General features: G+C 37.2%; 6 protein-coding genes across 6 annotated transcripts; 2 read left to right on the top strand and 4 right to left on the bottom strand.

Annotated features, from left to right (window-relative positions):
* Positions 1 to 22,144: 22,144 nt before the first annotated feature.
* LOC110864141 (protein BIG GRAIN 1-like B) lies at positions 22,145 to 23,451 on the bottom strand. The gene has a single exon (XM_022113217.2). It carries the CDS (start codon positions 23,229 to 23,231, stop codon positions 22,257 to 22,259), a length of 975 nt encoding a protein of 324 aa, XP_021968909.1. The 5' UTR covers positions 23,232 to 23,451; the 3' UTR covers positions 22,145 to 22,256.
* An 8,769-nt stretch (positions 23,452 to 32,220) lies between these two features.
* On the bottom strand, positions 32,221 to 33,753 carry LOC110944962 (pentatricopeptide repeat-containing protein At1g05670, mitochondrial). Its single transcript, XM_022186605.1, has one exon. The coding sequence runs from the start codon at positions 33,751 to 33,753 to the stop codon at positions 32,221 to 32,223; it is 1,533 nt and encodes a 510-aa protein (XP_022042297.1).
* Positions 33,754 to 36,892: 3,139 nt separating this feature from the next.
* Positions 36,893 to 38,473, top strand: LOC110944963 (probable glycosyltransferase At3g07620). The gene is made up of 2 exons (XM_022186606.1): positions 36,893 to 37,368; positions 38,404 to 38,473. Exons 1-2 carry the CDS (start codon positions 36,893 to 36,895, stop codon positions 38,471 to 38,473), a joined length of 546 nt encoding a protein of 181 aa, XP_022042298.1.
* Positions 38,474 to 39,215: 742 nt separating this feature from the next.
* LOC110865806 (trans-cinnamate 4-monooxygenase) lies at positions 39,216 to 41,878 on the bottom strand. Its single transcript, XM_022115130.2, has 4 exons — positions 41,496 to 41,878; positions 40,661 to 41,162; positions 40,407 to 40,540; positions 39,216 to 39,952 (listed from the first exon to the last, which is right to left on the bottom strand). Exons 1-4 carry the CDS (start codon positions 41,776 to 41,778, stop codon positions 39,354 to 39,356), a joined length of 1,518 nt encoding a protein of 505 aa, XP_021970822.1. The 5' UTR covers positions 41,779 to 41,878; the 3' UTR covers positions 39,216 to 39,353.
* Positions 41,879 to 44,679: 2,801 nt separating this feature from the next.
* LOC110944964 lies at positions 44,680 to 45,366 on the bottom strand. The gene is made up of 2 exons (XM_022186607.1): positions 44,873 to 45,366; positions 44,680 to 44,818 (listed from the first exon to the last, which is right to left on the bottom strand). The coding sequence occupies exons 1-2, from the start codon at positions 45,364 to 45,366 to the stop codon at positions 44,680 to 44,682; spliced, it is 633 nt and encodes a 210-aa protein (XP_022042299.1).
* Positions 45,367 to 52,397: 7,031 nt separating this feature from the next.
* Positions 52,398 to 53,401, top strand: LOC110864142. Its single transcript, XM_022113218.2, has 2 exons — positions 52,398 to 53,038; positions 53,146 to 53,401. The coding sequence occupies exons 1-2, from the start codon at positions 52,478 to 52,480 to the stop codon at positions 53,179 to 53,181; spliced, it is 597 nt and encodes a 198-aa protein (XP_021968910.1). The 5' UTR covers positions 52,398 to 52,477; the 3' UTR covers positions 53,182 to 53,401.
* Positions 53,402 to 72,089: the final 18,688 nt, after the last annotated feature.

Below are 72,089 nucleotides of genomic sequence, written 5' to 3'. Positions count from 1 at the left end.
GTTGTCAACGGATGGGAGGAAGATGTGGTGGGAGAAACCAGTGGTGCGGCAGGGGGTTCTAAGGTATCGAGAGTATTGTTCGGGTCAGTAGGTCTTGATTGGTTTGGAAGGGTTGGGTCGGGCTACTGGTCGATGGAAGGACAGTGGATTGAGGGAGTTTCGGAGCAGTGAAGTGTTTGTGGTGAGGTAACAGTTTGGGCCGAAGGAGTTTGTTGGGCTGAAAGGGAGTCTAGATGGTCATTATTAGGTTGATTGATAGTGGATGGATTAAATGTGGGCTGGGGTGATTGGTCATCACAACTGAAGCCACAAGGAGTTTGTGAGGAGTTGGTTTTAGGCGATTGGGCTGGGGGCATGCTTTTTGGTATGTGAGAGATGTTAAAAGTGGGTAAAAGGTCTTAAATAAAAGTATCCCATGGTAGGGATGATATATTTGATGTGTCATTAGTATTTTTAAAAGGTTAGCGGTTATCATCAAAGCGAGCATGACGGGTCACGTACATGCGAGATGATGACGGCGCAAAGCATTTGTAGCCCTTGTATTATAAAAACACATGGTAGGCTTCATGGCGAAAGTTATGTTTCAAGTAGTCACGAAGGTATGGGTAAACACGGCAACCAAAGGCTCGAAAATTGTCATATGTCGGTTTGGTAAAAAATAACTCTAAAAACGGAGATTTTCCACTCAAAACCATAGTAGGTAGGCGGTTAATTATATAAATGGCGGTGCAAAAAGCATCCACCCAAAATGACGGGTTTATATTACTATTAAAAAGTAGTGCCAAACCAGTTTCAACAACGTGCCGATGCTTTCTTTCAGCATGGCCATTTTGGAGAGGTGAGGGCACGACAACCTATGAAGTCTACCATTAACCTCCAATAAATTTTTACCCGATGATTGGTAAATTCGGTGCCACCATCACTTTGAAATGCCTTGATTTTTTCTGGAAAATTGGGTCTGAACAAATTGTAAGAAAATGGGAAATAGAGAAGAGAAATCAGCTTTACTTTTTAGTGGATAAACCCACGTACATCGAGAATGATCATAAAGCAATAACATAATAACGGTAATCGTCAACGGATGTAACGGGTGAAGGACCCCAAAGGTCACAATGGACCAAGTCGAGGGGAAAAGAGGCACATTTTTCATTGTTCATAAAGGGAAGGCGTTTACTTTTAGCCATTTCACAAGACGAACAAATAATCGGTTTGGGTAATGTAGATGTAAGTTTCAGGCATCCATTTTTATTAAGTTGCAAAATTGTATCAAAAGATATATGTCCCACTCGAAGTCGCCATAACTCAAAGGATACTTGTAAGGGTTTGAGACCGCAACAAGGCTTTTTGGTCCCGAACGCAAAACATAAAGGCCATCTTCACACTGACCTTGGGCGAGAACATGTTCCGTGGCCCGGTCCTTAATGCATAAGTGGGGTTGGGAAAACAAAACATCAACATGATTATCAGTTGTTAGCTTACTCACAGATAAAAGGTTGTTCATAAGACGAGGAACAACCAAGATATTTTTTAAGTGAATATTATTAGAAAGAGTAGTGGGACCCATGTGAGTAATGGGTAGAGTGTCACACCCCAACCAATGGCGGAAACATCGGGATGAGACGAAGTGTGAAGATTGCTAGAGACATCATAACGCTATTTGTGACAATATTTAGAAATTCCAAATTTCATTTCATTTCATAACTTCAAATAGTCAACATTACAAGAAATTCAAATACAACAAGTTTAACATAACAACATGATAACATAACAAAATTTGATACAACATATTAAACCCTAACGTCTATATGTGTATCTAGGCATCAACGCTACTTCTTTTCTTAGCATCGTCCTCATCAACCTGTAACATGTTTAAAATAAAGTTCAATGCAAAAGCAAAGGCGAGTATACAAGTTTGATACGTACATAGCAAAAGATAAGTTTGAACAATTCCTCATAGCAAGCATGTGATTCAAGATAAACATTTAAACATGGCATGTGTCTAACATATCAAACCAAGAAAACGCAACTTGCTCATGACATAACCAAAGTTTCAGTAGAGGCGGGTCGTTAATCCTATAGCGCTACATATGTCAAGGTTTGGCTCGTACGAAGTTAATGATAAGTTCAACACATAAGAATCACCCAAATTTAAAGTATCAAGTCATCACATATACAAGCATGTTATAGGAATGTTCATGTGTTTAGACAAAAGTTCATGTGTAAGTTTCAATAGGTAAACATGTTACACCCCAAAAGTAGTAAAAGTAAAAAGGGGAAAAGTACGAGTATACTCACAAAGTTTGCATATGTTTTCCGATTATCCAATTGTTGACGAGTAGAGATTTAGAGTCCGAATGTATAAGGGTTAAGGTTCAAGTATGTTTAGAGTCGAGATTCGGTGTTTAAAACAACATAAAAATAAGATATGAGAATAACATGGAAAATAATCATTTAGTACATATGATGCTTGTCCTTGACACTAGGAAACTCGAAGGAGTTTAGATGTTTTCATGGAACAAGGTTCCATTAGAATCGTGACAAGTTATCATAGTCTAGGATGATGTAATCTAGTACCCCGACATATGAACACTAGTTCATCATCAAAGATTCGATTATTCGAATAATATATTTAGGTTATATAATATATGTCCAATAGTTCAAGCATGAGGTAGAAGATTAAAATCTTCATTTTGGTACCTCTAAATGTCATAGAAGTCATGTAGGAGGTAGGAAGATCAAGTCTTCCATTTAGGCACCTCTATGTGTTCACCACTACACTTGATGTAAAAAAAACAACCAAGGAGGGTCATGAACATACAATAAAGAATAAGAAATATACACACTAACTAAGAGAAATCATCAAATCATGTGAGGATTGTATGTTTGGACAACCCAAGTTGTTCCATAATCACTCATGTATCAAAGACAAAGTTTGACATGACTTGTGGGTTAAAAACCCTAAACAAAACACCAAGTTTATGAGGTTTAATCCTCTGATTTTAAATGTCTCAACCTTGTTTTTAAGCTTAACCAACCATGGGATAAGTTGTAAGCATTAGGACATAGGTATGAGATGTGTTAGACACAAGTTGCATAGGTTTAAACAAGTTTTTGATGAACATAAAAACAAACAGAAAGTTTATGGACTATTTCGGGGCATTTCCAGGTCTGATTTCTCCAAGGAGAAGTCTAGGAATCGAACCCCATGATTATACAAGCAAGTAGGAAAAAGAATCGAGTGAATCGGATAAGAATTGAGTGAGTTATGCTCATTTTCGTGAAGGGGTGTCAATCTACTCGAACCCTTACTTTCAGCTACGGTTTGGTGGATGTTTTGTGAGTTTTTAGGGTTGCAAAAGTGGTAGGGAGGCTGGTTATAAGTGGTATTTATAGGGGGAAGGATTAGGGTTTCAATGGGTTGGGCTTTGGAAGTGTTTAGAAGGGGTTACACCTTGAAACTAGCCCACAAAACCCAACTATATGGGGCTGAATTTTGCTGAATTGGGCTGCCATATTTCTTTATTTTTTTTATTTTTTTAAAACATTATAATGAGTAATTTTGTTAATTAAGTTGTGTAATAATATGCAACAATGTTTCCCCTAACTTGTAACAAGGTGAAATATGAAATAAAACATGATTTAACTAGGTAAAAAGTGTAATGTACAAGTTTTATTTACGTAGCAAGTTCCGTATTTTACAACGATTGCAATGAAAGAATGGTTATAAGAACACAAGATTTCCAAAGTTAGAATTTCACGTAAGGTTTCTAAATGTAGGAAGTTTGAAAACGCAGGGCGTTACAGTCTCCCCTCCTTTAGGAAATTTCGTCCCGAAATTTATTCAAGAGGGAGGCTTGAAAGAGTTTTTGGCATAAAGGTGATCATTAAGAATTGAAACTTGGGAAGTTTGAAAGTTTTGAAAAGTACCAAATTTTGGAGAACGTCAAGGTAGATTTGCAAGGGGAAGTTCATAAGGATAGTATAAAAAAAAATCATACTTTCGTAAAACCTGTTTATTGAGAGGAACGGAAAGGTTTGTTACTTTAAATAAAGCAGTAGAGGTATACTAAGTATAGTTTCACAAGAATCAAGAATAGGGAGGCTATTTTATAGGTAACGAGGTAAGTTAGGACTCAAATGTTTAAACAAGCTAGATTGCGAACGAGTTTTGTATAAAATAATACGAGTATAGAATGAACGAATGACTCTTAAAGAGTACAAGTATGTGAATAGCATAAGTGTTGGATAGATGAACGTAGTGTGTTAAGGATGAAGTCTCGTCATGAATAATCGGATATAATGCGTTTGTGAGTTGCGTGAAGTTGTATTAGGTCCAAAAGGTCTGCAACACACTGAATTTCTCATGGCACGTTTTACGAAAGTTTGGTAACATGGTGAAAACACTTATATATAGGAAGTACCAGCGGCGTATCCACCATGTTTTAACCACATTACGTCCGTTTCGTTACTTGGGGTCATGTTACGTTCCGTGTCTTACCATACACAGTAGTACACTCTATGGTTCTCATACGCCTATCACTATAATCCCGTGTGCACCCGCGATTATACTGATTGTCGCATGATCCACATAGCTTGTACTAGTTATGTATGAATCAAGGTATACATGAATTTGAAAATAAGAATGTGTACGTAGAAGAATGTCGTATGTAAGCATGTTTTTGTTTAAGCATGTATGGGACCCACGTAAGCGAATCCCTCGGATTACGCTCGCGTATAGGTACGAATGTACGAATCATGAGTAAGGATGAAAGTATGAGCATAAGTTTAAGTATGAATACGCATGTATGTATGAGCATAAACATAAAACGTGTAAGTAGTATGTGTATAAGCAGAAGCGTAAAACGTATAAGTAGTATGTGTATGAGTACAAGCATAAAACGTATGAACATAGGTGTAGGTATGAAAAATAAATATTGCGTATATGGTGTACGTTGAGACATTGTAGAGAAAAAAAAAGTTTAAGTATGTAGATACGAACGATATAAATGATGTTATCGCGAGATATCGACTAAAATGTGTATGATGATGTGCATGTATAGTTGTTTAAACAAAACGTTGAGTTTGTCGAATCAAAATTAGATTGAGCTTGGTTTGAAAGGTAGAATATAGTTTGTATATGCAAAGGAACATAAAGTACTCATTGGTCATGCTTAACGTATTTTGTAATGATTGAAATGCTACTTTTGTTTAAAAAAAAGGAGTTCACGTATGTTGAAAATTGTCGGTCCCCATGAAGTCTTCTAGCCCACGTGTTTTGAAATTTGGATGACGAGTTAAGCGTTGTAGAGAAGGTTTTTTTTTTTTTTTTTGTTTTTTTTTTTTAAATAACGGGTTTGTTTCATTTGCATCAAAACATGAAAATTTTGGACTTTGAAAGTTCTTGTGAAAATGTCGACCCTTAGAAAAGAAAAGAAATTTAGTAAAAGAACTTAGTGATTGTTTAAAAATAATTTTAACAAAGGATTTATTGATGTTGGAAAGAGTATTTGGTAAACGGTCATATAACATCTATGAGGTCTTATAAGTAATTGAGAAAGGTTAGTTTGATTTCGATTAAGAGTGGAAGTCTCTAGTATGATGATATAATGTGAACGTGTTTCAGTTAATAAATCAGATGTGAAGTTCATGGGCAAGAGATTCATTAGACCGATTAAATTGATAGGTAGCATTTCGTAAGGTTTGGAAATTCATGTAGTAAAACGGTAAAGACATGATTAAGAATCTTGTGTATATGATTTGAGTGAAAATGGATGGTAGAATAAGAAGTACGTTTGATAAACAATGTATTTTGAAATCGGTATAAGTAGGTATTTTGAATAATGATAAATGATTTAGGTATAAAACATGATCGGGTTTGCATAATAAAATATTTTGAAAGAGAAGTTTTGGGTAACGGTCACCTAAGTAAGGGAATCACCCCTAACTTGTTGGTGAGGTCGTTTTAAGGGAAGAGGGGTGGAGTCAATCGTCAAGCTAAGGAAGTCACTCCAATCTCAATGATACCTCTCCACTAGTTGTTACAAGGAATATGAATTTAAATTATATGAAAATCATGCATATATAAATGTATCGAAAAGGTTCGATATGTTGTGCGTGTGAATAGAGAAATCAAAGGTAAACTCGAGGTTGAAAGATTGCATCGTATAAAATGAACAATAGAAACACATGTTTGACCAAAGTTTGGAGTGTTCCAAAACGGAACTTTGACTAACCAAAGTGGTCGAAAAGTCTTTTGAATTTGAGGAGCATGTTTTGGCCTAATAGGTAAAATACTCTCGCCGACAAGTCGGTTAACGGTATTTACCCTTCCGGTTACTACATGTCCCAAATCAATCGAAATTTCGAGACTTGGCGGGATTTATGAAAAAAAAAATGCCAAGGAGTGGAACTAGTCGACAAGGTGCGGGTTTCACCCCTAACTTGACGATTTCGTATCCTAAGTGTGGTTGGTACCCGTCGGGTCAAAATTTAATTTCGACGTGTTGACGAGGATCCACTAGAACTTGAAATTTGAGATTTACCATTAAGATGTGGATTTCACTCCTAGCTTAATCGCGATATCTCGTGTAAAAAAAAAAGAATAGGTAGATTGAGAGTCGTTCACCAAATTGTGGGTTTCACGCCTATTTTGGTGAATTCGTCTCATTTGTACAATATGAGTGTTGTCGGATTTAGAATAATCGAGTAAAATGCATGAGGGAAGTGTATGTCGAAGGAGACACACAAACAAGTATAAACACATAAGAAAGCATATCAAGGATGATACTTAAATAATGAAATAAAACAAGTATTAACACATAGAGAAATATGTCAAGAATAACACATAAAGAATCGAACAACGAAACAAGTGTTAACACATAATAAAACAAGCATTAATGCGTAAGAATAACATGTCGAATATTACACATGAGTAACATACATGTTTAAAAGAGCATAAATAAGTAACAAATAAAGTATCATGTAGTAGTCCAAGCAAAGCATACGAATAAGGTTCTAAAACTATAGACTAGGCTAAAGCATTCCTACTTTTCCTAATTCCCTATAGTTATGGCTCTGATACCAATCTGTCACACCCCAACCAATGGCGGAAACATCGGGATGAGACGAAGTGTGAAGATTGCTAGAGACATCATAACGCTATTTGTGACAATATTTAGAAATTCCAAATTTCATTTCATTTCATAACTTCAAATAGTCAACATTACAAGAAATTCAAATACAACAAGTTTAACATAACAACATGATAACATAACAAAATTTGATACAACATATTAAACCCTAACGTCTATATGTGTATCTAGGCATCAACGCTACTTCTTTTCTTAGCATCGTCCTCATCAACCTGTAACATGTTTAAAATAAAGTTCAATGCAAAAGCAAAGGCGAGTATACAAGTTTGATACGTACATAGCAAAAGATAAGTTTGAACAATTCCTCATAGCAAGCATGTGATTCAAGATAAACATTTAAACATGGCATGTGTCTAACATATCAAACCAAGAAAACGCAACTTGCTCATGACATAACCAAAGTTTCAGTAGAGGCGGGTCGTTAATCCTATAGCGCTACATATGTCAAGGTTTGGCTCGTACGAAGTTAATGATAAGTTCAACACATAAGAATCACCCAAATTTAAAGTATCAAGTCATCACATATACAAGCATGTTATAGGAATGTTCATGTGTTTAGACAAAAGTTCATGTGTAAGTTTCAATAGGTAAACATGTTACACCCCAAAAGTAGTAAAAGTAAAAAGGGGAAAAGTACGAGTATACTCACAAAGTTTGCATATGTTTTCCGATTATCCAATTGTTGACGAGTAGAGATTTAGAGTCCGAATGTATAAGGGTTAAGGTTCAAGTATGTTTAGAGTCGAGATTCGGTGTTTAAAACAACATAAAAATAAGATATGAGAATAACATGGAAAATAATCATTTAGTACATATGATGCTTGTCCTTGACACTAGGAAACTCGAAGGAGTTTAGATGTTTTCATGGAACAAGGTTCCATTAGAATCGTGACAAGTTATCATAGTCTAGGATGATGTAATCTAGTACCCCGACATATGAACACTAGTTCATCATCAAAGATTCGATTATTCGAATAATATATTTAGGTTATATAATATATGTCCAATAGTTCAAGCATGAGGTAGAAGATTAAAATCTTCATTTTGGTACCTCTAAATGTCATAGAAGTCATGTAGGAGGTAGGAAGATCAAGTCTTCCATTTAGGCACCTCTATGTGTTCACCACTACACTTGATGTAAAAAAAACAACCAAGGAGGGTCATGAACATACAATAAAGAATAAGAAATATACACACTAACTAAGAGAAATCATCAAATCATGTGAGGATTGTATGTTTGGACAACCCAAGTTGTTCCATAATCACTCATGTATCAAAGACAAAGTTTGACATGACTTGTGGGTTAAAAACCCTAAACAAAACACCAAGTTTATGAGGTTTAATCCTCTGATTTTAAATGTCTCAACCTTGTTTTTAAGCTTAACCAACCATGGGATAAGTTGTAAGCATTAGGACATAGGTATGAGATGTGTTAGACACAAGTTGCATAGGTTTAAACAAGTTTTTGATGAACATAAAAACAAACAGAAAGTTTATGGACTATTTCGGGGCATTTCCAGGTCTGATTTCTCCAAGGAGAAGTCTAGGAATCGAACCCCATGATTATACAAGCAAGTAGGAAAAAGAATCGAGTGAATCGGATAAGAATTGAGTGAGTTATGCTCATTTTCGTGAAGGGGTGTCAATCTACTCGAACCCTTACTTTCAGCTACGGTTTGGTGGATGTTTTGTGAGTTTTTAGGGTTGCAAAAGTGGTAGGGAGGCTGGTTATAAGTGGTATTTATAGGGGGAAGGATTAGGGTTTCAATGGGTTGGGCTTTGGAAGTGTTTAGAAGGGGTTACACCTTGAAACTAGCCCACAAAACCCAACTATATGGGGCTGAATTTTGCTGAATTGGGCTGCCATATTTCTTTATTTTTTTTATTTTTTTAAAACATTATAATGAGTAATTTTGTTAATTAAGTTGTGTAATAATATGCAACAATGTTTCCCCTAACTTGTAACAAGGTGAAATATGAAATAAAACATGATTTAACTAGGTAAAAAGTGTAATGTACAAGTTTTATTTACGTAGCAAGTTCCGTATTTTACAACGATTGCAATGAAAGAATGGTTATAAGAACACAAGATTTCCAAAGTTAGAATTTCACGTAAGGTTTCTAAATGTAGGAAGTTTGAAAACGCAGGGCGTTACATAGAGTGTTACCATTTCCAAAGGTTACATTAGCACTACCCAAGAAGGTGTTTGTGTGTCGTGGGTTGTCGAGTGAAGTGGCTAAGTGATCCGTAGAGCTGGAATCGGAAACCCAATCCGGAGTGGATGAGTTAACATGCCACTGTGCATGAAATGCACGAGCTAAGCTTTCATTAGAATTCATGTGTGGGGAAGCATATGAGGTAAGACTTAGGCGCCTATTGGCATAATGGCCAACTATGCGACAAAGTTGACAATGAGGCGCACGTCGACCCCGTCCACGATTACACTTGAGAAGGAGGACCCACGAGTCCGACCCCCTTTCGCAGAGAGTAGTTGGGCATGCGATTCGAATGAGCGATGAAGGTGACGGGCGGGGTGGAAGATAGGTCGTGGATAAATATTATGAAGAGTTTGTGACTCTCGGCTTGGTCTAGGAGGTCACGAAACACCGGTGCAGATTTGGTTGCATGAATAACGACTGAGAAAGTCTCAAAGGGTTTATCGAGACCGCACAAAAACCAATTAATTTTCTTCGTTTCATGAACCGGGTGTCCGACGACGGCGAGTTGATCACAAAGGTTCTTGAATTTTTGACCAAACTCGGAAACAGTGAGTGTGCCTTTCGAGATTCGTTTGAGTTGGTCCTTGAGATTGTGGATACGCTTAATGGAATTATTACTGTACACGTGTTCTAAGGCCATCCAGATGGACCGGGAAGTGGGTAATCCGAGTACTTCGCCTAAAGCTTCCTCGGATAGGATAGGGTGAAGAATGAGGATAGCCTTTTGATCATTGGTGTGCCACTTGAGAAGGTCGGGATTAGGACTGGGTTTGTTGTCTTAAAGCACCTCGGTGGCTAAAAGGTGGTCAGATCTGTCAACATGGGCCAGAAGATCATAACACGCAAAGATGGGGAGCATATGGTGCTTCCACACTAGGTAATTAGAAGAGTTCAACTTAATTGTGAGCATGTGGAAGATGGTATTTAGGGTAACAGTGGATTCATTTGAAGATGAGGAAGCCATGGTGAACGAAGAGGGAAGGGTGGAGAGGCTGAAAAGTGATGGGGTTGGGAGAAGAAAGATACAGGAAGTGGAAAAGGGGATGGAGGGGAATGGATAAGCTTGATACCATGATATTTTTTTAGTAAATGAATAATGGTTTGCATGCCTCAAGTATCGAGGATGCATATATAAATATATATATAGGAACAGGATCAGGAGAGAACGCCTCAAAGTTTGAGAACGGTGAGAACGATTCTCAGCCACAAGATCTTAGTGGTGTGACAACCGTCAAAAATCCAGGTATTCGTACAATTTAATTAACCATGATTAGTGCTTAATGACTGTGCTGAATTACAAATGACTGCTCTCTGATTACTGCATCATACATACATGTGCATCACATTTCATACTGTCACATCATTTTTACTTACAAACTTTAGTGACATAAACGATGCACAAAGCACAGCTAGCACAGTTAGCGGATAACTCAGAAAAATGCTGACGATGTTCAGTACATAGACAAACAATGTTTTGAGACCCAGTATGGGCCAGAGACAAGGTACTACACTAGTATGGTGTGTAGGGAAGTAAGGACCACAAAACTGCTTCACTAGGTGATAGTTTAAGCACCGGAAAGTGCCTAAAACCCACTTAAAGTGCTGAATTCAGCATTTTTCAGCAAAAATCAGCATTTTAACAAGTTGGTAACATGCAAAAATATGAATAATGGTCCTGAATGCTTTCCTAAGTGTCGGGAATTAGAAAGTGTCACAAAAGGGTACTAAAAGATCACTAAACGGAATAGTTTGACACTTTAACGAACCGATATCTAACCGAACAACCGGACACTACCCGAAACACCAAATTATACTAGAAGCATTGTTTTAATGTTTCTGAGCTAGTTATGATCCCCGAACACCCTAACACACTATATAACATCTAATACACATAAACACTAATCAATACACTTAAGATCTAACTATATAATCTAACTTACCATTGGAAACCAACTAGACCCCCCCCCCCATGGAAGTGGACGGTCACCATGTGGCCCCTACCCCATGATCTTGCTTGGACTCACTAAGATTGATTAGAGATTTGGTTGTGTACTTGAGGAACACATTATACAATGGATAAAAGCCTAAGTGTGGTTATAAGAAGGATATGAAGGATCATAATCATCTACACTTAACACACCACTCCACCTCCTTCCCTATCTTCCCCTTTCGGCCGTGAGCAACAACAACAACATCATCATCATTCATCCATTGATCATCCATTCCATATACTTACTAAGGTGTAAGAAGGTCTACAAGCAAGCTTGGTGGTCTTGGATCTTAAAGGACCTCTCCCATTTGCTATTATCCTCCACATTTATCATCATCTTCATCAAGTGTTCTTCCCTAGCCTTTGTGCTAGTAGTAAGCTTCATATCACTTGATCTTGCTTCATATATTGTTGGTTAAAAGATGATGTACATTTATAATCTTGTAGAACACTAAAGAACATAACCATGAATCTCTAACATAAGCTTATTAACATATGAATACATGTTGATTTGTGTTGATTTGCTTCTTGATGATTGATGATTTGTGTTAGTGATGTTAGACATCATAAGAAACATGCTAGATTGTGATTAAACACATGATCTAGTAAGTTAAGGTGGTGATCTTGTGAAAGACCAAGATCATCATACTTTATGTTTTCATGAACTTGAAAAATGAACATGATTTTATGAATGATGAAGTATGAAGTATGTAATATGTTACTAGACATAAACTTGGATGATTTCAAAAATAATTTTCCAAGGAAACCAAGTTAAATCACAAGATGTACATAAACATTATTTTTAAAGAAACTAACCATGTTTCTAGTAAAGAAACAAATATAAGAACACATTGTTTACAAGAAAAATTCAAGAGAAGGATTTTTGGAAAAATCATCTAGTAAGTTGTAAACACCTAAATCTTCCAAGAATGAGATTTTTAAAGAAGTAAACACACTTTAAAGGGGTAACTAAACCTACTAAAAGCCCTAGTAAGATACTACAAGTTTTTATGAAAGTTCAAGTTCATGATTATTATGTAGATAGCATAGTTTTGGCACTTGGTAAGTGAAAGTTGTTTAGGGTTGATTGTTGATTGTTTGTGATGATTTTGAAAAGAAAATGATATGCTTTGATAGCATGGACACCTCCATTTTTAGGGGAAACTATGGCAAAATTTTCTAAAAATATAAACACTTAGAAAAATATTTTCTAAACAAATATTTACAAGTGTGCTTTAACTATGGTTTTCAATATAAACTTTGCTATAGATTTTGTTACAAAAACATTGGAGGTTGGTTTTTATAAGTAAAAATGGATAAATATGTATTTAAGATATATATTTACATTAAAAACACATTGTGTGTGATTATTGTATACTTTGTGTATTAGTTATATTATTTTAGGATTTAAAGTAATATAACTTAACATATACCAAGAACTTACAATCCAAAATAATACCAAAAATCACAAGGAATAAATATATAAGTTACACACTTAATATTGTGAAACCGAACGCAAGAACGTAACTTACAAAATATTCCGGAAAATACAGTTATAAATATGTTTTTGGTAAATATTATTTTGGATACGAAAGAAATGAAAATATGATTTTTATTGTTATTACAAAGTATATCATATTTTCGACAAGAAGAAAATATATTATTTTTGAGAAGTAAAAATATATTTTTTTAGGATATTTAGAAGATATATGATTTTTGAGAAAAACATATATTTTCTTAAAATACGTTATTTTTGGAACTACAAATAGTTTTACCAAAAGAAAAATTATGAATAATTTTTCTAAGTAATATTCCTTAAAACATGTGTTTTGGAAATAAGTATTGGACATTTGTTCAATATTCCGGAATAATCAAGTATGAGTATACTTAGCAAATACAAGAACGTGAATATACATGTATGAGATACCCCCATCCTTGGGAAGGAAATACGAAAATAAATACTTGAGAAGTATTATTACACAAAAATACTGTTTAAATGATTATTCCAAAATTAAATATAATTTAAAGTTAAAATAATCATTATTTTAACAAGTAATTATAACTTGGGATAATATTAAATGAAAGGTAACTCAAAAACGTAGATACTAAGGCAAGGCACAGCCCGTTCGTCTAACAGACCCTAGTACATTGTAGGGAGTCGTGTTTGCTGAAGAGACTTGAGTTACGAGCACAGAAGACGCAAGACTGTGAGTTCATGTCCCCCTTTTATTTAAACTGATTTATTTATTTACTTCGGGGGTGAAATACATGTTACAAAAGGATTACATACAAATACAATTGGTATAGTTAGCCTAGGAAAGAACCATATATCATGCGAATGGGTAGGCGGATACTTGAGACCATTAATCCTCGTATACGGACCGAGGGGCATGAGTGATAGATCTATTTGGGTGTAGCGAGCCCACACCCATGAGGACCAGGGTGGCCCATAGGGTGACTATGTCTTCCAGCCGGAAGCCCGGTACAAATTTGCTAGGTTTGAGTCTTCCTACACCGTCACACATATCAGTGGCCTTGCAAACTATTGGTGATCTTTTCCTTGTTTGCTTTCATACCGGGATTTACAAACATACATACACTGTTTACAAAGGTTTATACATACGTATACAAACACATGAACTCGCTCAACTTTTGTTGATGTTTTCAAATTACATATATTTCAGGGAACTAAGTGGATCTGGCAGGTGTTGCATGTTTTCAGGCTGTGTCACAAATAAAAGATGTCATCCGAGGTCGTAGGGTTTAGGAGATGTATCCTATTCCTGGACGGGATACATGTTTCTAAGCTCGATTTTAGTTAAGGACTTTTGTTGAGTCTTCGTGAACTCATTTAAATATGTTGTGGTTTGTAACTTGAATTTGGTGTCAACGTTTCAGACAAGTATGGTATGTTGTTTTCCAACTTAACTAATCGATGAACATCTTATGGTTTTTATCATATAGCGTTGTTATGATTGAATGCTATGGTATTAAGAAAGTCACACCAATAATCACGCTTTTGCAAAAGTCAGGGTGTGACAAGTGGTGTTGGTGCACTGAATGTCTGTTTACTGCGTCTTTATCGAGTCTTAGGTCTAGATAGGTTAGATTGGAGCTCGGAAATCAAGGATAAGATTTTAGAGTGTGATTCCGCTCCAAATGACACTCAAGTCATTTGAAGCGAAATCAGGTTACATGTTAATTCCGCTCCTAGATGTCAAATGGTTGATTTCGCTCCAAAAGTAATCATGGTGATTCCGCTCCTGATGATCACATGGGGTTCCGCTCGTACCGTTTGGAACGGAATCAGCATCACTATAAATACCTGATGTGTGATCTCATTCAGTAACTTTGGAGCGGAATTAGAGTCGAGGTGCTGTCGGATTTTTGTTAGAATTCTTGTAAACGATTCAGAAAGCGTTAATAGAAAAGGAAATTAAAAGGATACAGCTGTTGTGACTTTGTTTACTTTAATTCCGCCTCTGTATTCAAAGATGAACTGCCTTATACTGACTATTTAGGGTCACACACGGTCCAACAAGTGGTTTGTGGCTGAGATTGATGCGGTGGCATTTTTGTAAATAATAGGGGCCTTGGAACTACCAGCAGGGGTAAAATAGGAAGATCCAAACAAATGTGCACATGCTAATCACTTGCCATTTCCCCCATTATATTTAAACGACAATAACTTTTTTATACGTGATTATTTTTCGAAAAAAATTACACCATAAAACTCAGCGTTTTTTTAATCTTTCCAACGAGTATACTATTGATATACTTTTTGAAAAAAAAAAAAAAAACTGGGTTTTATGACGTTTTTCTAAACTTGGTGTTTTATGGCGTTTTAGACTAGGTATTTTCATGGCGTTTTGCTGAATTAGGTGTTTTATGGCGTTTTAACTAGGTATTTTCATGGCGTTTTTCTGAACTGAGTGTTTTATGGCGTTTTCAACTGAGTTTTTTCATGGCATTTTTCTAAATTTGGTGTTTTATGGCGTTTTTAACTGGGTATTTTCATGGTGTTTTTTCTGAATTGGGTGTTTTTATGGCGTTTTATTTGAACACCCAGTTCATGTGAGTGGGTTTCTTTGACAATATTACCCCTTAGTGTAATTTAACATCAATGCCACATGTTACCACCAAAATCGTTCTCACTGTTCTCACACTTTTCACCGTTCTCTTTAAATCCTGACCATATATATATATATATATATATATATATATATATAAAGCAAAATATTACACATTGGTACAAGTACAATGAAAGAATTACAAATGATACAGTTTGTAAATTTTGTTATATGTTAACAGGCTCTCTCTCTAGGTGAGGATATGAAGATGTGAAGGTGTTTGGTGGGGTTAGGCTTCAAGTGAAAATGGTGAAGGTGACAGTTAAGGGGTTAGGTTTTGAATCGCCAGAGGGTGTACGATATGGAGTTTGTGAGGCGTGGTGAAATTAGAGTTTAGGTTTGAACATTGATGTGGATGGTGATGATGTAGACAATGGGTGCCAGTGGTGGTTTTGGAGTGGTGGTTGACGGGTGATGACAGAAATGGTGGTGACAGGGGGTGAACTGAAAGGGTGGTGGTATGTACGGGTTGTTGTAGCAGGTGGTTAGACTTCGAGTAGGGATGGTGGTTGCAGGTTGGTTAGGGAATGCTAGTTGTTTGAAGATGGTGATACGATGGTGCAGGTCAGAAGGGTTGTGACTTGTGAGTAGTTATTTGTGGTCAGGGTTCAGATCGGTAGAGGGTTTCAGGTTTCATACGGTGGTTACCAGTGGTGTGTTGGTAGTGTTAATTAACGGTGGATTGGTTTTATGTTTAATAACCTTTTGTTGTTGCTTGTGCTTGTTTGACCACCTTTTCAACATGATTTTTACGGATTAGTATTATGTTACATGTTTTAATCACATGCTCACATCGATAAATTAACTTCCTTAAGTTTTGGGTCACCAAAATTTAAAGAAACTCCGGCACGCTGCTCGCCGGAAGAGAGAATGGCGGTGGTGATGGTGGTAAGGGAAAAAACGTATACAATGCATCCTTGAGGGTAATTTTGTCATGTCACTACAAATCTAATAATAAACTGACGATGTTTGACACCAAGGACTCAGAGTTCATGAAAATGCAAGCATGGGGGCCCAGGATGTAAATTCTAGTTTTAGGGATTCAACTTGTGATTTCAGGTCAACCACATAGACGCAAATTGTACTTTACTCATTCATAAATAATGGTGCAACTTTTAAAAGATTTGAAAAAGATTGCTTGTATTATTATTACGCCTAAAATTATGTCTTTTATAACAAAAACAAACGAGTTTATTAAACTTTATTTGATGTCTTTATATGATACATGTTATAAAACTATATTATAATACATATAAGTCGGATAAAAATCAATTTACATATCAATAGGAGTTTACATGATTACAACTTTAAAACATATGTTATAATCTTTTAAACATGTTTATTTAAACCAATAACTTAAGTGATTTTTAAACTATCATAACTTTTTTCATACAACCGCTCGCTAATAGTTTTTTTTAAGTTACATCATAAAAATGAATAATATATATATATATATATATATATATATATATTTTTAATTTGAGTATGGGGATTGCTAAGTTTTTTTTTTAATTTAACATGTTACGTGATTACTAGTATCAATTACGAACCAATACGAGTTGTAAGAACCATAAGAACTCTTACTTCCCGCGTTAGTTGGGCGACAAATTTTTGTACAAACGTAGATGAAAATATTATAAACACATTTGTAAAAAACAAAGAAAAATTGTCGAAACAATAGTTAGGCCTAATGTAAGTTTTGTTTACGCTTGATGTAAATTCTGTTACGACGATGAAATTATTTTTTACACCTGATGTAAATTTTTGCATGCGATATTTTTTTTTAAGTTTTTTATTGAAACAAGTGATTTTTTTAAGATTTTAATTTTTTTTTTTGAAAAATCTTTTTGGAAGAACTAGTTCTCATGGTTCTTTTCACAATTTAAGGTGGTTCTCGTTTTACCCTTCCCATATATGTATATATACTAGTTGATGCCCCGCTCGCGTTGCGGGGTGATAGCCGAATAATTCTAAATCAATTTAAAAAAGACTACTATAATTTTGCTAGGAAAAAAAACAAAAACGATGATAAGACCGTAATTTTGGGCTCAGGGCAAAACAGTAATTTTTCAGGACTAATGAGCCAGTGTTAGGGAGCTCCTTAACACGAAAAAAATTAACTCGAGTAAACCAATTAAAAAAAACCTTTATAGTTTTGCTAAAAAAAACTAAAACGATGGGAGAAACGTAATTTTTAACTGAGGGTGAAATCATAATTTTAATTCGGGGATAAATCGTAAATTAAATGGACCAACGGGGGAGTGTCAGGAAGCTGTCGGCACGACTGTAATTTTACACTGGGGGTAAAATTGTAATTTCACCAGGAAAAAAAAAAAGAAAAACGATGGGCAAAATGTAAATTTAAGTTGAAGGGAAAATCGTAACTTGGCTGTGAGAAAAAAAAAACTAATGGCAAAATTATAAATTTATACGGGGCAAAATCTTAATTTTGAACTGAGGGCAAAATTGGAATTTTTAGCTGGGAGCAAAAGCGTAAATTTATTTTTAAGTGGGGGTAAAAACATAATTTTGAACTGATGGGAAAATCGTAATTTTAAGGGAAAAAACTAATGGCAAAACTATAAATTGAAACGGGGCAAAATCGTAATTTTTAACCGAGTGCAAAATTGAAATATTTAATTGGGAGCGAAAGCGTAAATTTATTTTTAAGTAGGGTCAAGAACATAATTTTAAACTAATGGCAAAATCGTAATTTTAAGCGGGATAAAATTGTAAATTTATTAGGCCAATAGAGGAGTGTCAGGCAGTTGTCTGGGACTATTCCGTTGCCGCCCATTTAGCCTAATAAAGGGCCACACCTATTCCCGTTTCTGCGCGGACACTTGGGTTTGTAGTTGTTGAAAATATATAGTGGAGAGTTCAAATGAGAAGAATTTTTTTGTAAGAAGAAGAAAGAAGAAGTTTCAACCAATAAGACTAAACGGAGTGGGGCGTCTCCCCCTCCGACGCCGCCCCAAGCCGCCCCAAACACCGCCCTCCATAGGCGTCCCCAAGGGCGTCCCCCCTTTGCCCGTCCTCTTCTCGTCGCCACTCCTCTCACACAAATCAACTTTTGGCACAAAATTCCAAGAACTCCCCCCTCCAAGCCGCCCCAAACACCACGCCCCCCTTTTTTGCTCAAAATCCTCTGATCTGACGTGGCGCCACGTGTCGCAAGACGCCCCCTCTAAGGCTAGAGGGTGTGGGATAACCCCCCTTGGGGCTTTATAAGGACACATCATCGCCATGTAGGCGCCACGTCAGCCAAAGGGGCTTTATAACCCCCCCCCCCCTTTAACATGGAGGGTGTGGTGATAACAAGTGGGGCGCTATAGAGAAAAAATAAAATAAAATAAAAATTTTTGATTGGTTTAAATAAGTGGGTCCCACCTGATAACCCCCCTTCTTCAAGTTAACATGATGGAGTCCCCTCCTATAGCGCCCCCTTTAATTTGGTGGGTGTGGAGGTATAGCGCCCCGGGGCGCTATATGTGATGACATGGCGGGGGTGGCGCCCCCACACCCTCCGGCCTAAAGGATGCCTCACTCCCTTCAGTCTAAGAATGCTTAAATTTACTTCATTTAATATTTGCATTTAATTTTAATATAAAGGTATATTGATAAACTTTACATAGATCATTAATTTGTAATTGTCCCCTTTAATAATTAACTAACTTAAATTTGTAACTCCTTTTCAAAATATATAGTTTTTCAATTAAAAAAACAACTTAATTTAAAGTGTAGAATAAATTAAACGTGTGTAGGATAAATTACGAGTTGTGTAGGATATATTTCGAGGTGTGTAGGATAAATTTCGACGTGTGTAGGATAAAACTCTATAATGTGTAAGGTATATATAGGAAATTTTTGATATGTGTAGGTTTTGTAGATTATATGAAGGATAATTAATGATTAGTTGACTAATTAATTAAAGTGAGAAAAATTAATGAGATAAGTTATAAATAAATTAGTATTTTACCAATATGTCCTTTCTTCTTTTTCTTCTTTCAATAATTTTTTTAATGAACCTCCTGAAAATATATATGCATACACACAAAGCGAGGGTGTGAGTGTCAAAGTAATAGAATCATTAAAGAAAACCGCATAATCACTTCTTTTAGTTGTTTTAATTATGAGATATAAGATGATCTCTATCCCGTGCTCTCTCTCCTTCTGTATTTGTAAAACACTACGTACATGTAATTCATGTGAATTCATTTATCTTTTTAATATTGATGATCCTGTATTATGAACCTGCAGAGAAATAGACTCACACAAATACATATTATTATTAATATATTTAATAAAATTTAAAGACAACCGTTCCTTAGCAAACACGTAGTATAATATCATACAAAACAATAATTGTCTACAAATGTTCCAACGGGTCGTTGAAGTAACGGCGCAGAGGAGTGAAACACGTCGCTTTCTTTTTTCATCAATTCTTCGCTTTGCTTCTAAGACCATGTGTAGTGGTAGTGGGTTATAATGCCCCCACCATGGGGCGTTTTGCGCCATGTGGCGTCCTAGTCAGCAAGGGGGCATTATAGCAAAAGTGATGTAGTGGGTATAATGCCCCATAATGCCCCTTTGAATTATTAAAAAAAAAAAAAAAAAAAAAAGGAAAAAGCAACCTGCCAATAGTCAAACTTGGAACCTGCAAACATTGGATAGTCAAAGTGCCCACGGCGTTTTCCTCATAACGCCAGAACCAATTTTTTGAATTTTTTTTAAAAAATAACGCCTAGTGTAATGGTGCTATGGGCGTTATAGGGCGTTTTTTTTGAAATTTTTTTAAAGAAAACGCCCCACTACACATGGTCTAAGACTTAAGGACGTGGGGGCTAGACACGTAATAAATGTGGGCTCTACTAGTCCTAGGGCTATTCATGAGCCGAGTCGAGCTAGGACAAGCTCGGGCTTAGCTTGATTATAAACCGAGCTGGTTCGGTTTGGCTCGGATTTGAAACTGAGCTGAAAATCTAAGTTCGGGCTCGGTTTGGTTTTAAACCGAGCTGGCTCGGCTTGGTTTGGCTCGATTTTAAAACTAAAAATTAATACATAGATTTCAAAATTCAGTATTCTAAAATATAATTCACTACTTCATAAGAACATATGTAAAATAAGTTCAACTTAGTATATTACAAGCCAAAATCACGTTCAACAATACAAAATAAGTTTCATATTTCAAGTAATACAATATTTGTTCATTAGTACGACAATCAACCTTTAAATATGTCATAGATATCAAACTAAAACCCTAAATACATGTAAATAATAATCATTTTTTTTGTAATATATTAAATGTATATAAAAATAAAATATATTATAAGTAAAATAATTCGAGCTAAGCCGAGCCGAGTTACCAAGCGAGCCAAAGCGAGCCAATTTGGCTCGTCACGAGCCGAGCTGAGCTACGCTCACTTTCTAACCGAGCCGAGCTGGCTCGGATCACTTTCAAACTTAGCCATATCGAGCGAGCTTTTTCCGAGCTAAATCCGAGCAAGCTCCGAGCCGCGAACTTTTTGTACAGCCCTAAGTCCAGTCCACACTTAAAAATATGGGGTGTAGAAGTGGTGTGACCGGTCCACACTTAAAAAAAAATAGGGTTTATTTATTTTTAATGTTGACAATTATATAAAAAGCACAATTTATATTAATTTAAAAAAGAAAGTTACATAAAACACAATCCTAAAAATATAAAAAAAAAACCCTACTTAACAAACCCTAAAAATAAAATAAACCCTACTTATTAAATCCTAAAAAATAAAAAAAAATCAACTTATAAATCCTACAAAAAAAATTATAAAGTACGGTAAATATTAAAGTGGGGAACCCACTTAAACTTCGTATTTTCGTTGTGCCTGTACTCGATCTTCACGATCTCCACTCAATCGTCGTATGTCAAGTCGCCAACAGGGACACGGTCGAAACAAACTTAAAACCGATCCAGCTTCGGTTTGAGCTCACGCCATTTGCGTTGACACGCGTTTAAGTTGTGACGTGTGTTTCCGACGTATTGTTGGTATTGTTGGAACGCTCGCCCCCAATACGTGGTTTGACCGCGTTGTATGGTATGTTGTGCATCCACAATCGATGTCAATAGTTTTATTTTCCTCCTCTTCGGTCCAATGCACCATTTTCGATTTTTTGGTTTGGGTTCGGTGGAAGAAGAATGGGAAAAAAAATGTAATTTTTGATTTGGGTTTGGGTGAGTATTTATAGGTAAAAAGAATGTATTTTTTTAAAAAAAAAAAAATTTAAGTTACCATATGTAACCGCTACCCCAACGGCTATATCAAACTAGCCAATCAAAGCCAGCGATGTCACACTGCCCCCCCCCCCCCCCCCCCCCCCGCCTTCCGCCAGGCTCAATCTCCACGCCAGCGGGGCAACGCCATAACCAACGCTACACCGGTGTGGTCTAGCCAACGTTTTGGACATTCCGCCGCCCCAACTCACACCCCACAACCTAATCCTGATCTTCTAATCTCGATTTTCACTTTCACCCCTTTCTTTTTTCCTCTTTTCCAATTATCATCGTTTTTTTTTTTTCTTTTCTCTCTTTTTTTAATCTCACAAACTGTCACTTTTTTTTTTCAACCCATCAACCAACCTACAAAATACAAATGTACAACTCTTATTTCATAATGTACTAGTCAAGTAATATCAAATTTTAAAATGAATCCTAAAACAACTCACAACCTAATAATGAATGTGATTCAATCTAATAAACATGTGGAACAAATTTAGCAAATAAACCCACTAGCAGTTGTACATTTTTGTATCAAAATGAGTGGTTTCAAATACAGGAAGTTCCTGTAAAGTAGACAAGTGATCAAGCTCGAATAAATCCGAGCTTGCATCACTTGTCATGTCATTATAATCATTTTCCTCATCGTCATCATCGGATTGGGTTTTAGACATCGTTGTCGAATGGACATTCATAAAATCTTGTTCATCGTAAATGATTTTTTTGCCACACGGACGACAATCTTCATCGATGATTACGCTCACAGGGTCAAAACTAACGGTTCTCCGGATCCCATTGTTAAACTTCTCCCTCGATCTTGGAGAATTCTTGCTTAAGCATGATTTTGTAAATGAAGAAGTCGAATAACATGTGGATGCCTTTGATGTTCTATCGATCTTTTGTCCGTTCAAATCTTTCGGTTTCTTGATATGCCTCTTTGAGAGAAGAGAGTTGAGAAAGGTCGTTAATCGACCTCCTGGTGAGATCGGTTGTTTTACTTTCTTTAGGTTCGCGTAAATCTTCAATGCACGGGCTTTTGACTTAATTAAAGGCCCGTGAACAGTATTATTCAAGTGACTATTGTTCAAACAATAATCACTTTCCACGTGTTGATGTTTTTCTGAAAAAACATCAGCTTTTCTTGGTTTTGACCCTAAAGGGCCAAAACAGGAAGGTTTTTGCGACCTTAACTCGCAGAAACCTTTTGATTTAGAAACATGTCTAGAGCTCGAATCAATCGAGCTCCAGACAGAACCAACGAATAACGGGTCATCATCAATTCGGTGAGACTTCTGCACTGATGATGGCCTTGTTCGGACGGTTAAGTTCTTAACCAAAAACGTTCGCTGGAGACTTGAAACTTTGTCTTCCGGGAGCTCGAACTCATCGGGTTTGTCATCCATAGAACGGTAGATTTCGTCAAGAAGACTTGAAGAAAAAGATGGATTATGTTTTTCTCTAACTGATTTATGACTCCAGCCATGCATTATGGTAGAGAGAGAATAACGAGTGGGTGTGTTTTTAGAGAGAGAAAGTGAGGGGAGATGATGAAAAGGGTGTAGAAGATTTTATATATAGAGAGAGAGAGTAGACAGAGAGCGTGCATGGTGGCAGAGTGATCGGAAAATTCATTTGAAATTTGATTACAACGTGACAAAGAAAACCACTAGGATGAATGATTTTTTTCTTGGCCAACAAATCAATTACATTTATTAAAATACAACATATACAACTATTTCACATTGTTTTTTGGTATAAAACAATTACTTCATGATGTCCTCTACTATTGTATATTTATATTGTTAGCTTTATCAAGTATTAAATTTGTATTGGAAATATGCCTGGCAATCTTGGCCCAGGGGTGAGAAATGGGTTAGAATGGGTAGAGAAATAAAGGGGTTAAATTGTAGACGGGTTAGAATGGATCAATAGGAATTAGTGGACGGGTCAGGATGGGTCAATAGAAATAAGTTTGAAGGGTGAGTGGTTCAACTCAATACAGGTAAATGCATTCACAAGTTATCTAGAAAATCAACAAGCAGTATAAAAAGCCACTGTTGTGCTGGTAGGATTTGACAATACTACTCAAGGTTGTTCATTGGTTTTGAGGATCACCCATTTTAACCCAAACTCATACTAACCCAAACTCATTCTAACCTAAACCCATTCTAACCTTTTTTTTATTGGCCCATCCTAACCTAAACCTATTCTGACCCAAACCACTTGACCCAATACAAAAAAAAAAAAAAAAAAAAAAAAAACCCAACCCACCCATTTGGCCACCTCTAATTGGCTCGGCTCCCTTTGTTCATGTTGTAATTTGTGTGTCTTTTACCTGTTTGGCTCGGAGACATGTTTGTTTTGTTGGTCTTTTGCCCTTTTGGATCGGAGACGTGTTTTAATGAAGTTTACTTAAAAAAAAAACTGAAATTTGGGCTTCAATCGGTTCGAACTTCGAACTAGCTTGTGACTCGGTGAGCCAATTCGATGAAACTAAATTAATATTTGATATTATTTTAATATTTAAGTGATAATTAAAATTAAAGTAGTCTCTAGTGGGCTGATGGAACTATTATAATGGGGCTTTTTAAAATGGAATTGAGTTGTAAGTTGTAACTTATAGATACTAGAATTTGGGCTTAACGTAAACAAGCCGAGCAAGCGATCCAATCTCGGCCCGTTTACAAAAGATCAAATTTCCAGCGAGCTTATTTCGAACAAGTCAAGAGCATTCCTAAACCCGACATTGCAGATGAGTATACAATGATGTAATTTAGGCTGGAGTGTAATGATTCAATGATGAACGACCTATGCAACCAAAAGGATCATTATGTGTCTGGAGCCTAGAGGTAGAGGTGCGCAAACCGGGGTTTTTTTATACCCGGGTTCGGGTATATACCCGGGTACGGGTACGGCCGGGTTTTGACTTTTCGGGTATTGGCCATACCCGGGTCAGGTTCGGGTCAGGGCATTGGTCAGAAAATCTATACCAGGTGTATCCGGGTTCGGGTAGGGTTCGGGTTTTCAATACCAGGGTATTAGAATACCCTATTTCCGGGTCTGGGTAGGGTTCGGGTATTGGTCGTGTATGGTTTGGGTTCGGGTATATAGATCGGGTTTTTCGATTCATTTTTTGGCATAAAACATAGAAATATAATGAAAACCTTTATTTATCCATATTGTATGCCTTGAAATCTGCCAAAAAAGCCTTAGACAGGCTCTAAACGTTCCAAAAAAGCTATTGTACACAATGGATCCGGGTATTACGGAAACCCGGGTCCGCGTATTACAAAAACCAAGTAACGGGTATTACGAAAACCCGGGTATCCTAAAAACCTGGGTACTAAAAAACCCGTGTTCAGGTTCGGGTATTGAACGAAATATGCATGCCCGGTCCCTACCCTACGGGTAGAGTCGGGTTCGTGTTTTAAAAACCCGGTTTTTCTAACACCGGGTTTGGGGTGTTTTTCAGATTCGGGTTTTTTGTGCACATAGTCGCCCTTATATTGTGCAGCCCAAAATAGTACACGTACTTCACTAAAAAGATGCAAAAAAACACGACGATGGCGTTCATCGAGTCAAACAAAATTTCAAACATCACACAAGATTAATTGATATTGATAAATCAATATAAACGATATACAAAATGAGATACAAGATGAATACCAGATGACATAGAATATAGATGATCAACTTTAGAACTTTTTATATTAAGATTAAGTAAAAAAAAAACTTGTAATAACAAATAATATTATTCAAATAGTTGTATATTTATAAAACACTCGTACTCATGGGCGAAGCCTTTTAAGGGGCGGGAGGGGGCGGCCGACCCCTCGAACTTTTCGCTCAATAGTGGAGAGTATGTATCTTTTGTATAGAAGTTTTTGGGTATATACGTTTTCGACCTCTGGTTTTATAGAAATGTTTAGGTCTGGTGACTCCCCCTCCCCCTCCCCCCCCCCCCCCCCCCACTGGTCGGAAATCTCAAGCTTCGCCACTGCTCGTAATAACCTATATTTCATATGAATGTTTCTACTTTAAGAAAAATCATTTGTCAAACAAGAAGAAAGATGATGTCCAACAAATATTGTACATTTTCTTTTTTGCGAAGCTCATGTAATTTGGGTGAGCATCTTTGTTACTTTTAATCTGTTGATCTTATTAAACTATGCTTCTAAACTAATTCATATCTTCAACAAATGTGGATTAGTCAATTTGAAACCTTTATATATGTTTAAAATCGGTGTTTTAAGTTGAAATTAAGTGTAGTGTGGATCTAAACAAACATTAGTGACTATTTTTTGAAAGAGAGAAAATTGAATTGGATAAGGACGCTCTACCATGTTGGGTCCTTGCTAAAATAATAAATCTTTAAACTGATATTTATTTTCTTATGTGTTACATCATCAAGAGTAGGGTTCGCACGGAAAATGTGTTTTTCCTAGAAAGTCTAGAAAGCGATCTGGTCCATCCGATTGGTGTGTTTAAGGGTTGAGATTAAATCAATGGCAATCTTGTAATATTTGAGTTTAATTAATTGATTGTTTTAAATGAATAGGGGCAATTTTGTCAAATGGCCGTTTTTTTAAATCAATTAGATAAGTGCAATCCCTACTTTCATGGGATTTTCCCTCTCTCTCTCTCCATTATTGATTTGATTTTCTCTCTTTCTCTCTCCAATCCAACCCTAAACATAATAAAACCTGTGATCTCTACTCCCCCTTGCTATTGGCGACGCAAAACAGGACCCCAAAAGCATTCAGATTTCGGTTCCAAGGCTTGTTGATACCCCTTTTCTTCACTAGGTATTCATATCTTGTGTTGTGATTAAAGTTCTTGAAGTGCATATACGTTTTTGGTCGTAATCTGCTTGTAACTTAGCTGTGTTTTTTCTGTTTTAATTGATGATTGTAGAGAGGCATGTAAAACACAGCGTCAAGAATCTGCTTGCTGTTAAAACACAGCGCCAAGAATCTGCTTGCTGTTAAAACACAGCGTCAAGAATCTGCTTGCTGTTAAAACACAGCGTTAAGAATCTGCTTGCTGTTAAAACACAGCGTCAAAAATCTGCTTGCTGTTAAAACACAACGTCAAGAATCTGCTTGCTGTTAAAACACAATGTCAAGAATCTGCTTGCTGTTAAAACACAATATCAAGAATCCTCCAGCAAATCTGCTGACTTAAAACACAATCAGATTTGTTAAACTCCAGTATAAAAACAAACTGTTGTAAAACACATTATGATGTAATGTAATCATCAAAAAACACAATGTGATGTAATGTGACATAGACAACATAAAACACATTCAGAGTGTTAAAATGCAAAATAACTGTTAAAACACAACCTGATATATATTGACTTCAGATTGTTAAAACCATGGTTGTAAAACAAGGTTTCCAAGGCCGAGTACTCCCCGAGTAGTCACTGCAAGGTAGGCTGCCGAGGCAACTTTCTTCGACTCCGCCTAATTACTCGGAGTCGGTCAAACGCGGTCAACCTCGGTCAGAATTGGATCTAGTAGGTCAACTCGGGCCTAGTTTGACTTAAATAATAATAAAACATAATTTCTATGCTTATCATATTAAAGAATGAATATCATTTTCACGTATTTTGTTATAAATATTAGTAAATTTATGTTATTTGACATATATTTAATCTCCCCGAGTACTCTCCGCCTAGACCGAGTACTCTCAACTCCCCAGTCTACCGACTAGGGAGCGCCTAGCGACTTTTGCAACCATGGTTAAAACACACAGACTTCAACCTCTCTGACTGGTAAAACACATCACCAAGAACATGCTGATAGTTTCAGATAAACACATTGACTTGCAGATTTGAATTTGAATTCGAAAACAATAAAATTTCCGAAAATCATGTAATTTTAGTTAATGAAGATACATTCCAAAAATAAAATTAAAATGTGAAATTACATGATAGCCCTTCTACTTAAAATCCCTCAATGACACATGTCCAAATCTTATTCCTTCCTAGACTTTCTAGGAAAAATAGACTTTCCACCCAACTCCTACTTACATCATCAAATCAAAGATCCTAAATATCATAGGGATTTCTATGCGAGGTTTTTTTTTTAAATTTTAAAAAATTTAAGCGTAAAGGCATGCAACAACTTAAAACATATAAAAACTCACACCAATGATCATGTTGGATCGATAATACTTGATCTTTGGTCCAACTGTGCTAATGATCTAATGTAGTGGAAGTGATAAACACAATTAATCTAGGATTCAATCAAGAACAACAAGAACACAGTTTCAGAAATCATAAACTCCAATGAACAAGAATCGTTAAATTTCATTACAATTTCTTATGCTATAAACACATAGTTGATTATCCAAATACTTACATTAATGCTATAAACATATAGTTGATTATCGAAACACTTACATTAAATATGTTATTACAAAGATAATCATATAATAAAGATAACTACAATCTTCATCTTGTCTTAATTATCTCTTTATCTATGTGAAATCTAATCTATCCTATCTAATAAATGAAAAACTTGGGTTGCCACATGGCATCCTTGACAATCCAACATTTTGGAGGGAATCAATTATAGAATATCTTCATTTTGTTAATAAAAAAACTAAAATAATTTCCTATTTTAACTCCTAAAAATCTTCACATTCCTAAAAGTCAAATAAAATAGAACTATAACAATATAACTCCGATTAAGCTGGAATCTCTTTGTTATATATTAAGACTTCAAATTTAAATTAACTTTTATCAAGATTTGTACTCAATCCTGACACATGGATGTGTTTGTAAAAATTGATGTTGTCACTAATTTGTGTATTTCTTGATGTGCCTTTGAATAACTGGTCAATAAGGTTTGTTTTTTTTGCAAATCATTTTAGATAAATGTGTTGATTTTGATAATCAAATTCGTTTTGGGTTAATTTCTGACCCAACTTCAAAACCCCATCTCGATTTCTTTATTCATCTTCATATTTATATCTTTATATGGTATGATGACTTTACAACCGCTTCCACATATTACTTTTGTGTGAAAAAGAAAATATTGGTATTAATGTATGTGAATCACAATTAGATGTTGAAATATTTATTATTAAATTGATTTCCAAGAATGGGGAGTGGTAGTTAAATAGCTCTACATAGTTTTCATAAAAAAAAAATGTTTGCATGTTAATCTTTTGCTTCTACATTCACAGCCTCTTTTAATATATCTTCACTTGATTTACTGCTCTCCTCACATTTCTTTTGTTTTCTATTCTTAGTTTTGATTAATATCCGGTCACAATTAATTAACTACATCCTGCGAGTGTTCAAGACCCATAAAATACAACGGATAATATTATGAAATGTTATATAAAAAACTAGAAACTTTATAATATGTGAAAGTAAGAGATGTTTGACTTCAAAACTTGACCTTGAGCTTCTCATTGTCATTAGTGTTTCTATTTTCTCATTGCCAGCAACACGAACTTGATCTATCTCTCTTTACAAAATAAAAACAACTTTTGCTTATTCAACCCGTGTAAAGTAACTTGTAATTTAGTAACTTTTAATCAACGAGTTTACTAATTTTTTTTCTCTGGCTTTTAAAGGTTAACATTAGATTTGGAACTATGATTGTACAAAATGGACATGTTGTTGGTGTCAAATTAAGCTAACAATTTAGTAGTGAGAAATTGGAAATTGATGCAGTTGGGTATTCTACACAAGATGTATTTCAAATGCTTCTTCCTCGTAATATGGAATTAATTCTAAAAGATTTTGCTGTAAGTTTCAATTATATCACATTTTTTCCATTTATGGTTTGCTTTATTCTAATATTTTTATAGGCTTTGGTGATGAACGATTGGCTTACGAGTCAAGCATCCACAAGAATTGATAAACATTATTAAAGTATAAAAAGATTTTTGTATGAAATGTTTTTTTTTCACTATTATGCAAATATCTAAAATAGGTTTTTATCACATTAAAAATTGTAAAATGAAAAGTATCTTTTATTTGTTTTGCTTTTAATCGTTCTCTATATATGTTTTTATACCGGTAGATTCATAACCCAATTTGGGTGTTGGTGTAGGATTTAGGATGGCTTTATTTTTGACGGACACCACATATGCAATGAAGGAGATGACAAATGTAAGAATTTGATTTTGAATATTAATTTTTCTTTACTATTTCCTTTGATCATTTAAGATTTTGTTTGAATTATGTTTAGGTTTGCTGATCTGACTGTACGTTCAAGTTCACAATGCAACTTGGGGATCAATGGAAAGATCATGTGATCTTTATCCAACTTTATACATGTTTTTGATTTATATTTTTTATTTGTATGTTTTAAGGGAGAAATAAATCAGTTTTCGGATGCAACGTTATGAGATATCCTCAAGAATGGTTAGGTGCTCATATGGTTGGAAGAAAATGGAAGTCCGGCCCCCGATATTGTTAGTTTAATCTTATGTGCAACTGAAACTAACTCATAATCTACTCAATCCAATGAGAAGGTGTTCTTTATAGAACCTTATGCTGGTAACCAACATATGAGTCAATAACTTATGTTGCATACAATGAAATATCTAAGGGATTTGTGAATCATTTATAAGTTTGGGAATTGTAATTTTTGTTATTCGTTACTTAAAGTAATATGTTGTTTCATTTATATATACCGTTTATTTATATACTTATGACTTATATATTTTTTATTTTTCAACCCGTGTAATACACGGGTTAGTAACCTAGTTGGTAATATATCAAGCCTTTCGATAGCCACTCCCACTTGGTAGGAACTCTCGACTTGCCTTCTATTAGTAACATCAATCCTTTATCATTTTTCGGAGAGTCTGCGCTAGGGGCGGACCCAAGTGATGGCTTGGGTGACCCCCCCCCCCCTCTCCCTAATATTTTTTTTTTGTGTTATAGATAAAAATCCTGATCACACCCCTTGAAACTAGGGGTGTTCATCGAATCGAATATCGAATTTTCGAATTATTAGAATCGAATTATTCGAATAATTTTTATTTTTCCTTGAATTCGAATTTGACTCGTATTCGATTAAAACTTACCCAATTCGATTCGAATTCGTATTCGAATAAAAAACCCAATTCGTATTCGATTAAAAATTCGAATAAATTTGATTTAATTCAGTTTCTTTTAAAACATGTAAGTAACTATTAAAATGAAACATAAGTTTTAAAGCGGCCATAAAACATTCCAAATAAAGTACCATAAGTCTAACATTCAAAACGAGAATTCGGGAATAACCACTACAAGTTAATATTTTTAGAGTTAGAAATCTACTGATACATTTGCTACTTAGGTTTTAGTTATGGGCCATGTAGTGGGTTTGGTAATGGGTAATTTTAATACTTGGAATAAATTTTAAAAATAATTTATAGTATAGCCCAATAAAAGTTATATATGTATTATATAAAAATAATAAATAAAATGTATAATTTTTATTCGAATCGAATTTGAAATTATAAATTCGTATTCGATTTACTTGACTCGAATTGAATCGAATTCGAATTCGAATTCTTATAATCGAAACGAATTCCTGATAATCGAATCGAATTTAATCAAATTTCGAATTTTTCGAATTCGAAACGAATTCTGAACACCCCTACTTGAAACTTTGTTGAACCCTTCGTTCGAACCCCCAGAAAACAATTCCTGGTCCGTCACTAGTTTAGCCTAAAATAAAAAAAAACTCAATGTAGTCTCCATGGCCTAAAATCTCAATGTAGTCTCCATTGACTTAGCTTAGCAGCCTCAACATTGGTTGAATTTGACATAGACAAAACAACCAATTACTTTAAGTTACCATTACTAACTCCACACCTTGAAAGCTGGTTATAGTTCCACTTCCTTTTTCTTTTAAAAGCAATGATCATAAAAGCTTGGTTGCTAGTTGTTCATTAGTAAGCGTTTAATCAACTACACCCTTTCCTTTGTTATCAACAGCTATAGGTTATTCAGCTACATCGTAACTAGTTATTCAGTAACAAATTCCAAGGGTGTCGATATGAAAGAAATTTGTATTAAGGGTGGAGGGAACGCTTGCCCCATTTGTCGTAACACCTCTCTCCACATCAGCTTTCTCCATTATTTGCCTTTTACTAGCCACAACTTGCCAAATCACAGGAAATGCATATGCCTAGGAGTGTTTAGTGTTCAAATCGAATTTTGTAAAATCCTAAGTTTGATTTGAACTGAATTAGAATTCCAGTTTCGAATTTAGGTTTACAATTTTTGTTTCAAATTAGCATTCGATTCGAGTGTTGATTTCGAATTTCTGATTGACTTTGAATTTATGCGTTAGATCTAACAGACTAACGCCATGGTCGTATGTGATCTATATATTCAACCTTTTGGCATCTTCGCTGTAAGGACTACGCTTTTAAGTTTGCAGCTTGCACAATACCTATTACATATGTATCATGTAATTTATTCTGCAAGTGTTGCTAACTATTCAAATACCGTACCACTTACGTGTCTTTGTTCATCACAAAACCCTTATCTATCATTTCCTGAGACACCCGAATCACCATCTCCTCGTTTCCATCATCTCGATATCCTTTCAGCAAACAAGCGTACATAGTAGCATCAAGATCGAAACCATTTCTGACCATGTCCTTCACTAGCCCTTCAACCATCGTCATCCTGCCTTTAGCTCTAACAAGACCACAAACCAACGCATTGTACGATAAAAAGTTCGGATTACAACCCACTTTTGGCATCTGGTTAAGAAGAGCGGCAGCCCTATCAGGCTGGTTTAACTCTACAAGGACATTAAACACCTTGTTGAAACTACAAGCACGAGGACGAACACCATGCTCATTCATCGTTCTTAAAAGATCAATAGCATCATTTGGCCTACGCAGTTTACAAAACTCATTCACTAAAACCTCAAAACATTTTGTGTCGGGTTTCATTCCATGAGCAATTAGCTCCGTGAAATGTTTAAACGCTTCTTCGGATCTCCCAGCTATGCAGTATCCCCTTAACAAACTCGTGTGTGTAGTGATGGTATCCTTTAACCCGTTCAATCTCATCTTCGTCATCATTCTCTTCGCACCATCAACATCTCCACACAAACACAACCCATTAATCAGAGCATTATATGTCACCTCATTAGGTTCAAGATTCCTGCTCAACATCTCATCAAAACACGCCTTCGCCTTTTCAAAATCTCTTAATTTACAATACCCATCGATCAAAGTCGTGTAAGTAACCATATCCGGTAAACAATCCTCAGTCTGTTTCATCCTCTTAACAAGTTCCAACACTGCATCCATCAACCCCTTCTTACACATCCCACTAACCATCGTATTATACGTCCGCAAATTCGGGCTCGACATTTCATCAAACACCTTCTGTGCATTCTCCATCCTACCCGTTTTACAAAATCCTTTGATCATCACAGTACATGTCGAAACATCCGGCTGCACAACACATTCATCAACCATTTGATCAAAAATCTGCTCCGCCAAATCAACCCGGTCACCCCTCACCAAAACCCCCAAAATCGCATTGTAAGAGAACAAACACCGACCCGCGTACATATTCTTAGCACGATGAAACAAATGTAGAGCCCAACGAACATGACCCAGATCACCATGAGCTTTTATAAGCTTACCCACCATGAAATCCGTCAACTTGTTATGAGAATCGAGCAATTCGGTCGCTAAAGAGAAGAGTTTTCTGGCAATAAGGAGGTCGGTGATGGCGATGAAACAGAAGTGGGAATGGGAGTAGTTGGTGGGGTTAGGGTTAGGGTTGGATGCCCAGTTGAAGAAGAAGAGGGCGTGATAAGGGTTTTGTTGGGTTTGGATGACTTGAGTGACGAAATGAGGGTTTAAGTGTGGGGCAAATTGGTTGAGGATTGAGGGGTTAGGGTTTAAAGGGTGAGATGGGTGTTGTGGGTTTAGGGTTTGGAGAAGAGAGGTTATGGTGGAGATTGTTGAGAGGATTTGAGAGGGGATTTCTGATAAGGGTCTTCGGATTTTGGGAGATGCCATGAGAGATCAATGTTTTCAAAAGGAAGATGATTGGCGGGAATGGTTCTTCATATATGGTGGCAATTTATACATAAAAAAAATCGTTCTATGGGTGATCATGGGGTTGTTCATGAGCCAAGCCGGCTCGATTATAAAAACGAGTCGGCTCGGCTTGGCTCGAATTTAAAACCGAGCTGCAAATATAAGCTCGGGTTCGGTTTGGTTTTAAACTGAGCTGGCTCAGCTTAGCTTGATTTGGCTCGAGTTTAAAAAAAATTAATACATAGCTCCCAAAGCTCAATAGTCTGAAATATTATTCGATAGTTTAAAAGAGCATATCCATAATGAGTTCAACATAATACATTACAGGCGAAAATCAAGTTCAACAACACAAAATAAGTTTCAAATTTTAATGAAATACATTATAAGTTTATTAGCATGGTAATTCACCTTCAAATATGCCATATATATACAATTACAATCATAAATAAATGTAAATAATAATTAGTTTTTTTTTGTAATGTATATAAAGTATATAAAAATAAAATACGTTAAAAGTAAAATAATCCGAGCTAAGCCGAGCTAAATCGAGCCAAACCGAGCCGAGCTAAAAATCGAGCCAAACCGAGTCAATTTGGCTCGTTACGAGTCGAGTCGAGCTAGGCTCAAATTCTTACCGAGCCGAGCCGGCTCAGCTTAGTTTCAAACCGAGTCATATCGAGCGTGCTTTTTCCGAGCTAAATCTGTCAAACTCCAAGCCGCGAGCTGTTTGGACAGCCCTTGTCATGGGTCAAGAACGGCCACACCGTGACTAAATTCAAATGATCAGCACAAGCCCCATTAGGGTGGATGGGATGGGGGCGGCAAGTGAAGGCAACCATCGGCAAGTTAGTTACGCAAACGATTCCCTAAATCGCAACAATCATTGGCAAGTTGAAATCAGCAATGTGGTTTGTGGTTTACCAATGATACCGAGAGGGAGAGGTGGGCTAGGGTGGACCCAATATTAAATCTAACCAATCACATTTCAGTTAATTTTTTTTATTAAGTTTAAAAATTGGTTGTGACATATGAAACATGAGAAACATATGTAGGGGTGTTTGGTATTCGAATTCAACACTTTGATTTGAATTGAAGAATGTTACGTGTCAATAAGTGAGGGAGGTTAATTGTAATTGTCAAGTAGTTTAGGGGGTCATTGTGAACAATCCAACTGTACTTAAACAATCAGTCATGGATTGAGTAGGGTATCGATGAATTTGAGAATATTTCTTCCTCTCTTGTGTTCTTCTATCTCTCTTAATCGATCTCTATTTTGATACGTAACAAAGAAGAATTCCAATTTCGAATTTGGTTTTAGAATTTGCGTTTCAAATTAGCATTGATTCGAGTTTAGATTTCGTATCTCTAATCAAACTTTGACTTTATGGTTTTTTATTTGAATATTCGAATTCAAGTTATAAATAATTAAAGGGTGGGATCCCACAAATAGATATTAGCGTATACAATAAACAAGATTTAACATCTACGACAATCCATCCATCCCCCTTATCCATACTCTTTTTAATCTTAATTGGAGTTTTACCTAACATATAATAGTTGAGCTAAATGAATATAGAGTTAACTGCCATTTTCGTCCCTGTGGTTTGGTCACTTTGGCTATTTCAGTCCATTTTTCAAAAATGCGCCATTTTCCTCCCCGACGTTCTGGAAAGGTGCCATTTCAGTCCAAAAATCATAACCCAGTTAAGTCGGTTAGTAAATAAGGACTGATTGTGTAAATTTGTAACAAAAAGGACTGATTGTGTAAATTTGTAACACCACCACCACTAGCCCTGCCACCACCACCACTCCGCTGCCACCACCACCACCACCACCGCCACCACCACCACTCCGCTGCCACCACCACCACCACCACCACCCCCACCGTCGCCGGTTCTCTCTCCCGCCTCCCTCTCTCTCTCTCTCTTCGACTGTGATGATGATTGATGAAGATGAGTTGCAGGTACCCCGCCACCACCACCCCCACCCGTACACCGTCATTCACCACCATACCCATCATCCGTTCAAACCGTGTCAAACCACCACGTACCCCATCGTCTAACCCCACCGTTGTTTCACAAGTTAGAGAGAAAAGAGTAGAAAGTGAGAGTGTAGATAAAAAAACAAACCACCATCTTCATCTCCACTACACTGCCACACCACCCGAAATCTCCACGTTCGTTCCTCCTCAGCCGTATTCCACCACCATAAGCCTCTACACCTGTAACCCATTCTTGTGAAGTTGCTGCTGTTGTGATTATAGAACATAGCAGAATAGAGAGAAAGGGTTTGCTGTTGTGTGCTAAGAGAGTAAGAAGTGTGCGAGCGGCTGATGCTTTTAGATTTTTAAGGTTTGGGTGTAAAGATGATCTAGAGAGAGAGAGAAACAATATTGGACGGTTGGATCTGGATGTTTTGAATATTTAGGGTTCCTTATTTTTTTATTTCTCTTTTTATGGTAATTGTAACATGCATTTGCAGCTTTAAAAATTTTCTGCCATTTTGAATGGCAAATTGTGTAGCTTTTCAAAAATTTCGCCATGAGAAAAATGCCCGGATAGTCCCTGTGGTTTCGCATTTTTTCACCTATAGTCCCCAACTTTCTAAAACTACCTGAATAGTCCCTAAGTTTTCATTTTTTGTTCCCGGATAGTCCCTGGGTCTAACTTCAGTTTGTTTTCTCTGTTAAGAGTGTGTGAAATGACAAAAATACCCTTTCCTTAAAAGGCCAAACCACAGGGACTATCCGGGCATCTTCTTCATTTTTATTTATAAAATCCCACCATCACACTTCATCTTCAACCTCCACCCACCATCACCCTCCTCCACCCTCACGCGTCACATCAGAAACATCCGCATCAATTTCCCCTTCTGGAACCGTACACTCGGTGCCGATCACTTTTACCTCTCAACCACCGGTGTTGACTCGTCCTCTGACCGAAACGTCGTCAAATTGAAGAAGAATTCCATTCAGATCTCCTGTTTTCCCACGTCATCCGGTTTGTTTATTCCGCATAAGGACATCACCCTACCCCCGATACACTCGCTTCAACAAATAACTCCGTCTGTTAACGACGTTAATGGCGTTAATTTCACTTATTTAGGTTACATGAAACTAATGGCCGGTCAAACTCCGTCAAATTTAATCGAAGAAATTAGTGATCATCCTGAATTTATTGTTGAATATGAGCCGGTGAGAAAAAAGGAGAACAAAAGGGAGAAATTTAAGAACAGTAGGTTTTGTTTGTTTGTGTATGGATCGGATATGACGTGGATGGTGGAGGCGATGGCGTCAGGGTGTGTGCCGGTGGTGATTACGGACCGTCCGTTACAGGATCTGCCGTTGATGGATGTGGTTGACTGGTCAGAGATGGCGGTGTTTGTGGGGGTAAAGGGTGGTGTTAAGGGTTTGAAACGGGTGTTGGATGGAATAGAGAAAAGTCGGTATGAGCGGTTGGTGGAATCTGGTGTGGCGGCGACACAGCATTTGGTGTGGAACGCAGAACCGCAGGCGCATGATGCGTTCCATATGGTTGTTTATCAGTTGTGGTTAAGACAGCATACGGAGGGTGATGGTGGCGGTGATGGTGGAGGGTGGAGGAGGGTGATGGTGGGTGGAGGTTGAAGATTAAGTGTGGTGGTAGGGTTTTATAGATAAAAATGAAGAAGATGCCCGGATAGTCCCTGTGGTTTGGTCTTTTAAAGTAAAGGGTATTTTTGTCATTTTACACCCACTTAACAGAGAAAACAAACTGAAGTTAGACCCAGGGACTATCCGGGAACAAAAAATGAAAAGTTGGGGACTATTCAGGTAGTTTTAGAAAGTTGGGGACTATAGGTGAAAAAATGCGAAACCACAGGGACTATCCGGGCATTTTTCTCTTTCGCCATTTTAAATGGCAAATTTTGCAGCTTTTCTTATTTCGCCATTCCAAATGGCAAATTTTGCAGCTTTTCTTATTTCACCACGGTGGGGGTGGTGGTGGTGGTGGCAGCGGAGTGGTGGTGGTGGCGGTGGTGGTGGTGGTGGTGGCAGCGGAGTGGTGGTGGTGGCAGGGCTAGTGGTGGTGGTGTTAGAAATTTACACAATCAGTCCTTTATGTTACAAATTTACACAATCAGTCCTTATTTACTAACCGACTTAACTGGGTTATGATTTTTGTACTGAAATGACACCTTTCCAGAACATCGGGGAGGAAAATGGCGCATTTTTGAAAAATGGACTGAAATGGCCAAAGTGACCAAACCACAGGGACGAAAATGGCAGTTAACTCATGAATATATGTAAGCAAAATAAAAGCAGAAAATATCTGGAAATAAAGAAAGGTAGACCTTGGGCGGGCCCATGCACCTAAAGACTGAAGTTACTGGATTACCCTTTTTTCCTCCCTGTTAGGTGAAAACACTCAACAGGATTTGAATATTTGATAGGCAATCTTAATCCTATATTCGGTTGAGTACCAAATAAAACATGTGAGAACCGCATCCTCAACTCAAACCAAAAGATCCCAACTGATCTTAATACAACTTTATTTATGAGTATCTAATACTCCTATTAAGTTATCTGAATTCAACTTTCTTTCCGAAAGTAAATAAATCTATGAGTATTATCATATACTTCCATTTCAGCTTTATCATGGACTTAGAAGCAACCATGTGGTCAATTTGGAAAACTCAAGTTCCTACTACTGATAGGTGATTGCTACTTATGGGTTCATGATGTTGATCCAGTTGAACACTGAATGTCTACATGAGTTGTGGAATCATTCCCATGGCGTGACCACCATCACCACATTGGAGCCACATTGACCAAACCCGCCACGTTCTTCCCTCTCCATCCCTTCAAGCGTTAGTAGGATAATGTGCAGGCCTTCTGATGCGGGAATATCAAGTGTCGACTCAATTATGTAATGAAATAAATCCACATTTAGTGTTCATTAAGTTTTGTTTTAATTTATGTCCATTGAGTTGATCATAAAAACTCTATATAAGTTCTCATGTAATTTGTATTGGGGGATAGTTTTTGAGCTTTATAAAATAATTGTTTGACTTTTTTTTTTAAATTCTTGTCTTTTGGGGGACGAATTTGGGGGTTTGGGAAAAGATCTTCGCGGGTATTCTTAGAATCAACGTGTTCGATCTTCGTTTCCGTATCATGCGCTACATCACCTTCACAACCCCTCTTGTGTTGTGTTTTATACCCAAAAACATGCAAAAGTGATGCCACCTAAATGTGACTCGGATGGTTCACCCTCCTGGGCGTGGAACCGTTACACATAATCACATACTCTTACAAATGCAAAATTAGGCGGTATTTATTTAAGCGAATTGTTGGGTTAAAATGAACAGTTAATGTGAATATTTATCTGCGCCCGAGCACCTAGGCGCACACTTTTTGCGCTTTTCACAACATAGCACATAGGATAACCACTTGCATTAAATTTACAGCTTTAAACTCTCAATCATTTGATGTTTTATATATGTAATGTGAAATAACTTTCAAAGAAACAAACATTAAAATACAATCATCATATCTTCAACGTTACATCAACAACCACCCAAAACGTACAACATAATTCTTACAATGCTCTTGGTTTAGCAACAATTGTGGAATGCTTCAAGATATGCAAACTAAACTGTCCACCTTTCTCAGTCGTATCAACCTTTGCCTGTCCTGGGGGCGGTAACAGCTCGAAGTTCTGCACCAGCCGCCCAATGGTGATCCCGAGGATCGGCAGTGCGAGAATAATCCCGGGGCAGCTCCTCCTCCCCACACCAAAAGGCAGATACCTGAAATCATTCCCATTAGCCTCCACTTTGCTTTCCTCTTCAAAGAACCTCTCGGGTCTAAACTCCTCTGGTTTCTTCCATTGCTCGGGATTGTTGGCTAGCCACCAGGCGTTGACCAAGATTTTGCTCTCGGCTGGAATGTCATAACCGCCAAGCTTGGCATCATGTAGGTTCATGTGTGGGACCAGGAGAGGGATAGCCATTCGGAGACGAAGGGTTTCCTTGATCACGGCTTGGAGGTAGGGAAGCTTGTGGAGGTCTGGCTCGGTGACTTGTACTCCTGGTCCGAGCTTTGTGTCAAGCTCGTTCCTGAGTTTGGCTTGGATCTCAGGGTGGTTCACCAGCTCGGCAATTCCCCATTCGATAGACCATAGGGTTGTCTCAATTGCTGAAAGTAACAAGAAGCGGTGTGAAATTTTGATACAATACCAGAACACGAAACAAATTTAACATGTAATTCGGGACTTGGGTTTAGTCTAAACTGGTCAGGGTCAATTTCGAGTCAAACCCACGAACACCCAACACATTTAACTAAATAAGTTGTGTTCGTGTCAACTCGCAGGTTTACGGGTTGACCCCAATACGTTTTGAAATTAAAAAAATAAATCGGCATAGTTTGTTTATACATAATATTTAAACAATAAAAATACTTTGCAAATTTGAAATTTTAAAGTATTAATACGTAAAAAAAATAATTAATATTATTTTGTAGCTTTCGTGTCAACCAGCCGCATATAAACTTATCGTGTTCGGCTTTCAGGTTCGTATCAAACACGCATGTTTAACAACCCTAGTGCTAAAAGGCAAAAAATAGAATCAAAATGCAATCAAATATAGCATACCGGCAACATTGATGTTCTCAACGATATAAAGAACATTGTCTTCATTGATCTCTCCTTTCTCCTTTGCGTCCAGTATATGATCAATTGCGCATTTCAGTTGGTTGTTATCCACGCTTTTTGTGCTCTCCAACTTCCTGTTCATTTCATTTACAAACAAAACCAAATTAATCAAGCTTAACAACAACAACAATAATAATAATAATAATCATAATAATAATAATCATAAACAGAACACATTAATTAAACTAACTTACTTCCTTTCATCAACAAAATAGTCCTTGAACAACTGAAACCTCTTCTCCTTCACCTCCTTACAAAGCTTCAAATAACCTTTCAAAAACGGCCTCAAAATCGGAATAAAATCCCCATAATTATACTCAAAACTCTGCGCCAATCGACTCCTTTCGCCATTCAACGCCTTCAACTTCACAAACAACGGATCATCCTCACTCTCAAACCTCCTATCAAACATAATCCTAAACATATTGTTATACATCATCAACTGCAACCGTCTCCTAATCACCACACCCTCCGTCGCCGCTGCCGGATTCTTCTTCACATCCTCCACAACCGCTGCCGCTTCCGCCTCCCATCCGTACCGGTACTGCTGGACAACTTTGTTGGTGAAAAACGGCACTGTCATGATCCGCCGCATCTTCCGCCAATGCTCGCCGTATACGGTGAACACCATGTCCTGTCCTTTTCCGGTGAAGATATCGAACACCACGTTACGTGTTCGTGATCCGAACTCCACTCCTTGAAGAATCAAAGAGACAAATATTAGAACAAAATAAACTTTGGTATTTTATTTGTAATGCTGCTCATATAAATGCAAGAGCTCTCTGACGAGTCTAAGGCTGGACGAAACCAGTGACCCACAGAAAGAAGCGGGACGTCACACGGGGCCGAAAACTAACCCCGTGTCCTGATAAGTCCAAGGCATGACAAAACTATGGATTGGCTTGTCCCCGGACCCACACGGGGTCGAAAACTAACCCCGTGACATTTTACTGTGGTAAGTTTTTCTATTCTATGGTGAATGTTAAAATATTACGGTCTGTAGAAGAGTATTTAGTGTGTAATAAATACCTTGGGTGTGGAGGACTTCCTTGGCGAGATCCGGCGAGGAGACGACGACGAGGTTGCGTTGGCCCATGCGGAGGAGGAAGATCTCGCCGAACTTTTTGGCGAGATCAGTTAAGTTACGGTGGTTAAGATCATCGCCGACTTGGAGCCAGTTGCCGAAAATTGGAACCGGAAGAGGTCCCGGGGGGAGCTTGAAACGCTTGCCGCGTAATTTGGATATGACAATGGCGCCTATAATGGCGGCAAAGAGTGCTAAGAGAGTTTTTTCTATAAGGAGGAGATCCATGGTGGTTGGTTGGTGGTGCCGGAATGAGTTAAATGATGTGTTGGTACGTAGGAGGGAGGTTTTATACAGGTGGTAGTTGAGTGGGTTAGGTGGACGTGTGGTTGGTGGGATGAGTTGGAGCTAACGGCGTTAGTAAGTTTGACGGCAAATTCAATAATTTTTTTTTATTGTTGTGTAACATCACATTATGATATGTAACAATGGATATAATTAGTGTTTAAGAAATCTATTATTTTGAAAAGAAGGGTCAAAGGCCACCGAACACATTTTAAATGTTGAGGTTGTAGGTGAATATTTCTTTTACAGGAAGACTGACTTATACAAAGTCTACACAGGGATAAGGCTATAGGGTGTGGTCATGACTCATATGACCACCATGACCCTTCACATCATCACCATGTCACCCATCTCTAATCCACCATTTAAAACCACTACCCTAGGGGTGTGGTCATGACTCAAACACTATTCCCTTATTTATTTTAGTTAATTTTTGTCTAAAGAAAAAGGAAAGGAAATCATGAAAAATGGAAACTAGGACCATGGTTGCCATGGTTTAATCCATGGGAACCATGGTGGATCAAGCAAGGGGGTGATGTAGTATTCTATTCATGTTCCTACATGGCAAATCATGTCCCAACCATGACCCCCATACCCTTTAACCTAATACCATATCTGAAGAAGATGTTTGTGAAGATCTTTAAGGATCTATGTTGAAATTTTAGTGATATACATTAAATATATTGCACAGAAATAAAAATAAGAACTAGATACACATAAATAAAATATAAAAAGAAAGGTCATACATGCATTATTAAACTTGCTATGTATAAAACTATTAGTATTTAAGTATGTTATTTTGTGCAAAATACGGTGACTAACTATGTTAATACCCTAGAAGTTAATACATCCAAACAATACAAAATGAAAAATTAATACCCTATAAAGTGATTTAAACTATTAGTACCTAAGTATGTTACTTTATGTAAACCATAGAGACTAACTATGTAATTAACTCTAAAACTAATGTAACCTCACCGTGTGTTGCTATGAGTGACCCAACACGTTTAACATGATTAACAAATAACAAAATCGAGTTGACATTCAACGGGTTTGAAACAAAATAAAAAACAAAGGAAACAACATTAAAAATAGAAAAGTGAGAAAAAAAAAACTATCAAAGGGAACATAAAAAAACCACTTGGAAAAATGGTGGAAGCCGGCGATTTGAACCCGGTACCTTGAGGCTTGAAGGCGATGTACACAGCATCCTGCTAATGGTGCGTGCATTGGTTCGCTCGTGAAAAAAGTGTTGGAAATTTTGTGAAAATAGCAATTTTCACAAATACAGGAAATGCATTTTTCATATTTTTGCACTAGAAATAAATATAAGAAACTGAGGGGATTTTATATATTTATTTGTGGGTTTGTGTTCTATGTTGGAAGAGCTTCGCAACGAATTAAATCGCGTCAAAAACGGAGCTAAGATAAATGAGATATTGATGCTCCAAGGTTGGTGTTTGAAACATTGAATGCTGAAATAATGGGAAAGTGACACATTGTCCTACATAGAAGGAGAGATGAAACTTAAAGTGATATTTTTTTTGAAAATAAAACCTCATTAAAACACGCCTTCGACCCAACCGGACAAAAAGCCAAACATACAACAGCACCCCCGACCCAAACGGGCAAAGGGAAAAGAAATTACAACATGTACAAATGATATTTACACCATTCTGTCCATCTAATATGATTACAGGAAGATCTATTTTTAACCCAAGCATAACCTCTAGATTTTAACTCCCAAATGATGTCTTGCGGACAACATCTTTTCTGTTTAAAAACCACCTCGTTCCTTTCTTTCCATATGCACCAGCAAGCTATCATAGCCAACCCGTAAATGATCTTCTCCTCCTTCTTACTACGCTTAAAGTACTTTTGGATTTCTAAAATGTCTTTGAACTCAAAAAAGTAAAGCGGAGAATGTTACACCAAACGCTGAAAGCCGTCCACACCCTCAGAGCTACCGGGCAAGCGGTGAACACATGATCTACCGATTCCTCGACATCGTCGCAAAAAGGGCACATAACCGAAGTTATGTCCACATTTCTTCTTCTTAAATTTACTCTCGTGGGAAGCCTATCCAGATTGCCTCTCCAAATCATAATGTTGCGTTTAATGGGAACCCACTTGCACCAGACAAAATTTGGCGGTTGACAACTACCTCTGTCACTATGCTAAGCACCTCACAACACTCCTTCCATTCCTTAAGCTTCATTTCTGACTCAGGCTGTCTAGACCATTGCCATTTGAAAGTTCCATTTCCGCTACCTGTTTCCATTCTCTCAGTTACCCTGCACGATTTAAAGCGCTCCAAACCAAATAAATGAGGCCACCTTTCCATGAAGGGAAGATCACCCACCCACGTGTCAATCAAAAAACGAATATCAACCCCATTCCCCACTTTACCCGTGATCAGACGATTTAAACCCTTCCCATTTAGTTTCATTTTGGATATCAATTTCACGATGTTTTTCTAATAACCCGAGATATTTTCATTAAGAGGAAGGAAGCTCCTTTGATTATATTTACTATGACACGCTTCCACCAATTTACACCAAAGATTATGGTTTTCAACCTGATATCTCCACCCCTATTAACAATAAGGGCTTCATTGACCTCTTAAGTATGCTAATACCCAACCCACCTTTTGTCTTGGGCCAAGTAACCCAATCCCAAGACACCCAGTTCATTTTCGACATGTTACCAGAGCAGGCCCAAAGGAATTTTCTCATTTTGTCTTTGAGGGACTTTAAAACCCCAGTCGGGGCCTTTTATAAAGATAAATAATAGATAGGCAGGCTTTCTAACACCGAATTGATCAAAGTAAGCCTCCCTTATTGATCAAGTTTTAGCTTTCCACAACAACAATCTTCTATAAAAATTCTTAATAGGTCTGTATTCTCTCAGCCCCACAGGATCTTTGTTTTTCGGAATGAGAGTTATGAAGGAAGAACTGCATCCCGCTGCTATAGTACCTTTCCTGTAAAAAGAAACTAACAATTTATAGAAATCGTTTTCAAAAACATTCCAGTACCTTTTAATGAATTTGAAGTTAAAACCGTCCGGTCCTGGAGCTTTGTCCGAGCCACATTCGAATACCGCGTGTTTAATCTTCTCTTTGCTGAAAGGAACCGTCAAAGATACTGTGTCCTCTTCCGACAGACACCTAATGTTCTGGCATATGAGTTTAGGTCTATCTCTAACTTTTTCCTCGAAAGCCCTTCTGAAGAATCTCATAATCTCTTTTTTAATCATAGAAGGTTTAGTGGTCCATACTTCGTCTATCATAAGGCCCAGAATATTATTGAAGGCCCTCCTACTTTTGATGTATCCATGAAAGAACTTTGTATTTTCGTCACCTTCCAAATCCCATCTAACTCTAGCTCTTTGTTTAATATCTTTCAATTTGTAACCTTCGATCTCCTTCAGATTTTTAAGGCATTCCAATCTGGTCCACTCCTCCTCTTCGGTTAACTCTCTGCCTTCCGACACCTCTTCCAAGCATTCTAACTCTTCCTTAAGATTCATCTCCGTTTCCTCTTCCTTAGATAAGACCTCTCTTTTCCAAATTCTTAAAGCCTCTCTAATCTTCTTTAAGTTATGAGTTAACACCTCGACGGCTCGTCAGGATCCCCAAACCTGTTAAAATTAGCCATCGCCTTCAGAACCACCTCATCAAAATCCTTTCTTTCCAATCAAGAGTTGAAAAATCTAAACGGTTTTGGGCCAAAGTTTTTATCCGCGCAAGTCAAAACCAGAGGGCAATGATCCGAAAACAGTCTCGGCAACGCCCGGAGGCATGCCACCGGCCACTTCGAAAAAAAAAACTCTTGACAGACTAGGAATCTATCAATTTTGCTATATTTATTATCATTATCTTTAAGGTACGTAAATTTTCTACCCTTCATCTCATATTCTCTTAGCTCATTGTCAGAAATAAAATTATTAAAAATTGAAGCACATTTTTTATTGAAAATGAACACTCCATCCTTATTGTTTCATGGAATGTGTACCTCGAAACAAGAAAAATTAGAAAGAAGATTCTGCATGAAACAATAAGGATGGAAAACATGGAAGGTGTAACGAAAGACACTAGGTTAATTAGTGAAAATATGGAAGGTTGATATCACCTTAATATCGTATTTTATTAAAACTTAAAAATCAAATTTTAAGATAATGCAAACCGGTTCAACAATTTAAATCGGTAGAACCGGATTTACTGTTAATACATAAGACATACCATATTATGATTTTATCGGCTTTTATCGTATCAGGCCAATGTGTGTATCTGGTATTATCGGCTTGTTGATGCCAATATTTAAAACATTGACTAAGCATTGTGATCACACTTCAAGGTTTTTTTTCTAATTATTTTTTAAAACTTTATAGTTTTTATGATTTTATTACTCTAAGCAGTTTTAACAATATGTTTCGTTAATACCTCCAAACGTTACAAAATGAAAAGTTAATACCCTAGAATGTGATTTTAAACTATTAGCACCTAAGTATATTATTTTGTTGAAATTGTTACCCACCATGTCCAATTTAATATTATTTATAAATTATAAGTAATAAAAATTCTCTTAGAATGCTTAATATTTTACAAGAAAATAGTTGTTTTTTTTTTATAAAACCATAAGCTAGTTACATAAATCCTAATTGAGATTGGATTGTTTTTAAGTTGAATTTGTATTTTATGAAATTGTAGAATTAACTAGTAGCATGGTTGAACCACGCGGTTCAATCGGTTGATTTCAAAGGCTAACCTCATATGATTTTAAAACCGGTTTTTAAAACATTAGTTATTGTTAAAAGATGTACATTGGTTATTTGGTTGTCAAAAGATGTACAATTACCATGCTTCAAAAGCTTGTAAAATGCCATCAAATGTTTATTGCTTTAAGATGCTGTACATTCACTATGCATCAAAAACTTGTATTTAGCTATTAATAACCTATGAAATTTGTTATAATAATAATAATAATAATAATAATAATAATAATAATAATAATAATAACTAGCAAAATTTCCTCACGCAATGCGACGGGAATTAGAGCGGTATCAGATGGTTTCATGACAATATCGTTATGGCTATGATACTAACACTTGGCTTAAGGTCATGTTTTTTTTCAACAAAGTTCATACATGAACGCCGAGAAAAATATATTAAACAAAGTCGCGTATTCATCTTTAACAACAAAAAGATAATGAACGCAAGTTATCAGAGGAAAAATCAAATTTAATAAAAAACAAAAATGGTTAGAATCATATATTATTTAAGGTATAATGGGTGAAAATGGAGCATAAAAACTTTTTATATAATATCTTAAAAACAGATGTTACTCTTCAACATGGTTCTAGATTTATATATTTTGTGCGCGATGTGGTGGGAATTTGCTCGTTACTGGTTTGGCTCGTATCACTATTGTACCGGCTTTCGGCTTAAAGTCGATGATAATATGCACAAATAAATATGTTTTACATTGAAAACCATAAAAAAGAATACCGTTACCCGTTCTAATAATAACACCGGTACCTATGTCAATAGAGAATCATATAAAAAAAGAATATTGGTATCGGATCCGATAATAACAAACAATAGAAGAACTTATGCGAGTATCGGTTCAGTTCACCACTAAATTATGTTAAATAAAACTCTTTTTTAAACAAAATTTATACAGACACATCAATAAAAAATATATTAATCACGTATTTAGCTAGAAAAATACTGAACGCGAGTTATAGGAAAAATATTGAATTAATAAAAATTAAATTGATTAAAAACATATATAATTTAATGTATAAGAGATGAAATTGAAAATTAAAAAAAATATAATAACATAAAAATTTTGTTTTACTATTCATGGCAAGTTGAAATTAATATGTATAATATTGAACTAAATAAAAATTAAATTGATTAAAAACATATATAATTTAATGTATATGAGATGAAATTGAAAATTAAAAAAAAATGAATATAATAACATAAGAAATTTGTTTTACTATCATGGCAAGTTGAAATTAATATGTATAATAATAATAATAATAATAATAATAATAATAATAATAATAATAATAATAATAATAATAATAATAATAATAAGTTGAAAAGAAAAAGAAATTTGAAAGGTGAGCGGAAGACGAAAGTGGAAAGTAGCACTAGATCTTGGTGGGGTAGGTGAGAGAAGTTGGTGAAACCCATGGTCACCAACACAAAACCACTAAACTAACTATCTGTATATTTCAATATTATATTTATATAGGTTATTTTATCATTGAAATACAGTGTTAATTTTTTAACTGCTACTTACAATGGATGGGCAGATACCACTATATGTATCAAAAATCATAAAAAATAGTATTGGTATCAGTATCGAAAATCTACTGTAAGCATCTGGTATTTGATGATAAAAATCAGTAATTTACCGGTATCGTATCAAAAACGCCAAAAAGTAAGTGTCAAATCGGTACCGAAATTCAGTACCAGTACCCGGTACCAAATATTTATCCCTACTAATTACAGACCATTTTACTTGTGTTATTAAATTTATACATTTTGTCTATTATGAATTATGATATAACTTTTAGAACTTACAAATAAATACAAGAGTAAATTACAAGTTTTGTCCTTTATGTTTGCATCAAATTTCAGGCGTTGTCCTTTAGCGCAAAAGTTGACAGGCGGTGTCCTTTACCTTTCAAAATCTTGCACGTTTTGTCCTTTAGGCTAAACCCAGTTAGATTTTTTGGTTAAATCTAGTCATGTGCAAGGCACATGAGGGTACTATTGTAATTTCAGCATTCAAGGGGTTATTGTTTAAGATAAATTATATCAAGGGGCTATTATGTAAAAATAAAACAAAATAATTTAAGATATTATTTTTATAACCATACAATCAGACCAAATTTGCACCACTTATCACCACCATCCTCCACCTCCACCACCACCCTTCACCGCCACCACTACCTCCCTTCATCATCTACAACCACCATACAATCGGACCAAATTTGCACTTTTTCGTCCTAAAATAAAATATTTGCATCTGAAAATCCCATGTTTAATCATATCTCCCACTGTGTAAACATGCTTCCCGGATTGTTGGTTGTCTGTAGTGGTGCGGTGGTTAACGGTGGCTTGTAAATACCTTAGGGAACAACATTCCTTTGCCTTTTCTTTGTGCACTGATCACAAGAACTTCTAATGCATCTTATAAATTCACATCTGATCGCATTTTGCTAATCTGTAAGGTATACATCTGCATCACATTTCAATTTCATTTTAGTAAACAAATATTTAGAAAAAAAAATCGATAAAATAATACCAATTCTCAGCACTCAGTTTCCCCAAATCATTAAATCATTTTCCTAATTTCATATTTCCAATCTGAAATCAAGTTTTCTTCAAATTTATCTAAGTATTAAAATTATTAATTTTCAATTCATCAAATTAAGCATTCAATTTCACAAAAACTCTACAAAATGTCCGATAAACAGCTTTCAATTTTTGTAATCTAGAATCATTTATCCCATTAAATTAGGGCACAAATGAAGATATCAATCCAAATTTGGGGAAAAACTAAAAACCAACAACAAAATGCAAAAACCATGAAGCCAATCATAGATTAGTGACAGTACTGACCCAACGACTTGACGTTGGCCTTGATTGTACCGCTGCAACTGGCGGCCGCTGCGAGAAACGGTGGTGATGGTTGACGCAGTAGGGTTGGGGTGGTCGGTAGGTGGGGGTGGAGGCGGTGAAGGCTGAGGTGGGGTGGGTGGCGGTGGTGAAGGTTGTGGGGTGATGGTGGTGGTGGTGGTGGTGAGGGGTTCCGAGAGATTAGAGAGAGATTGGGTTCTCATGGTTCAGAGAGAAGGAGAAACAGTTTTAATTTTTTTATTTTTGAGTTTTATAGATTCAGTCCCTCAATATTAAGTGTGTACAAAATAACCCCTGTGAAGGTGTAATGACAAGTATGTCCTCATGTGCAAGGCACATGACTATACTTAACCAAAAATTCTGACTGAGTTAGGCTCAAAGGACAAACCGTGCAAAATTTTGAAACATAAAGTACAAAACTCGTCAACTTTTGCGCTAAAGGACAGCGCCTGCAATTTGATATAAACATAAAGAACAAAACTTGTAATTTACTCTAAATTCAATTATACACATACCTTGATACTGTTAGAATATAACCTTTTTAACATACAATATTGTTTGAACATCCTTTTCAAATTTATTTTATGATTCATACCAACTATTTATAAAAAAGGATTTTTAAAATATAACATTTATTGTGAAACCTTTGGTGAATATGATATGTTAGATTGTTAGAGCCGTACTTGATCAACTTTGAAAAGTCGTGCTAGGTTAGTTTTAAATGCAAATATAATAGTTGTAACTATGACTGGTTGAGATTTAATGAAAATATATAATATATTTAATATATTTAATATAATAGTTGTAAGTTGTAACTATGACTCTGGTTGAGAAGATAGAGAAACTATGGGTGTGATCATGCCTGGTTTCAAGTTAGTCAAACTAAAAGGTTTGAAACGGAATTCATAAAACTAATTTAATTTTGAGTTAACCTTGGAAAATCTTACGGATGCTATTAGAAACCATTGAGATGACTTCTTTACATGAGACACTTAATAATGAATCATTCATCGTTTAAAATCTTAGAAGTTTCTTAAACAAAAGTAAAAGGATAGAATTACAATGTTTATTCGTCTTTCCAAAATTTCACAAAACTAGTAAATTAACCTTGCGGTTCGAACGGAATTCGATATCAGTTTAGTTTATTATGGTATCGATACGATACCAACACTCAGTATAAGAACTGAAATAGAAAACCCAATAAGAAAAGTTAAAAGAAAACTTTATTGAAGTTTAGGGGCTTTTTGATAACTTTGTTAGAGTTTAAAGTGTAAGAATATAAATTGATAAAAGAAATAAAGGTAAACTAAGTAAAATTTAGAGGCGTTAATGAAACTTTACTAACCTGCACATGTGTGTAAGTAATATGAAGGTTATATCACACATGTGTAAGAAAAAAGTTAAATTTTTTGAAACATACGAAGAAGAGTAAACTGCAATTTTACCCCCTGAGGTTAGGGGTCATTGGCATGTCTACCCCCCTAAGGAAATAATTGCATTTTTACCCCCCACTGTTTGGGGTTATGTCGCATGTTTACCCCCCGGGCCAAGTTTCCGTTAGATGTTAGCGTTTTCTGTTAATGGTCAAAGGGCAAATAGGTAATTTTGCTTTCCTGTTGACTTGCAACCTCATTTAATCACCCTTTCATCACTTTGAAACCCTGAACTTAACCTAACTCGAAATTGAAGAGCTCTGCATCGGCGATCAGGCATTCTTCAACAATTACAACAGATTAGAAGTCTGTTACGAGCATGGATCTTCGATTGTGGAAGGTACGAGCTGAAGATCAGTATTTCGAACCGGCTGAAATGTACCGTAAGTGACATGCAAGCTCACAGGGTCTAAATTAGGTAAACATTTAACTTTTTTCTGTGTTAATTTGTTGTTGATGTGTGTTTATAGGAGAAACCCAATCTCAATTTACCATTAAATTTCACCATGGAGGTAATTTTGTAGAAAACCCAAATAGGAAATACGTTGGTGGGAAGATGAACTACATTGATCATGTAGATTTTAGAGTGTTCAATACTGATGTTTTAGAGGAGATGGTTAAGAAATTAGGATACAATGATGGTTTGTTTATCTGCATTCATTACAAGGAACTGTACTGTTCGTTGGATTTTGGTCTTAGGACATTAAAATCTGATGTTGACTTAGAGCCTATCTTTGATCATGTGCGTCAAGGAGTCCACATGATAGACATGTATGTTGAACACCGGAGGTCAACAATATTGGAAAATACAAGTGAAGGTCCTGTAGGGGCATGCAAAGCAATTGTTCCCGCGTCATTTACAATAAATAATCAGAATCATAGTATGAATGAAGATGAGGAAGAGAGTGAAGGAAGTGATCCTGATTATGAGTATGTTGAGGAAGATAATTTGGTTTATGAAATAGAGGTGGATATGCAGAGGTTCAGGGCTAATGTTGATTTTACTAGGGAAGAACTGGATGGTTCAAGTGATGGGGATCATGATGATGACAGAAGCAAAGAAGGTCATGTGCCTGTTGACCTGGAGGATTTTGAAAGTGGGTCTGATGACAATTCAAGCCTTAGAGATAAGGTTGCCAGGAAGATAAGGAGGAGAAATAAGAGTGCTTTAAAAGGTCCAAATGATCTGCCATTCTATGTTGGTCAGCTTATTGATGACAAGAAAAAGATGAATCAGATGGTGAAAGATTATGCTCTTAAGGCAAGGAGGGATGTGTTTATTCTAAAAAATAAATTGTTAAGGTATAGGGTAGTATGTTTTGGAAGCAATCCACCACTACTTGGTCCTGTAAATAAAAAGGGGGAAGAGGGGCAAAATAGTAAATGCACCAAAGTAGGGCAAAAATACAAGCACCTTAAAAGGCATACCAAGCCCACCTGTCCTTGGGCAGTTCACATCTCAAGGAACACAGACAAGGATAAGTGGTGTGTGAAGACCATTCATAATCAACACAATTGTTTGACAACAAGGGTCGTTTCTTTGTACACAATGAGTTCGATTGCCAGAGAGATCCAACCTATGATTGAAAGCAATCCAGACATGCCAATTCAAGCAATCCAAAGTCAACTGCTTCGGAAGCATCAATTTGAAATATCACTACATAAGGTCTTTAGAGCCAAGAGGATAGCAACTACGAAGATCTATGGTGATTACCAAGAACAGTATGGTCTGCTAATGTCATACTGTGATGAACTTCTAAAAGCCAACCCAGGTAGTACAATTAAAATTGATGTGGAGCCATGTGGGAACTCAGCTAGTTCTACAAGGCAGTTTCGAAGGGTTTATTTTTGTTTTGTCTCTATGTTGAGAGGATTTAAGATGATTGGAAGACCATTGCTAGGTGTGGATGGTTGTTTCATGAAAGGTCCATTTCCTGGACAGATCTTGAGTGTTGTTAGTATTGATGGGAACAATAGCATATATCCAGTTTGTTATGCCCTTGTTGAGGCAGAAACAACACAAACCTGGAAATGGTTTTTGCAACTGTTGAGAGATGACCTAGGGTGTACGGCTAACTCTTGTTTCACCTTCATCAGTGACAAACAAAAGGTAATAAGTTCTTAAGTGTTAATTATTACATTGCAAAAAAACTTTCGTAGCAAAATATTGTGATTAATTGCTTTTTGTATCACATGGTCTGATTCCTGCTATGCTAGCTGTTTTTCCTAATGGTGAGCACAGATTTTGTTTGAGGCACATTCATGAGAACATGAAATCCAAGTGGCGTGGAGATCTTTACAAGAATTTGCTTTGGTCAGCCGGAAGGAAGACATCTATTCCATACTTTGTTGCATTATTAGTTGTAATTTTAGCAAAAATGGTTGTACCCACTTGATTTTTTTTGTCTTTAATTTTTATTTTGTCTTTAATTATTATTTTACTTTTAATCCAAATACTTTAATAATTTTACAACTTAAAGATCCCATTCACTGCTTGGTCAAGAGCATACTTTTCTGGAAGAGCTAAATGTGATATGTTGCTGAACAACGTATGTGAGGTCTTTAACAGACAAATCGTAGGAGCAAGGGACAAGCCGATTATCACATGCCTAGAATTCATTCGGGAGTACATGACCAAGAGGATAGTGAATGTCAAGAAATTGCAAGCAAAGTGTATGGGGCCACTGACACCTCATGCCACTGAGGTCTTCGATGAGATCAAGAAACAAGCTGCTGAAATGTCTGTTTTAATGGTTGATTCAGACAAGTATCAAGTAACAGGTTCGAGATCACAGTGTGTTGTGAATGTTAAATGTCACAACCCCCGATCCCTAGTTCCCGGGAACGGGCGGCCGTGAGCCAGTTTCGGTGGTATCATATTATTATCCAATTTTGCAGCGGAAATTTTCATCAGGACCGTAGTTAGGAAATATTTAAATCAGAGTAAACCACCAAATTTTATAATATTAAACACATGGGTAAAACTCAAGTTTTCATTACAAACTGATTTACAGGGATAAATCCCACTTTATTGAAATAAACGCTTTCTTTTATTTAGGTAACTTTTATAGCCACTTTTTCAAGCCTTCAGTGCTGTCCAGCTGGCTTCTAATTGGCTTTCACATTGTGTTACCTGAAACGCGTTTTAAAAACATTTTGTCAGTGGAAAATACTGGTGAGTGAATCCCAGTTTAACCAAGAAATATTAATTTAATTTAAATAGTATTGAGGGCGATTACAATGTTTATATCTACACAAATTACTCATTCAGTACTTGCCACTCGACCGGATCTGTGGATATGGTCATATCACACATTGGCTAACTCTTCGTCCAATTGTGAAGATTATCAAGTAATGTATACAAAACCCCATAATACCGGCAGTAACTGAAGAATTACAAAGACTCAATCACTGCTAAATTGCATTGTAAAATAGTTAAGGTTTTGTAAAAACTGTTAACAAAAAGGAGATTACTCACTTTGTTGTCTTAGGTTTTTCTTTAGGGTTTCCTGGTGAATATCTATAATTTACACAAATGCACGTGTGTTAGCATAATAACCCATTTTAACATTAGTAATACCCTCCCTGAGACGGCATTCCAACGACTACGTCGGGCAGAACCACGACAGCCGTTACGGAACCCTAGATCAATCGGGCAGAGTATCTAATACGTCTCCAGGGGTTATAATACTTACATCGTAGCAGAACCTCGCTATTTAGGGGGTATAATGCCCGGGTATAATAACGCCACTACAGAAATTGAGATTGAAAGAAAGAAAATGAACGACGGAAAGTGAAAGCCCGTTGCCTTCTTATATAGGGCTGTAATCGCGTCTCCACGCGGCCCGCGTAAAGAATAGGCCAAGCTTACGCGGCCCGCGTCAACGCTGGGTCAACGCGTAGCTTGGCGGGGTCAGCGTATAGGTCCGCCACGATGATGACACGTGTCATCACCGGGCTGCGCCACCATTTGAGACACTCGCGGTCCGCGTTAACTAACGGACTCTCTTATGCGGCCCGCGTTAACTAAAGAAATCAAAGGAATCCGGATACACCTTCATACGGCCCGCGTTAAGTTGAGGTGAGGTCCTACGCGGGCCGCCTCAGCTTAATTTTTAGTGTTTTAATTTATTTTATATGTTATATTACATTTTGGGCTCGGTTTTCACATACGGGGTGTAATATAAGACATATCGGGATATTTCAATAAAATAGGGTGTCGGAAAAATATTCAAGGGTGTCGGTTTACGTTAGGGTTGTTATATCCTCCCCACCTTGTTTTAGAGCTCGTCCTCGAGATCTACTGGAACAAGTGTGGATATTTCTTTTGCATTTCTGATTCGAGTTCCCATGTATACTCAGGTCCTCTTTTGGAGTCCCATTTCACTTTGACCAGAACTAATCTCTTATGCTTGAGATTCTTAATTTTCCTATCTTCAATCTGTAGAGGTCTCTCTACAAATTTGAGTTGTTCATTTACCTCTATATCCTTGAGAGGTACTACGATTAATTCATCGGCTAGACACTTTTTGAGATTAGATACATGAAATACATCATGTATTCCTGCCATTTCCTCTGGCAGTTGTAGCTGATAGGCTACAGGTCCTATTCTTTTAATAATCTGAAAAGGTCCAATATACCTGGGACTAAGCTTTCCTCTTTTAATGAATCTTACCACTCCTTTCCAAGGAGAGACTTTTAGTAACACTTTATCACCTGCTTGGAATTCTAACGGCTTACGTCTGTTATCAACGTAGCTCTTCTGTCGATCACGTGCTGCTTTCAGTCGTTCCTTGACTTGAATGATTTTGTCAGTTGTTTCCTGTACTATCTCAGGTCCAGATAGTTGCTTTTCCCCAATTTCTGCCCAACAGACTGGGGTTCTGCACTTTCGTCTATAAAGTGCTTCGAATGGTGCGGTATTGATACTTGTGTGATAACTATTATTATAAGAAAATTCTATTAAAGGTAAGTGTTCGTCCCAATTACCTCCGAAATCAATTACACAAGCTCTAAGCATGTCTTCCATCGTCTGGATTGTCCTTTCGCTTTGCCCGTCTGTTTGAGGATGATAAGCTGTGCTTAGGTTCAACTTGGTTCCCATTGCTTTTTGGAAACTTGACCAAAAATGAGAAGTAAATCGGCTATCTCTATCAGAAACAATTGATGAAGGAATTCCATGTAATGAAACAATTTCATTTACATATAATTTGGCTAATTGTTCCATACTAATGGTTTCCTTCATTGGTAAGAAATGAGCTGATTTGGTTAGCCTATCTACAATCACCCAGATTGTATCGTTACCTTTTCTTGTTTTGGGTAATTTGGTAACAAAATCCATTGTTATCAATTCCCATTTCCAAACTGGCATTTCTAATTGCTGTAATAAACCCGAGGGTTTCTGATGTTCAACTTTAACTTGTGAGCAAGTTAAACATTTAGAAACATATACTGCTACATCCTTTTTCATTCCTATCCACCAGAAATTTTTCCTTAAATCCTGGTACATTTTATCACTTCCTGGATGCATCGTATATTTAGATTTATGGGCTTCTTCTAATATACGGTGACGTAAATTTCCTAATTTAGGTATCCACATTCTCTTGTTACGGAATCTCCAAATTCCATCTGTTCCTTGTTCTAATTCCTTAATCATTCCTTTTAATTTTTCAGTATCCTTCTTGATTACTGATTCTTATGCTTTTCTAATCTGATCATTTAAATCTACTTGTAGATTTAATTTAAGAGAACGTACCCTTTTTGGCTTTTCATGATATTTTCGACTTAAAGCATCTGCCACTACATTTGCTTTTCCTGCGTGATACTGGATATCACAATCATAGTCACTAAGTAATTCCATCCAGCGTCTCTGTCTCATATTCAACTCTTTTTGCCCAAAGATATACCTTAAACTTTTATGATCTGTAAAAACGGTAAACTTACTATCATAAAGATAATGTCTCCAAATCTTAAGGGCAAAAATTATAGCTCCTAATTCCAAATCATGGGTTGAATAATTTTCTTCATGATTCTTAAGCTGTCTAGAGGCGTAAGCTATAACCTTTTGACGTTGCATTAATACACATCCATAACCTAACTTAGAAGCGTCACAAAAGACTACAAAGTCTTCAGTTCCTTCTGGTAATGCTAGTATGGGTGCATGGGTTAATCTTTGCTTAAGGATTCTAAATACTTCTTGTTTTGGTCCCCATTCAAATTTAACAGATTTACAGGTTAACTTAGTTAAAGGAATGGCTATTCTAGAAAAATCTCGAATAAATCTTCTATAATAACCGGCCAATCCTAAGAAACTTCTAACCTCAGTTGGCGACTCAGGGGTTTTCCGTTTGGTAATTGCCTCGATCTTTGTTGGATCCACATGGATTCCTTCATGGTTAACTAAATGTCCGAGGAATTGCACCTGTTCTAACCAAAATCCACATTTTGAAAACTTAGCATAAAGCTTTTCCTTTCTCAATAAACTTAAAAGTAATTGCAAGTGCTTTGCATGCTCTTCTTTACTTTTAGAGTAAATTAGAATATCATCTATGAAGACAATTATGAATTTATCCAAATATGGCTTACATATTCGGTTCATCATGTCCATAAATGCGGCTGGGGCATTGGTTAAATCAAATGGCATGACAGTAAATTCATAATGACCATACCTTGTTCGGAATGCGGTTTTAGGAATGTCCTCTTCCTGTACCTTTAATTGATGATATCCTGATCTTAAATCAATTTTAGAGAAAAATCGAGCTCCTTGAAGTTGATCAAACAAATCATCGATCCTCGGTAATGGATACCGATTCTTAATCGTGACTTTGTTCAATTCTCGGTAGTCAATGCACATACGCATTGATCCGTCTTTCTTTTTAACAAATAAAATCGGCGCTCCCGATGGCGATGAGCTTGGCTGTATGAATCCTTTCTCCAACAATTCGTCTAGTTGTTTCTTCAGTTCTTGCATTTCCGCGGGTGCCAAATGGTAAGGTGCTTTGGCAATTGGTGCTGTCCCTGGTAGCAGGTGAATTCTGAATTCAACTTCTCTATCTGGCGGTAGTCCTGGCAATTCTTCTGGAAAGACATCTGAAAACTGGGACACTACTGGAATGTCTTTTAATTCTTTTCCTTTAGTGTTAGTGATTATAGAAATCAAATACACTATAGATCCTTTCCTTATATAACTTGCAGTTTTCATCACAGAGATGAATTTAGTGGATCTAGATGGTTTATCTCCTTTAATTGTGATCTTTTCACCTCTTGGTGAATTGACTTGAATTGACTTTTGATCACATAAAATACTAGCTTTATTGGCTATCAACCAATCCATTCCTAACACGACATCAAATCCAGCCAGATTCATTGGGTAAAGGTTTGCAATAAATTTTTGATTAAAATTTTTTATTCTTGCTCCCTGCAAGATTTCAGAAATCCTAACGGTTTCTCCATTTACGGTTTCTACTAGACATTCTTGTGGTAGTTTAGTTAATGATTGATTTAGGAGTTTGCAAAATGAAGTATTAATAAAACTTTGGTTTGCACCAGAGTCAAATAATACTTTAGCAAAAATATCATTAACTAAGAACGTACCAGCTATGATGTCTGGAATCATCTTGGCTTCATCTGCAGTTAGAACAAATGCCCTAGCATTTTTAGTGTTCTTGTTGTTTGCAGCTAGAGCTAACTTTGGACAGTTTGGCTTGATATGACCTTTTTCTCCACAGTTGAAGCACATGCGGTTGTTGGCTTTCCTCCTGCAGTCTTCTTCCTTGTGACCTGCCGTTTTGCAAAAATTGCAATATATGGAGCATTTTCCAGAATGCTTCCTTTTGCAATACTTGCAATAAGGTGCAGATGTAGAACCTACATTTCTACGGTTGGAATTCCCAGAACGGAATTCTTGAGTAAGCCTTTGGGATAGGTTTCTTCTCTGGTCTTCTTCTCTAGTACGGATTAACTCATCTGTCAAGGTATTGGCTAGTTCTACAGCTTCCTCTATGGTTTGAGGTCTAGCGGCCTTGACTACATGTCTAATTTCCCCAATTAATCCCCAGATATAATGGGAGATTAACACTGGTTCAGGTGATGCAAGGGTTGGTACTATCCTAGCATATTCAAAGAATGTGGTAGTGTAACCCTTACTGTCTACCCCTGTCATTCTAAGATTCAGAAACTTATTTGCTATCTGTTCTTTTTCATTGGGAGGGCAGAACTTCCTTTCTACCATATTTTTGAAATCCTCCCATTCCATGTTATATATCCTATCACTTCCTCTTGACTGGAGGATAGTGTTCCACCATTCTAGAGCTGCATTCTTAAATAAATTAGAAGCAAACATTATTTTATCTTCTTCAGCACACTTGCTTATTTTCAGAACAGCCTCAGTTTTCTCTATCCAGCGTAGAGCTGCAATGGGTCCTTCATTACCCGAGAATTCTATTGGTTTGCATGACCAGAATTCTTTATAAGAACAACCATATGGCATGGTTCTTCTTCTTTTGGGAATGGGCGCTTGAAGTACGAGTCCATTGTTCACGCTGTGTTCCGGTTCACTTGGTCGCTTACTGCTATGCTTACTTTTATTATTCGCTTCTTGAACCGTTTGAATAATAAATGGCATTGCATCTATAATTCCTTGTGCCACTATGTGTTGAACGGCACTATTATCCATTTGGTTTCCATTGTTATTGTTGTCCGGATTCTCATTAACCACGTTAATGTTACTCTGGTTATCATTATTCAGATTATCTTGATTTCCCTCGTCGGCCATCTGAATTTTAAACATTTACCAAATATTAATACCACAAATAATATTTGAATGTAGCCAATCACATGACACGCACTTTTAGCCAAAAGCGTCGAGCATTGCGACTTTTACTCTATTCGTATATTATGCATCATTACACACTAGTGCTGAATTTAAAATTACAATACCGACTGAAATGTAAAGCTACAATACTAGTAGTATGCATCCGTAGTTTTTTTTTCTAACACATACACACATATATTATTATATTATATTATTATTATTACTACTACCGTTCCTGCCATCACATTCACTGATATGGATTCATCCAAAAATCCATATTGCGCTCATCGTATTTCCATACGAGACGCTCTCCCACTTGTCGCATTCTCTCACTGCTTTCTAAAATTTCCTCACCAAAAGTCCTAAGTTCTTGGACATTTTCTGCACTTATTGGGGGTGCAGGTTCTAGGACTGGGTTTGGAATATGGGGTGCGGGTTCCTGATATGGAGGGATAGGGGCCTGGTATGGGTATGGATTCTCTAAAATTTCCCTAACATATGCATCACTAATGTTGTAGGGATCTTGAGGATCTAACCCTGGGTAGGCTCCTAAGTTGGGTATTGGCACATTTTCCTGTATTGGGTTTTGCTGCACGTAGTCCTTAACATCGTCCCACCAGGGGTCGTAGTTGTTTGGGTCTAGGGGATTTGGTGCAGGTACCCTAGGTATCTCCTCTGGGTTGAAATCATGCATTTCTACTTGATTTCCAGGGTTTTCTACTTCCATGGGTTGGTCAGGAATTTGTGGTTGTGGTTGGGGTGCTAGCATTTGTTCCAGGTTTGGGTCAGCAGCAGTGGTTGCTAAAATATGGATATTAGCTATACCCCTATTGAGCATATCCTGATAATAGGCATCAGTCTCTCTTTTTGCTGCGGCTAACACTCGCTGTTCCTGTAACCTTTTCATACGTTTCCTACGCTCGTGCGCTCCCCTACTGAACCATCCCCTCTTTTTCTGAGGAAATGGCTCTTCAGATTGAGCCTTAAACACAAAGATTCCTTCTTTCGTATCAGCAGAGTACCCTGAGAGGGCAGGCTGAGAAGAGGAGGTGCCTTCGCTCCTAGGCGAACCAGACAATTGACGATACACGTCAGAGGGTCCTTGGTCGCTCATACTGTAAACTAACAAATAGTCAGATAACACATAGCAAGAAAATACAATTATGCACGTATTCCCGTAATTTATTTCCTAACACTTTGAATTTTGATGTCAGCGGAACACTTCTGTGGCTGAATCAGTGGCATAGCTCTGATACCACCTTCTGTGACAACCCCCGATCCCTAGTTCCCGGGAACGGGCGGCCGTGAGCCAGTTTCGGTGGTATCATATTATTATCCAATTTGGCAGCGGAAATTTTCATCAGGACCGTAGTTAGGAAATATTTAAATCAGAGTAAACCACCATATTTTATAATATTAAACACATGGGTAAAACCCAAGTTTTCATTACAAACTGATTTATAGGGATAAATCCCACTTTATTGAAATAAACGCTTTCTTTTATTTAGGTAACTTTTATAGCCACTTTTTCAAGCCTTCAGTGCTGTCCAGCTGGCTTCTAATTGGCTTTCACATTGTGTTACCTGAAATGCGTTTTAAAAACATTTTGTCGGTGGAAAATACTGGTGAGTGAATCCCAATTTAACCAAGAAATATTAATTTAATTTAAAGAGTATTGAGGGCGATTACAATGTTTATATCTACACAATTACTCATTCAGTACTTGCCAGTCGACCGGATCTGTGGCTATGGTCATATCACACATTGGCTAACTCTTCGTCCAATTGTGAAGATTATCAAGTAATGTATACAAAACCCCATAATACCGGCAGTAACTGAAGAATTACAAAGACTTAATCACTGCTAAATTGCATTGTAAAATAGTTAAGGTTTTGTAAAAACTGTTAACAAAAAGGAGATTACTCACTTTGCTGTCTTAGGTTTTTCTTTAGGGTTTCCTGGTGAATATCTATAATTTACACAAATGCACGTGTGTTAGCATAATAACCCATTTTAACATTAGTAATACCCTCCCTGAGACGGCATTCCAACGACTACGTCGGGCAGAACCACGACAGCCGTTACGGAACCCTAGATCAATCGGGCAGAGTATCTAATACGTCTCCAGGGGTTATAATACTTACATCGTAGCAGAACCTCGCTATTTAGGGGGTATAATGCCCGGGTATAATAACGCCACTACAGAAATTGAGATTGAAAGAAAGAAAATGAACGACGGAAAGTGAAAGCCCGTTGCCTTCTTATATAGGGCTATAATCGCGTCTCCACGCGGCCCGCGTAAAGAACAGGCCAAGCTTACGCGGCCCGCGTCAACGCTGGGTCAACGCGTAGCTTGGCTGGGTCAGCGTATAGGTCCGCCACGATGATGACACGTGTCATCACCGGGCTGCGCCACCATTTGAGACACTCGCGGTCCGCGTTAACTAACGGACTCTCTTATGCGGCCCGCGTTAACTAAAGAAATCAAAGGAATCCGGATACACCTTCATACGGCCCGCGTTAAGTTGAGGTGAGGTCCTATGCGGCCCGCCTCAGCTTAATTTTTAGTGTTTTTAATTTATTTTATATGTTATATTACATTTTGGGCTCGGTTTTCACATACGGGGTGTAATATAAGACATATCGGGATATTTCATTATAATAGGGTGTTGGAAAAATATTCAAGGGTGTCGGTTTACGTTAGGGTTGTTATATTAAACATAAAACTTGTGCATGCAGGAAGTGGGATTTGACAGGGATGCCTTGCAAACATGCAGTTGCAACCATATGGGATATGTTAAGGAATAGCATTGATGCTGGCATACCAGAAGAGTGGGTGGATGAAGTGTATTGGCTGTCAACATGGAAGAAAGTTTATCACAATGTGATAGAGCCAATCAACGGCCGGAGATGTGGACTCCTTCAGAGTGTCCAACAACACTCATCCCACCAAAGCATCATACACAGGTTAGAAGGCCTAAGAAGAAAAGAAAGAAGGCATTTGGTGAAAAAGAGCTTGAGCAGGAGTTCGACAAAGGAGGTAAAATGACCAGAAAGGGAACTAGCATCAAGTGTGGTAAATGTGGGAACATGGGTCACAATGTCAGGAGCTGCAAAGGACAAGGAGCTTGATGTGTGTAAAATGCAACATATAAATTACATCAAATGAGGCATAAAACTAACCCTTTTTAAGTACTAATGTTGGAAAAAGAGTGTTTTTGTCTTCCTTTTGTATTTTCAGGATTAAATGAGCTCAAATTAACAAAAGAAGCAAAAAGACAACTAAATCTAACATAAATACAAGAAAAGGAACATAAGTGGATTGCCCGACCCCTCGACAGCATCCTCCCAAGCAAAATAAAGAAGGCAAAAACTGAACACGCCCCGTGCTCAGCCAGCACGGGGCCGTGCCCAAGAAGCAGCAGAAAAGACAAACCAGTAGAAGCTTCTATTGCCCACCACGGGGCCGTGCCCAGTGAACACGGGGGCGTGGCGAAAGTACTGCAGGCGCATTAATTGTAATTGCGAATTACAATTAATGAAGAGAGAGACTGTCAGACAGGCACGGGGCCGTGCCCAGCGGACACGGGGCGTGCCCAGCCTTCTGTTCAGCCTATAAATAGGAGTGCTTGGCTTCATTGCAACTCATCCCTTGGCACACCACCTCTCTCACACTTCATCCACCACCCACCACCACCATAACACCATCATCCACCACCATCATCCATTGTCCATCATAGAGTGTGTGAGTCGTCTCGGGATCCAAGATTGATCGTAAGAGTTCTTGACAATCAAGGCCATGTTTGCCTAAGTCTCTTACATCACTTGGTGAAGACAAGTGTTTAGTATAATACTTTTTATTTTTAATCTTTTGCACTTTTTATTTGGTTTTGTATTAATGACTTTAATAACTAGTTGCTTATGTTGAAGGTGATCTTTCCTTATCGTTTGTCCGTGGTGTCTTGGCATTATTTTACTGTCTATATAAAATAAAAGATTTTCACCATTCATATCTCCACGGTCTATATGGAGGTATGTTGGCTACCTAGTCGGGGGTTAAGGGAACGGTTTGATAAGGGTCTTGCCCTTGTTCAGCGTTTAGAGGTCCTGCAAGGGACCTGGGTCAAATTTAGTAGGATCTCCTTCAATACCCATTGGTATTGGATGGCGGGGATCCAAACTCTTTGACCCCCTCATAAGTTAACTACTATTAATACTATAACCCGGCTATTTAGGACTGTATCCCTGCTGACTCAGACTACTTAGTCGAGGGTAACGTCACCTCCAAAAGAGGGGCCTACCATAATTTGCATTAATAACTTAATTCATTATCTTTCAATAATCCGACCCTTTAGGATTGTATCCTTGCTGACTCAAACTACTGGGTTGAGGGTAACGTCGCCTTCAAAAGAGGGGCCTACTACAATAACTAAAGATAATCTCTTAAATAAGTGCAAAAGTGCGAAAATAATCAAAGGTTATACTAATACACGAGTCGGATCCAAGTGATTCATCTTGTCTATCTGTTTTTATTTTTGTTTTATTTTTCAGCATTTAGTTAGTTTTTGTTTTCTTAGTTTAAAAATCTTTTCTAACACTTTTGATTTGATTAGACGTTGAGGATAAACCGGTACTAAAAGCTCTTGTGTCCTTGGACGACCTCGGTATCTTACCAACACTATACTACGTCCACGATGGGTGCACTTGCCCATATGTGTGTTTAGTGTTAGTGAATATCGTGTTTTATAAATTTAAAACTTGGCTAAAAGTGTAAAAAGGGCTTAAAATATACATCTAAAACATATACACACTTGCACGCATCAAGTTTTTGGCGCCGTTGTCGGGGACACAAGGATTTTAAGAAAGTTAGGAATCAACGGCCTAATCATATTTTTATTTTTCTTTTTAATTTTTTAGGATTTTCTTAGTTTTTCAGCTTCTGCAGAGCTCAGCATGGGCCGTGCCTGCTGAACACGCCCCGTGCCCAATCATTGGAACTGGCAATCCTGTTTTAAGTCAGACAGTAAGCTGAACACAGGGCCGAGCTCACTCAACACGCCCCCATGCCCAAGATTCACTTACTGAAAACAGAACCGTTAGATCCCGGTGGTTGGTAATTTCTGACACAAACATGAGTGATGGTAATTCTTTTTTACTTTCGGCACTCTTATGGTACGTGGTGTCAATTATGTGGAGGCGAACATAAAGAATTAGAATGTTACTTTCTAAATTATAGGCCCCACTACATAGACCCACCGACTCCTTATAACCTTAAGAGGGGCGAAAGTAAAAATAATCACTATCTCTCACTCGAATGCGCCCAGCCAGATATTCTAGGAGAAATGCTCCTTGACGAGTTATTTCAACTAGAAAATCTAATTTTAAATTGGTCAAAAGAGCTTAGGAAGGATTTTATTGATCCACCCCAAAACGATGACCATGAAGAAATGTTGGGATCGCATTCCAACAACCTCGTTGCTTCCAAAAATACCTTCATACCTAGCGAAGACTTGGACGATAGTCGTCCTTGTGCCGATTGTGCCGTGAAGGACTCTCCATCGACTTCGTTCGGTGCATACATAGACCTGAGCGATTCGGCATATACCTTCTTTAACGAGAGCCCGGGAAAGGGTTGGACTTGTCCACATAGAATGAAAATAGGAATTACCCTCACCGACAACCTCTTGCGTTCTCGCCTTAGTCTAGGACAATTAAGGTATCTTAGGCACTTTGGGGTTGTTCCCACCAGTAAGGAACCACCCGATATCAATAAGATCCTTAGAAGTAAAAAAACTCCATAAGACAGCTTCCAGACACGGGGCCGTGTCCAGGTCAACACGCCCCCGTGCTCACCTACAAGATTCTCTGCTGATTTTGTCAGAATACGGACAAAATGTGTCAGGATTTCATCTGCACACGGGGCCGTGTCCAGTGCGCTGTCGTTTTCTTTAAATGCAGCCTGATTCCTGCTCATTTTTGACCACTTCCAAAGACAGAGATTCCTGGGATCTTCACTTATACCATCCTAGGTAAGTTCTAAAAGAAGGTTCCCAAGAACCCTCTTGTCCCTTCCATTTTTATTCATTACCTCTTCTTTCAAATTTTTCAAACATTTCCTCCATGAAAGCTTGGAAACTCCATGATTCCAACCTTTTATGTGAAGTTTGTAAGATTATTTGCTAAGGATTCTTGTTTAAAGTTAGTTATATAACTTTGTTTTAAATTATCTGTGCTTGAAACCCAGCTGAAAATCATAAAAATAATTTAAAACTCCAAAACTCCTTAGCCTAAAATCCTGCAGACAAATGGACATGGGGCCGTGCTCAGCGCGCACGGGGCCGTGCCCGAGGCTCTGTTTTGTAAAAATTTAGCTTTCTTCGGTTTATTTCTCAGAAATGGCAAGCAGAACAAGCGGAACCTCTTCAAGGAGTAACCGACAAGGGAGGAGATCATCAACGGCAGAAGACTCTCTTGTAAACTATGTTTACGCTCTAAGAGAGGCTATTGATGAAATGACGGGAGTGGAAGAAGCATTGGTCGACCGTATCAACCATCTAACAGTGGGACTGGAGGGATGTCTTTGAGAGGTAAACCTCTTGCACCAAAGGTTAAACCTTCTCGCCTCCCTGCCTTTGGTACCTATAATAACCCAAAGGGCGTGGAACATGGTACCCGAAGTCATCATACCGGCCGAATGGTACGCCATGCACCCTGAGCCTCCGCAAAGGGTAGTGCAAGGAGTCCCGGTGAGTGTTCCCCCTCCTCCACAAGTTGCTGAGGAAAGTGAAGCTGCCTTCTTCCTTCCGAGGAAGATAGAAGAATGGCTTTAGCAACATCTAGGGGAGAAAACCGTCGGCCGAAAGTCCTACTACATCGGGAAACTATTCTCGAAATTTTCTTGAAAAGTAGAACTCCTTATGATAACCTCGTGTACCTCCTGACCTAATTAGTTAAGTTTTTTTATGTTATTTTAGGGATATTATGTATCTCTCTATGTTTTTAATGGAATGATGGTTTCAAGGTTTGAATGGTTCATAATAAATAAAACACACTCATGGTGGTAAAGGATGATAAGGGAAATGAGAAACATGACCCCATGCACAAGAACAAGGCCACACGTCAACAATTTCTCCATTTCAGTAGGTTCAGCACGGACCGTGCCCAACCAACACGGCCCCGTGCTGAACACCCTGCAGAAAAATGCCCAGTTCAGGTAACTGGACACGGGCCGTGTTCACCACACACGCCCCCGTGTCCAGGCTTCTGTTTCTTTTCTTTAATTATCGTTACTGGCACCTGAACACGGGGCCGTGCCCGGTCCCCACGGGGCCGTGTCCAGACTGCCAGTAACATAAATTTTTGCTTTTAACACCATGTTACACATCTAATCAACCTAAATATTTATTTTTGGGACACATTGAGGACAATGTGTAATTTAAGTGTGGGGGGGATGCTAAAACCTTGAAATTTTGCAAGTCTTAATAACAAGCCTTACACAAAACTCTATTGGAACCGCTAATCACCCCAAATTTTTTCAAAAATCTTCATTTTTTTTACTTGTCTAAAGTTTAAGTTGGGAATTCTAAGACTAACAAGGTTATATTTTTACAAATTTACAACCGATAGCGTCGTGATAAAAAGAACTAACATAAGAAAATTATGAAACGGCATGACAAGCTTAGTTAAAATTCGATTATATATACTTGATCACATAGAAAAAACCCATTCCCACAAAAAGTGAGTTTTGAGCCTTTATTGAGCATACGAATATACATCTTTACGCTAAATGCTCATTTTTCGTTTCTTGTGTGAATAGCCGCTTGGTTCTTACGACTCTAGAACTTGCCACGATGATTCATTCCCGGTCCTTACCAACTTAAACCCAAGTAAGTAAATGATGGAGGCATTAGGACTAACCCTTTTTCTTTCAAAACCATTATTTTTATTTTTATTTTTCTTTTCACCTACCCAAAAACTCCCCCTAGTTAACCCCTTTGAGCCTAAACCTTTCATTTCTTTACCCTAAAACCCGTTTTACCCACCAAAAACCCTTTTTTATTTTTACCCTTTATTTTAGTAACAAGCTCGGTTTTCGTGTGACTTCAAAAAAAAAATGAATAAAGTTAGAAATAAACAAACAAAGCTCTTAAAACAAAAGCTTGTTTGAAGAAACACTTCATTAAGAATAAAAAGTCACTAAAACAAAATGTTTTATGAAAACCGACGCTTTTTACGCTTTTCGCCCTTTTACTAACCACTAACCCAACTACCCACCTTTAGCCCAAGCCTTTACCCAAAAAGTCCTCTTGATATTTACAAAGGTAAAAAGTTAAAAAGGAGGATGATTGATTGCTTGGCAAGCCTATGGTAGGAATAAGTTCCATGCCGCTCTCGAGTGATTCACTAAAAAAAATACACCTTCGGCCGAGTGTGAGTGATTTCTCCCGTGAGGTATGTGAACTTGTATATAAATGGAATTTTAAAAAGGCATGCTATGCCCAAATAAGTAATTTCTTTTATGAAACGTTCTAAATAAATCATAACGAACAGGATTGTAAATAAATAAAAATAAAACCCAATAAAGATCTTGGATTCCCGACACTCTATGATAAGCCAAAACCTTCTCTTCTACCCATTTCATTTGGGAGTGAAAGCCACATATTAAAGAGTTTTGCTTGAGGACAAGCAAAGATTCAAGTGTGGGGGTATTTGATGTGTGTAAAATGTAACATATAAATTACATCAAATGAGGCATAAAACTAACCCTTTTTAAGTACTAATGTTGGAAAAAGAGTGTTTTTGTCTTCCTTTTGTATTTTCAGGATTAAATGAGCTCAAATTAACAAAAGAAGCAAAAAGACAACTAAATCTAACATAAATGCAAGAAAAGGAACATAAGTGGATTGCCCGACCCCTCGACAGCATCCTCCCAAGCAAAATAAAGAAGGCAGAAGACTGAACACGCCCCGTGCTCAGCCAGCACGGGGCCGTGCCCAAGAAGCAGCAGAAAAGACAAACCAGTAGAAGCTTCTATTGCCCACCACGGGGCCGTGCCCAGTGAACACGGGGGCGTGGCGAAAGTACTGCAAGCGCATTAATTGTAATTGCGAATTACAATTAATGAAGAGAGAGACTGTCAGACAGGCACGGGGTCGTGCCCAGCGAACACGGGGCCGTGCCCAGCCTTCTGTTCAGCCTATAAATAGGAGTGCTTGGCTTCATTGCAACTCATCCCTTGGCACACCACCTCTCTCACACTTCATCCACCACCCACCACCACAATAACACCATCATCCACCACCATCATCCATTGTCCATCATAGAGTGTGTGAGTCGTCTCGGGATCCAAGATTGATCGTAAGAGTTCTTGACAATCAAGGCCATGTTTGCCTAAGTCTCTTACATCACTTGGTGAAGACAAGTGTTTAGTATAATACTTTTTACTTTTAATCTTTTGCACTTTTTATTTGGTTTTGTATTAATGACTTTAATAACTAGTTGCTTATGTTGAAGGTGATCTTTCCTTATCGTTTGTCCGTGGTGTCTTAGCATTATTTTACTGTCTATATAAAATAAAAGATTTTCACCATTCATATCTCCACGGTCTATATGGAGGTATGTTGGCTACCTGGTCGGGGGTTAAGGGAACGGTTTGGTAAGGGTCTTGCCCTTGTTCAGCGTTTAGAGGTCCTGCAAGGGACCTGGGTCAAATTTAGTAGGATCTCCTTCAATACCCATAGGTATTGGATGGCGGGGATCCAAACTCTTTGACCCTCTCATAAGTTAACTACTATTAATACTATAACCCGGCTATTTAGGACTGGATCCCTGCTCACTCAGACTACTTAGTCGAGGGTAACGTCACCTCCAAAAGAGGGGCCTACCATAATTTGCATTAATAACTTAATTCATTATCTTTCAATAATCCGACCCTTTAGGATTGTATCCTTGCTGACTCAAACTACTGGGTTGAGGGTAACGTCGCCTTCAAAAGAGGGGCCTACTACAATAACTAAAGATAATCTCTTAAATAAGTGCAAAAGTGCGAAAACAATCAAAGGTTATACTAATACACGAGTCGGATCCAAGTGATTCATCTTGTCTATCTGTTTTTATTTTTATTTTATATTTCAGCATTTAGTTAGTTTTTGTTTTCTTAGTTTAAAAATCTTTTCTAACATTTTTTATTTGATTAGACGTTGAGGATAAACCGGTACTAAAAGCTCTTGTGTCCTTGGACGACCTCGGTATCTTACCAACACTATACTACGTCCACGATGGGTGCACTTGCCCATATGTGTGTTTAGTGTTAGTGAATATCGTGTTTTATAAATTTAAAACTTGGCTAAAAGTGTAAAAAGGGCTTAAAATATACATCTAAAACATATACACACTTGCACGCATCAAGCTGAACAGTCCACTGCTTCACAGGAATCACACACTGCCACTCAAGGTGCACCAGTTTACAATCTTGATGAGTGATGGATGGTTTGTAAGTTTAGAGTATGTTTGTTTGTTTGTTCAAGACTATGTTAGGTTTGTCAACTTTGTTCATGACAATGTTTGGTTTGTACCTTTATGTTTGGTTTGTCAAGTTTGTTCAAGACAATATGGCTGCATTTTGGTTTACAATGTTTGTTTAAGAAAATATGGCTGCATTTTGTTTGGTTTGGTTTGTTGTCATGGCTGCTTTAGTACAAAGGTTTACAAATGTCATGGCTACTTTAGTACAAATAATGTGTTCAAATACAATTTTGGCGGAAAGTGATTCGATTACATTGCAACATTTACTACAAATAAGAGGTCCAAAATACAAACTTACAACCAAACACATCTAGCCTATTTCCAGTGACAATCATCCAAACAAGACCAATTCGAATCAGAACCATGCTCCCCTTCATATGGGTCAAAGTACCAAGATGAGTGATGGATGGTTTGTAAGTTTAGAGTATGTTTGTTTGTTTGTCAATTTCGTTCAAGACAATGTTTGGTTTGTAACTTTAGACTATGTTTATTTGTTTGTTTGTTCAAGACTATGTTAGGTTTGTCAACTTTGTTCAAGACAATGTTTGGTTTGTACCTTTATGTTTGGTTTGTCAAGTTTGTTCAAGACAATATGGCTGCATTTTGGTTTACAATGTTTGTTCAAGACAATATGGCTGCATTTTGTTTGGTTTGTTTTGTTGTCATGGCTGCTTTAGTACAAAGGTTTACAAATGTCATGGCTGCTTTAGTACAAATAATGTGTTCAAATACAATTTTGGTGGAAAGTGATTCGATTACATTGCAACATTTACTACAAATAAGAGGTCCAAATTACAAACTTACAACCAAACACATCTAGCCTTTTCCAGTGACAATCATCCAAACAAGACCAATCCAAATCAGAACCATGCTCCCCTTCATATGGGTCAAAGTACCAATCATCCTCTTCATCCCAATATGTGTAATCCCATGCATATTCCAGCACTTCAGGGTCATAATGTGACAACTCGTATTTCGAACCTACTTTGATGTGATGTATGTGCACGATATGTGACTTATGAACTTGTATGATTAATTAAATGAATGATTGCATGCTTTGTGTTAAGTATTGTGTGTATGTATGTTATTGGCCCGAACGCACAACACTACACAAACCGAACCGCACAACACTGTCGCACAAGCCCATTTTGGGCCACACCTTGTACGCGGACCCATAGGGCACCCGAGGTGGGTTCGGCCCACTTGTTTTGTACGCAAACAAACACCCATCTAGGGGTAGTTCTCTCATTTGTCACAAAACACAACACACACAAGAAACCCTAGACTTCTCTCTCTCTCTCTCTCGTTTGCTTGGAACCCGACGGCACAAGACCTTCCTTGTTCGGATCACCCTTTTCTGCCATTAATCGGTTAGTATGTTTATGTTTGTATTCATGGTTAAAGATATGATTCACATGTGAAATTGCTCATGTCCATCGGCTTGTTCTTGATGATGTATACCGAATGATTTTAATGGATTTGTATGGTTATTATGATTGGTCATGTTATTGGATTGGTATAAATGATAATCGGCTCACATGTATGGTTAATGTTCACAAGAAATCGGATTGTATGATATAGATCAAAGGGGTAATTGGTAATGCTTGAAAATCAGTCGATGTGTTAGATGGTTCGGATTGAATGTTATGATACATGTTCTGTAATGCCCTAAATTTAAAATCATTAACCACTAAGAAAACCCTAATTAAGACACCCAAGTAATTCTGCACTAACCTTAAAATTTCCAGAACAATCAGAATCAGGATCAGGGCCCCTAAAACTCAGGGGGGGTAAAACCTAGTTAACGATTATCTTCATAAAAACG

The sequence above is a fragment of the Helianthus annuus genome, chromosome 6, assembly GCF_002127325.2.
Source record: "Helianthus annuus cultivar XRQ/B chromosome 6, HanXRQr2.0-SUNRISE, whole genome shotgun sequence".
NCBI lineage: Eukaryota > Viridiplantae > Streptophyta > Magnoliopsida > Asterales > Asteraceae > Helianthus > Helianthus annuus.
Note: the sequence above shows the minus strand (reverse complement) of the source record. Positions and strands in the feature narration are given on the sequence as shown.

Excerpts from the sequence above, each read along its gene's own strand:
- LOC110864141 (XM_022113217.2), bottom strand. The coding sequence starts at position 23,231 with ATGCATGGCTGGAGTCATAAATCAGTTAGAGAAAAACATAATCCATCT.
- LOC110944962 (XM_022186605.1), bottom strand. The coding sequence starts at position 33,753 with ATGGCATCTCCCAAAATCCGAAGACCCTTATCAGAAATCCCCTCTCAA.
- LOC110944963 (XM_022186606.1), top strand. The coding sequence starts at position 36,893 with ATGGCCGGTCAAACTCCGTCAAATTTAATCGAAGAAATTAGTGATCAT. Across the intron at positions 37,369-38,403 it reads GGTGGCGGTGATGGTGGAGG|CTTTATCATGGACTTAGAAG; the intron begins GTGGAGGAGGGT and ends CTTCCATTTCAG.
- LOC110865806 (XM_022115130.2), bottom strand. The coding sequence starts at position 41,778 with ATGGATCTCCTCCTTATAGAAAAAACTCTCTTAGCACTCTTTGCCGCC. Across the intron at positions 40,541-40,660 it reads TATTTTGTTGATGAAAGGAA|GAAGTTGGAGAGCACAAAAA; the intron begins GTAAGTTAGTTT and ends TGAAATGAACAG. Across the intron at positions 39,953-40,406 it reads TGAGAACATCAATGTTGCCG|CAATTGAGACAACCCTATGG; the intron begins GTATGCTATATT and ends TGTTACTTTCAG.
- LOC110944964 (XM_022186607.1), bottom strand. The coding sequence starts at position 45,366 with ATGAATCTTAAGGAAGAGTTAGAATGCTTGGAAGAGGTGTCGGAAGGC. Across the intron at positions 44,819-44,872 it reads AACTTCAAATTCATTAAAAG|GAAAGGTACTATAGCAGCGG; the intron begins GTACTGGAATGT and ends TTCTTTTTACAG.
- LOC110864142 (XM_022113218.2), top strand. The coding sequence starts at position 52,478 with ATGAGTTCGATTGCCAGAGAGATCCAACCTATGATTGAAAGCAATCCA. Across the intron at positions 53,039-53,145 it reads TCATCAGTGACAAACAAAAG|CTGTTTTTCCTAATGGTGAG; the intron begins GTAATAAGTTCT and ends CTGCTATGCTAG.